Source organism: Pteropus alecto, unplaced genomic scaffold (genome assembly GCF_000325575.1).
Source record: "Pteropus alecto unplaced genomic scaffold, ASM32557v1 scaffold3, whole genome shotgun sequence".
In the NCBI taxonomy this organism is placed as follows: domain Eukaryota; kingdom Metazoa; phylum Chordata; class Mammalia; order Chiroptera; family Pteropodidae; genus Pteropus; species Pteropus alecto.
This window is the reverse complement of record NW_006442484.1, coordinates 6,430,789-6,502,268: the sequence shown is the minus strand read 5'-3', so window position 1 is coordinate 6,502,268 and position 71,480 is coordinate 6,430,789. Positions and strand designations below refer to the sequence as shown.

At 42.7% G+C, this 71,480-nt stretch overlaps 1 protein-coding gene and 1 non-coding gene across 3 annotated transcripts; both read left to right on the top strand.

The window, feature by feature from the left end:
• Positions 1-24,483: 24,483 nt before the first annotated feature.
• Positions 24,484-65,716, top strand: RALB (RAS like proto-oncogene B). Of its 2 annotated transcripts, XM_006920998.3 has the most exons (6): positions 24,538-24,625; positions 25,246-25,346; positions 49,664-49,829; positions 57,241-57,449; positions 60,902-61,079; positions 63,941-65,716. In XM_006920998.3, exons 3-6 carry the CDS (start codon positions 49,716-49,718, stop codon positions 64,058-64,060), a joined length of 621 nt encoding a protein of 206 aa, XP_006921060.1. In that variant the 5' UTR covers positions 24,538-24,625; positions 25,246-25,346; positions 49,664-49,715; the 3' UTR covers positions 64,061-65,716. The 2 variants fall into 2 exon arrangements, with proteins under 2 accessions (XP_006921059.1, XP_006921060.1); XM_006920997.3 differs by lacking the exon at positions 25,246-25,346 and having other exon boundaries at positions 24,484-24,625.
• Positions 47,458-47,576, top strand: LOC112470766. The gene has a single exon (XR_003043048.1). It is a non-coding gene; the product is annotated as a 5S ribosomal RNA (ribosomal RNA).
• Positions 65,717-71,480: the final 5,764 nt, after the last annotated feature.

The window sequence follows — 71,480 nt, the reverse complement described above, 5'->3', positions numbered from 1 at the left end:
GGGCGGGGCGGGGCCAGAGGCGGGCCCTGGCGGGGGCCGGAAGCCAGTGGGGGCGCGGCTGGCCGCGGCTTCTCTGCCCTAACCCGGAGCCGAACCAGGGGTTCGGGCGGCGGTGCTGAGGCTCTAGCGCCTGGAGCGCGAAAGGAGGAACGGCGTGGGCACAAGGGAGGGCGGTGGCTGGACAAGTGTGGGAGTGTGTGAGCGAGGGAGTGGGTCCCGGTGACTATGAATGCACAGGACGGGTGTGCCAGTGTGAGGGCGTGTGTGTGTGTATGTGTACGTGTGCGCGCGCGCAGGTGAGGCTGTGGGTTTGTCCCTGTGCGGAGGAGGGAGTCAGTGTACGGGGTAGAGAGTGGGGGGCTTTGCTTGGAACAAATGGCTTCCAGCGCTGGACTACGCCTGGTGGGGCAGCAGACACTTCTCCCGTTGCCTATGAAGTGGCTGAGGCAGAGCGCCTGGGCGGCAGCCGTGTTCTTATACCTGCCCCTTTCACCCCACACGTGGAGGTTGGGTGCTGGGGTGGGCGTTAGACCCCGCAGGCCCTTTAGGTAAAGTCCAAGGGAAGAGGTGAGGCAGGTGGACCCAAAGAGCAGGTGCTTCCTGCCCCAAGTCACCCAGCAGGTTAGGACTCAGATTCAGAGCTCTCGAATTTAAGTCCCTAGTCCTCCTTTTGACCTATTTGGCCCTGCCCATGTCTGATTCTCATGTTGGGAACAGGGCACTGGACAAGAAGTCAAGAAATTTGGGTTCTCGTCCAGGTCTTGCCACCCAGCCAACTGAGACACATGAGCAAATTCACCCCCCTCCTGTTGGGGCCTCAGTTTCCTGGGCTAAGTTCAGGGCTGGCCTGGGTGGTCTCCAAGGGTCAGCAGTACTGCAGCAGTGGAGCACCCCCCTCCCCCTTCTAGCCAGTGGAGCAGATACTGAAGGACTCCTCCCTCTCTTCTGTGCTCTTCCTCTGCTCAGTGGAGCGTTGTTTGCCCTGTCCTTTCTGCCCTTCAGCTCCCACCAGTCCCCTGTAGTGGATATGGAATGCTGACACTCAGGAGTAGGCTCTGAGGTGAGAGGCCACCAGAGGAAACTGTATGGTGCCAGGGTCTCCATGGGGTAACAGGGAAAGACTTCCTGAGAGAGAAGTGGGGGCCATGGTCCAGACCCAGGAGCTGGCTTTCTCCAGGCCAGCATTAACAAAATGTTCAGGAAGCGTGATATGGGGTGGACAGACCCAGCCATCGTAGATCTTCCCACAACATCACTGGCTTCCACTACGGCTGGGGCAGTTGAGTAGTCCCTGAGGAGGAACTCTGAGCTGAGTGAGCCCTGCCAGTCCTCAGGGTTCAGATCTCATAGATGTGTCTTCAGGGCCTCTGTTTCTGAAAACCCCTTGGGAGTCACTGTAGGAAGAATGTTAGCCAGTAGAGCCCTAACCTTCCTCCCTCAATCTCTTTTTCCCATCCAGAGTTGCTCTAGTCTGTTTTGCATATTGGTTTTTCTTTTACTATTTCAGGAAGGGATTTGTGAGCTGAATATTTTAAATTCAAAACCCCTATACTAATCCAACTGTGAAAAGGGCCAATAAAAGCACATAGGATTGTATTTGAATCAATACACGGAGAGCACTTTGTATTTAGAGAAAAGAGAGCTATTACTATGACCACACTGGGGAAAGTAAAACCTGAACAGGGGAGGGGCCTGTCAGCAGTTTGGCAGGAAGGTGGTGGCCTTGCCAGGTCCTCTGGACCCTGCTGGAACAGTCAGAAATCCATCCTAGTCACCTTGCTATAGTCAGATGATCTCAGTGCCTCTCTTGCCAGCTCAGTGGCAAAGACAGGAGTTTGGAATGTGTTTTTGCATATCTAGAGCTCCTCATATAAGACAAGTGCCTGGTTCTCCTCGTCCAGGAAGGAAAGTCTGAGGTGGCCTGTCACAGTGCGATGTGCCCCTGCTGTTTCATTCCTAGGAAGATCAGAGCCTGCTTCTGGGTTTGTGCCAAAGCTACAAGTAGAGAGGGCTACTGTTTGCCGTCCCCTCCACTGCTTTCCTGGGCCCACACGCCTGGGCCCAGTTCTGTACACTGGATACCCTCCTTTGCCATTTTCCCTGATGTGGTCAGTCTCAGGGATCTGCTTTTGTCTTTATGCTTACCTTTAAAGCTTACATGGATTGTTTTCTGTGTGCCAGGTGCTGACAACACAGCCACTTATGAGGTTGGTACATAAATCACAGTGTCAATTTATTGATTTACAGAGGCGGGTGTGAGGGCTCCAGTCCACCAGTGCAGGCCTGCCTGTCCCTGGAGTTGGTGCATGGGCTCCTGAGATGTGTCCCCACTGCTTAGCAGCCTCGGTTCCAACTCCCCTTCCTGGGAAACCTCAACCCCTGGTGGACTGGTGACCCTTCTCTGACCTCCCATAGCATCAGAATCTTTTTTCCTATCACAGGACTCATTTCACTGGGTTGAGTCTGTTTGGCATCTTTTTCCCCATGAGATTTGAGTTCTAGACATTCAACCAGTGCTTATAACAAATGCTTGAGAAATATTGCTGGAAAGAATGCATGAATTAATTTGACGCTACTCATGACTGTGATGCTCCTGTCTTAGATCCAGTGGTTCCTTTCATCCCTTCTCGGAGCAGTGTAGAACCAACAACTGGACCTAATCCTCTCACCTCCAGCATCCCAGGTCTTATGTCGTCCATTCCCTGGCCAGGGTGATCTGCTTTCAGTTAGCTCACAGTATTATTAGTTTCCAATTGCTGCTGAAACAAATTGCCACAAAATTAGCAGCTTAAAACAGTGCCCATTTGTTATCTCATGGTTTGTTTAAGTCAGAGTCTGGGCTCAAGGTGGCTTAGCTGGTTCTCTGCTTGAGTCTGACAAGACCAGCATCAAGTTGTTGGCAGGGCTGCATTTCCTGGAGATTCTGGTGGTGAGTCTGCTTCCAAGTTCACATAGTTTCTTAGCAGAATTCACTTCAATGCAGCTTTAGGTCTGAAGTTCCCATTTCCTTGCTAGCTGTCAGCTGAGGGTCATTCTCAGCCACCTGAATTTCTTGGCTTCTGTCCCCCTTCAAAACCACCAATGGTCGATCAAGTCCTTTTCATGCTTTTAAACCTCTCCAAGTGACCCTTCTGCTATATCTTTCTTCTGCTTTTTCTATTTTTAAGGGCTCATATGATTACATTGGGTCCAGCCAGACAGTCCAGGATAATTTAAGGTCAGCCTGTGAGTAAACTTAATTCTGCCTGCAAAGTCCCTTCCCAGCAGTACCTCGATTAGTGTTTGACTGTGTAACTGGGGGATGGGTGGGGATGCGGGGGCCTCTTTAGCATTCTGCTCAGTACTGGCTGTCAGGCCCAGCACAGCTCTTCCTGCTCTGAGCAAGGAGACAGCTTGCTCCAGGAGGGGCCACTGCTCTGGGAGAGCCCGGCTTTCCAGAGGGAGCTTTTGCCCAAATGCCCTCTATACACAGACCAGGGTAACAATGCTAGGTTCTCAGTTGTCCTTGGTGACACCTGGACATGCTTCCAGTCAGACCAAGCCAGTTTCCCTGAGCAGCTGGACCCTGGGCAGGAGTCAGGATTCGGCCACAGTCCCCTGACCCTAGAAACAGGATCTCCTTGCTGAATGTCTTCTGAGTGTATGGCTTAGGCAGGGGGATGACTTGTACAGAAAACCCAGAGGCATTTTTCCTTTTTTTTTAATTAATTTTTTATGGTGACATTGGTTAACGAAATCTAATGTTTCATCTGTACACTTTAACAGTAAGGCATATATATATTTACACTGCGTGTTCACCTCCCATAGTTAGATTTCTTTCTGTCACCATATATTTGACCCGCTTAACCCTGTCTACCTCCCTCCTCCTCCCCGACCCCCTACCCTCTGGTAACCACTAGTCTATAGTCCATGTCCATGAGTCTCTGTTTCTTTGTCCTGTTCGTTGGCATCTTCCCTTTCATACCTAGTTGTGGTTTGTTTCCATCAGCTTCATGAGGAAACCACAGCTCCCCTGGCCCTTCATGTTAGCCTCAGCACCCACCATCCTAAATGGTGGCCCCCAGTCCCCTAAATGCAGCAGGCTACTCCCCACTCTTGCTGCCTCCCCACTGCCAACACACCTCAGCACACACTCCTCAGTGTGGTAGTGTGCCCAGGGGCATGGACTCCAAGTCCCTCAGGCCAAGGTGGCAGTGCTACAGTGCTGTCTCCAAGCTCTGTGACCTTGGCAAGTAACAGAGCCTCTGGCCTCATCTGTGAGATAGAGATAACCTCAGAATTATGAGAGTGAAATGAAACAATGTACAAAAATGCAGAATGGGTGCCATTATCCAGTCCCATTGGTGGCTGTTGTTACTGTCTTGGCAGTAGGCGTCCCTTCTTTCAGGAAGCCTGTCCTCCTGCAGGGTGTCATGATCCTCTGCTTCTCTAGCTGCCCCAAGCACATTGTGACTCTCCCAAGGGCACGGCCCCATCTTTCATCTCTGCATCCGCAGTTTCTAGCACAGCCTCCTCTATAGCAAATGTATCTGGGAAAGCACAGGCAGGCAGGAAATGTGGAGCTGATGTGGCATCTTTTCCCTGTGCTGAGCTGTGGAGAAAGGTCAGATTCGAGAGACTAAACAGTTTGTCAAAAGCCAGTAGGTCTCAGGTTTGCAGGGAAGTATCACTGGGCTTGAATGAGGATCACCTGGAGCATGCTAGCCCCTCATGACACACTGGGCTCAATATTTCAAAGCACTATGTCATCTGAAGTTAACTTTAAGAGGCTATTGGTAGCAAAGGCACTAATCTCATTTCACAGATGCGGAAAATAGAGGAATGAGGCCCAACACCATGACGATGGCACTCTGCTAAACTTGTAGCTGCACGCTTTCTATGAGCCATGCTGTTGGCTTATCTGATATCATGGCCCTGTTCACCAGCTCAGTCCAGCGAGGGTGGCCCCATCGAAGAGCCAGACTCTGCTTGGGACCCTTCTAGCAGCTATTCCTTAATTCATGTATTTATTTAACAGGTGTCAAGCATCTGCCCTGTGATCCAGACCCTGTCCTCACATGAGATGTAGCAGTGATCAGTTCCCACAGCTTCTCCCATGCTGGCCCTTTCTCAGGTCAGGTGTCACCTTTAAGATGTCCTCTTTTACCACCTCACCTAAAGTCGTCCCCGTCCCTACTTATGTCACCCTGTTTTATTTCTCCTATTTCCTATATGGTCACTAAATACATACTCACTTTAGGAAAATCAGGTAAATGCAGAATTATTTAAAGAAAAAAAAAGCTTTAGTCTTATTAAGACCTATCAAAAATCACTGTTAGTATTTTAATGTAGCTTCTTCCAGTTGGTCACCTTTGCAAAGGCATGTCATTGTCTACAGTTTTACTCTGCTTTTTTGCTTAACGTTAATTCTGACTCACTTATTTTCATATTTTAGCATCTCTGGATCTTGCACTGGTCAATTAATGGCGTTTTACAGGCACCACCAGCCTATATTGACATTCATTTCTTCCAAAGGGGGTTCATGTTTGCTTCTGATGGTCACCTGGGGGTTCTGCCGACTTGAGATAACTTTACATTAAATTTAAATTTAGTTACTGCGCTTGCTTGAGGTATTTTCAGACCATGTCTATAGTGCAAATTCAGGCTACAACCTGTATGAATATAGATTTGTTTATATTCTCAGGGCAAATTTTTTCCCTCCCTGTACCAAGGGACAAAGTTGAGACAAGATTTTTCCCTGATGGCTGTTTGTCATTCCCCTTACATGGCGAGAATAAGTCTTTGGGGTCCCAGATTTACTTAGATGCCTCGTATTAGATAATCCATCCTGGATAATTTTTTCTTTCTTTGTGGTACATGAAATAGTGGCATGTCTTATAGGTGTCTTAAATGTGATGAAATACATAACTAGAAACATTTCTCAGATTACCTAAACATGTATGAACATCTTTTTAATGGCCACACGGTTTTACATCACAGGGTTGTCCAGCACTTTACTCACCTGTTCCCTTGCTGTGTATTGGATTTGTTCCTAGACTTTTCTGAGATAAGGGATGCTGTGGGCTTTCTTAGTTTATACAGCTTCTTGCTCATTCAGATGATTTCTTTAGGGTAATTCCCAGAAATCAAATTTCTAGGTTGAAATAATAGTATTCTAAAGACCTTCGATACACAAAAGCCTGCTGTTTTTAGAGGTCGATTTTTTCTTCTTCTGTTCTTTGCCAAAAAGGAGTCGGTGCCACCACGTTGGGGGTGTGAATCTGCCTGTACTTGTCAGCACCTGGTCAAGTGCTTTTGTTCTGGAAAACTTCACAAAGGTGAAGAATTAGCCTTAATTAGGTAAAAAGGCTAAAATCAAAAGAAGACAAGTATAGGGCCACATAAGAGTAAAAGTTAACCAAAAACTCAGACTGGTTTTGATGTGTGTGAGTGTGCATATGTGGGGTCAGTGGTTTATTTGGGATCGATCACAACAACCTCCAAATTTTATTAACCCATAAACAGAGCACTGGGATAATTTAATTTTAGGCATTCAAATATAGTTAAATATTATTACTTCAAACTAATTTTTTGTGGGTATGGCTGGGAAGTTTCCTTAGTTACAGAATGTTTTTAAACGAATGTGGGCAATCAAGTATCAATTGTTTATATTTAAATTGACACTACTAAAATATTTTGGGCAGTTTGCATGTGTAATTTAAGCTTCCCGGTCCTTGTTTGCACTATTAATTAACTTGGCAAAGTATATTTTTATTGCACAAAGGTAACCCTCAGTCCTGCGCTCACCTGGATTTGCCATAAATTCCGAGATAGTGTGAAGTGGATGAATGATGTGTTTACTGGGTCAGAAACAGACATTTGTAAAATTTTAATCCTAATTTCACTCTGGGTTGCCTTTCATTCCTTTATTGGCTGGTGCAAAGTGGCAAAATTAACAAACAAAAACAAACAAACATGAATCTGCATGTCATTTAGAGCGGGCCCTGGAATTTCCCCACAAACAGCATGGGGCTCTCTAGCAGTGCAGGAGACAGCACAACATGGGGAGAGGGAGCCACAGGAATGCAACACTCCTTGCGTCCAATTTTAAGTGGCTTCTCATTTCTCAGAACAAAATCCAAATGCCTTACCTTGCCTTTCAAGGCCCTGGTTGACAAGCCTGAGCCCATCTTTCTGGCCTCATCTCACCACTTGCTGGGCTCCTGTGGCCACACCAGCTTCTTCCTATTCCTCAACCCCCATTGCTGCCTCAGGGGCAATCATCGATTTGTGAGTTTGGGAAGATGACTTTATGGAGAGAGAAAACTTAGAGAACCTCAGGGGCCATTCATTCATTCATCCATCACTCATCTGTTGTAGCCAGACTGTCTACAGGGGCTCGGCACATGCTAGGCCCTGTGGCCCCTGTCCCCAAGGACTGGTTACTCTGTTATACAGCCGAAGGACACAAACCCGAAACACTGGACAGCCTAAAAGAGCCAGAGAACAAACCAGGAAGTCACTTTGCTGAAACTGATTAAAAGTCAACTAAAAACTAGGAAAAAGAAGCTTTGGAGATAAGCTGTAAGTTGAAGATTGGGCCAGCTGGGTGATCAGGGGAGAAAGCTGTGCTATTGGCTGTAACAGTATCTAAACTAGATAAATGATGAGCGGGGCCCCTCACCATTGTGTTTAAGCATGAACCAAAGAAGGGACCACTTGGATTCAAACCTCAGCAATGTCATTTAACCACCTTTGTGTCCTTGATCAAATGACTCAGTCTTTCTGAGGCTAGGTTTTCTCATCTGTAAAATGGGGATAATAATACCTGCTTCACAGGATAGAGTGAGATAAAAGAGATATAGGGCCTGGCACATTTAGTAGTTGACAAGCATATGTACACACTCCCCCCACCCCCATTCTGGAGAGCAGAGTGCCTGCCTGGCAGGGAGGGAAGTGGGGTTACCATCAGATCTACATTAGAGTCTGATAGGTTATAACTAAAAGAGAACTTAAAATATAACTAAAATAAATAACCCAGCTGACTGGCCCTTCTCCACCCTGGGCCCAGTTCTGCTTTATAAATTAAAGGTGCTGGGTGGGTCAGGGCTCTTCAAATGCAGGTCCGAATGTAGCACTGCTGGCTAAACAGGCAGATCCCCGGTCCTCAACCCAGACTTGACAAATCAGAGTGCTTGGGGGTGGGCCCAGAAACCAAAAATTTTTAAAGCTCCCAGGAGATTCCAGTATGCAGCCAGGTTTCAGAACCTGCAACTCGATGGTCCCGGAAAAGCCTTTAGCCCTGACAGTCTGTTTCTCTCCCCATCAGATGCCCTGTGCCACCATGGGAGGTCTTACGTGAGTGTATCTGGTCCAGAGCTCACCTCCTGCTTTCATCAGAGCTAAGAGTTTCCTCTGGTTCTGACTCATGCGACAAAACCACAAGCTGGGACTAAGTCTTGAAAAAAACCTTGAGCACCTGTCCAGTGCCCTGCTCCAGAGGTCGTGTGCGTGGAGGTCCAACAGCTGACCTCTGAGACCTGGGATGATTTCTCAACACACGTCCGCTGAATCTAACCTGAAAATAAATCTTTGGGGTTGGAGTTACATTATAGAATTAAAACCTAGACCAAGCAATCCCTTCCTTCTCATGTAGCAGCTTCCCATTCAAGAAAGAAAATGAAATTATGTGAGGTTCCTGCTGGGCTTAGATTTTTCTCTGGTAAAAACATAAAAATTATTTACCATTGCTGAGGGTCTTTCCTAATTGCCCGAAACAACAATAAACTTCCTGGCCTTATCTAGGGAGCCTTGAGGGTGGTGAATTACTTTTCACATAATGAGTTCCTATTGCAAATCCACCGTTACCAGATTTCCCCATAAAGATGGGTAATTTCTTGAACTCCGAGTGCTTTTACAGAGCAGGCTGGTTAAAAAATGAGATTTTACTTTATAGTTTCTAAATGGGTGATTTAAAAACTCAGTAAAAATGGTTTACGACTACTAGTACAACAACAGATGTTTCAGCAAAAGGGAACATTATAAATAATATGGTGAGGTGGAGGGGGGCGTGTAGGGGTATGTGGGGAGCAGAGGTACGAAGAATGTTTAAGATTTTTTTTTTCAATGAACAAAGAACAGGGACACATTTAGAAGTAATGGAGGACCCAATTTTCCCCTTGGGGCTGAAAGGGGCTTCGGAAGGGGGAGGCAAGAAAACTGTTTTCAGTGTTAAATAGAATAATGATGACAAAAGCAGTGGCACAGTAAGAGGTGCTACTGTTTATTTAGTGTGGTGTTTGGGGTGGAAGGTTTGCCCTCGTTACAGGGAGGAGGCTCAGAGAGGCCAGGCGCCTGACCCAGGTCACAGAGCCAGGATCTGGACCCAGGAGTCCCTCCACCGCATCACCTTCATCTCCGCAACACTGTGGAGCATGACATGGAGCAACGTCCACGCTAAGCTCAGTTTGGACATACATCTTGAAGAAATCCTGGAGGGTTCCTGCCAAACAGCTGGTTAGAAGTTGTTTTTAAATAATTATTTCCTAAATAATCCATTTCTAACCATTACAAAAATGTGCGCATTGACCTTGGGTGAATAGAGGGGTGAGTGGATGAGAACCCCTTTTCAGATATAATGATTTAGGCAGTGCTGGGGAATGGAATTTTGAAAAGATGGCAGGAGGGGACTTGGCCCTGCCCCTGAGCCTGAGGTCGCTCTGTGGCCTTCAACCGTCTCAGCCACCAGGAACAGCAAGTTGGCCGAGGCCAGTGGCTGCATGACAGGGTGGTGAGCTCCTGAGCAGCTGGTGTTTCTCCCTTTCTTGAGACCTTGATCAGAACGTTGAAATGCACATTTCTATAATGTATAGCACTACTCCAGCCAGCAGATTTTGCGTACTTCCGATGAGCAAGGTTCTGCAGTAGCTGCTGTGTTGTCCTAATCTTTCAGAGTAGAAATCTAGGTGTAATCACGAGTTCATTTCTTTCCTTCATCCCCCCACCTGAACTTGGGCGCCGAACGAGATGTGATGGAGAGAACTGGCATTAGGCCCCGGTTGGGTCTGGCTCCCTGTGTACACACAGGCCGGGGTTAGGTCTGACATCAGGCTTTGTTTCCTTCTCCCTAAAAGCAGATGCTCTCAGTAGAGCTGGCAAGGGCATCGTTTTAGGGCCTTTTCCTAGCTCCCTGGTATACTGTTGTGTGCCCCCAGCTTTCTTGTCCTGCCCTCTGTCCTCTGACAAGGCCGCTTCTGGCCTGGTGCCCTGGGGAGTGGCTTCTCACCTCTGTTTGCAGTGCAGAGCTGTGAGTTAAAGCCTAGGTTTTCTGTGTGGTAGCATGGTCTGGATCACACCTCTGCTGCTTATTTGCCGTGAGCTCTTAGGCAAAGAGCTCGGTCATTGCACCTCTGTTTTCTTTTACTATAAATTAGGGTGATGCTAGCACCCACTCTGAGGGCTGCTATGGGACCGGCTAAATGAAAGCTTGGGAAGTGCAGACCAGTGCTTGCATGTGGGAAGCCTTCCATGACAGTTAGCCGCTCTCCTATTTAGAAAGATTATTTTTGTTATAGCAGTCTTCCTGTCTTTAATCTTTATCCTCTGATTCCCTTTGACAGAATCTGGGGAATGCAGGCTGCCAGCTGCAATGTTTCCTCACCAATATGATCTCTTTCTTGCTTGGATTAAAAGGAGTTCTTCCTGAAGTTGCATTCTAACCTCTGTCAAAATTGGCATTTTGTATTCAGCTTTGGAGAAGGGAGTATGATTTTATGACCTCTTTGGTGGGAAAAGTCACTTATTGTTGGGGTCTGTGCTAAAAACTGACGCCGCCACCCCCCACCCCGCACCTTGTGTGACAGAGGCACTTCCTGCAGAGTTCTGCAAGGGAGGTAGGGGTGGGGCTAATACCTGGGATTATCTATTACAGGAGTCCCCAGCCCCTACCTAGGCCACGGACCAGTATAGGTCCTCACAGCAAGAGGTGAGTGGTGGGCAAGGAAGCAAAGCTTCATCTGTATTTGCAGCCGCTCCCCAGAGCTAGCATCACCGCCTCAGCTCCACCTCAGATCATCAGGCATCAGATTCTCATAGGAGCACCAGTCCCTCATGCCAAAAAGATTAGGGACTGCTGGCCTATTGCTTTTCAGAGCAGAGGGACCTTGTTTCTTGATTGCATATGAGAGGGCGGAGGCAGCGGTCAGGGTGGAGACCCAGGGCGTCACCCCCTAGAATTGGATTTGAGCTTTTATTTTGTCCCAACTTCTTATTTGGACAGGGCTGGATTCCTCTCTTAATATAAAACCTATTTGGCATATACTGTTACAGGCTGTGAGGACACTGAGGCTCAAAGCGGTGAGTGACTCACTCAAGTTCAGACAGCTAGAAAGCAGCAGAGGTGGGTGTACAGGTGGTCTGACTCCAGAGTCCACCTTCAAACATCAGTACGCAGCCTTCCACCACCAACAGAGGAAAAGTAGCATTTATCGAGCACTTACTATGTTCCAAGCATGAGTTAGGAATATATAACTAAAATCCCTAATTAATTCCTTCCTTCCAAGGAAGATTAAAGAAGGAGAGATGGAGAAGGAGGCAGGTGGCTTTGCTCTCCTCTTCCTGACTGCCAGGCTGGAGCTGATAGGACAAGGAGCTATTGGGGCCAGGCTAGGCCCGGCCATCCCGGGGGGAGGGCAGAGGCTGCAGAGCCCCAGGCAGCCTCGATTCTTCCAGCCCAGGTGCAGCTGCCCCTCTGGGCAGACAACCTGGAACACATCCCGCTCATTAGCAGCCATCAGGCCACCAGGGCAGCTGGCTGAGAGCCCGTCCTGCAGCTAGGAAGCCTTACATCCTGGGCACCTTGGGCACAGCCCCAGAGCTGCATTCCTAGACTGCTTGCACAGGCAGGCACAACCCAGATGTCTGATAGCTTCGGCTTCAGGGTCATGGCCTCCACATCCAAGCCCTTATGGGATACCCAGGAGCTTTAACTAGGCAGTTTTGGGTATAGAATCCAAAAACCAATTAATGTGGGGCTTGGAGGGAAATCTGTCTGACTGGTGGTTTGGCCAAATCTTCAATCACTTATAAGACAGAAGAGCCAGGTTGTGTGCTGTGTCTGTAGCTCAGCACTGGCTGCTGGCAAGTAGGACAGGCGCCCTGCAGTGCTTCTTTCTCTCTTAGTTGAGTCCTCCTTCCCAAATCCAGTGGGGTGCATCCAGGGTAAAGGACCCTCCAGGCAGCTACATCTCCTCCATAGGGTCCCCCATACCCACTTTTCTTGCACACCAAGCAACAGCTGCCGGTCAGCCCACAGGCAGTTCCAAGTGCCAGATCACATGGTTAATGTGAGTGATGAGGTGTCAGCCAGGGCCAGAGCCAGGTGCCTGGACGAGCCTTGGCAGACAGAGGCAGTGGTGAGCTCTCTGCTTGGTCTCCTTACAGACTCCGAGTGTGGGGTACACAGGAGTCCTGGGGCTGACCTGGAACCAGGGAGGCCAGAGCATAAACCACATCTCCCCTCTGATCGCTCTGGAACACATGCAGTGAGCTTGGGTCAGGGGTGCTTCCCAAATTGTAACCATTTGGGGCCTTCTCTGTCTGTTAGGGTCATTTCCTTCAGGTGGGTTTGGCAGCCAGTGCAAGACTAGTCACTGGGCTAGTGGTCCTCATTTCCCTTGTGACTTCGTGTAGTTCTCCAGATTCAACAGGGCCCGTGCTCCCTCGCTGACTGGTGGGCTCTGAGGGATTTTGTTGTAGCCAGTTAGGGAGCCCAGCTTCTTGGGAACCAGAGCTGTGTGCAGATCTTGAGTGGATCTCAGAGAAAGAGGCACATAGGCCCCAGCTTTAATTTACACGGGTACACACGCGCGCACACGCACTTCTCTAAGGAACACTGACCCCAGTCAGAGCAGGTGCGAGGGAGCCAAGTTAAGGAGCCCTCAGCATGCGAGGGCTCCTTGGGGGGAGGAGAGGCGAGGTGCGGAACCGTGGTGACGGTGGGTTTGCTTTCCAGAGCCACTTCTGGAGCCTGAGACTCCAGGGACTCTCACTGGCCCCTCCAGCTCCTGGGATGAGCTTTCTACATGGAGGCTGTCAACAGGGTTTCCCCTCTCAAATGCTGCCTACCCCTGCTCAGAAACCTTCCTGTTTCCGTGGCAGGCCAGGTGTTCTCCCTGTCGCTCTGCTTTTGGCTCCTGATGGATTTTTAAAAATATGTCCCCAATTCCTCTGTTTAAGAGTCCTATACAGCCTTTCCAATCACTTCTTGGGCTTCCTCACTCTGGGCTTTTGTTTCTCTCAGTACCCCCTGCCTTGAATGCCCTTCTCCTTCTCTTCTCACTCCCTCTTTGTGTTTGCCAGAATCCTCTTCCTTTTTCAAGCCAAATTCAAGCTCCACCTTTCTCAGTACACATCTAGATGCCTACTTCATCCTACTATGAGGACTCTTTGCTCCGAAGTCCTTTCTTCTTCTGAGGCCTGGTTCCTTAGCTGTCAAATGGGATAATCCCATGTTATGGATCTGTCGTGAACATCATTTAAGACAACCTTTATAAAAGTGGCCAGCACGCAGTACGTACTCAGTAAATACTCCAATCCTTTTCTCGTTCCACGCCGGGCACAGGGATACAGACATAAGATGCAGTCCCGGGCTTTTCAGGTAGAAGGAAGTTGCGGGGAGGGGCACCGTACCTCTTGCGGGGGAGGTGGGGCAGCAGAGAATACTTCTGAGAAACCCCACTACTCGATTGAGTTTCAAGGACAAGTTGAGACAGCCGAGAGAGCACTAGGGGCCAGGACTGAGGGAAGGCAGGAGGGCTGAAGGAGTGAAATGTCAAGGGCGAGGGGAAGGGGCTGGAATGCTGGGGTGTTGTCTAGGAGCAGCCAAGGAGGAGGCCAGCGGCCTGGGCCTTACAGTGGTTGAGAGCCTGGATTCCGTCCCAAGGTGGGGAAGTCACTGAAGGTGTTGAGGGGGAAATGCCAGGTCTTCATTAGTGTGGAGCGGGTTGGGAGAGGCAGACCTGGAAGGAGGGTGCTAGCCCCAGGGAGGCTGCATGTAGGCTGCCCAGACCCAGGCTTAGTCAGAGATCCTCCTCCAGGCCTCCCTGTCCCCTGCAGACTCACGTGGCTCTTCCTGGAGTAAAGGGTGGAAATTTCGGATTTGCCGTGTGGAGTTGTCTTGAACTTTGTCGGCATGAGGGAAATGGATTGTCCCTTCCCCAGGACCCCTGGTTTCACTTCCCTGTGCGTTTCCACATTCCTGTATTCATGGTTGTAATCAATTTTTATGCTGAACACCTTGTTTATCTTTGCCGGGAGGGTTCTCCTTCATGGACTTTTCTCTTCTGTTCTGCTTCCAACTCTTTCCATTGCTCCCTGGGTTGAGCAGAGGGTGCAGAGTTTTGAAGACCAGCAACGGGGGGGTTGGGGGAGAGCAGAGTGGGAGGGTGGGCAAGACGGCCTCACCCTCCCCTGGGCTCCCATCCTGCACCCCGCGAGGGTCTGTTTGCTCACTTGTGTCCTAATACCCAGCATAATGCCCGGCATCTGGTTTAGAGTCAATAAGAATTGTTAGGTGAATGCTACAGAACGCCAGAATCTCTGTGTCGCTAAGATCCAGGTGTACAGGGCATGCCCAATACATGGCTCCCATTCCTAACTCCAGTGACACGCAGTGGAGGAGATGGCCATCTCAACTCTCATCAAAGTTTATCTGGCCCATGTCTCACTCCTTCATGCCGCATTCCAGGAGGTCACAGTGCTTAATGGGAGTGTGGCCGAGGTAACCTGTGTGTATAGAAGTGGGGGCAGCACAGGAGAGGCGTTGCCTCTGTTCTATATCTGAAATGTGCTGACCTCTTTCTGGGAATTGCTCACTTTCCTTATCGCTGAGCTTGGCAGCTGTTGGGGAATTTCTAGGTGGGTGGGGAGAATCCTGGAAGGAAACCACCATCGACCGTTGTTTCCTTAGAAGCCCAAACACAAAGAAAGGATGGCGCGGAGGTGGTGCTGTGCAGTGGGGGTGTTTTTCCCACAGGAACAAGCCAGCTCCTGTCAGAAAAAGGAAGGCTGTTATCTATCCTCTACTCCTAAGTTTTGTTCCTCTAACCGATGGTGGAAATATGTGTGGGATTTCAGCAGTGGGGGTGGAGGGGAAGGAAGGAGGAGCACTTCTGCGTTAAACAGTGGCAATGATGTGGGTGCAGGAAATGGGACCCAGACTGCCCTGCAAAGCTGCATGGTGAGCCTATGCCTCAGGTGTTATCATCCTCATGTGGTAGAAGCTCAGAGAGGTGAGGGAGCTTGCCCAAGGTCATGCACCATGTATTGATGGAGCTGCCATTTGAACCCAGGTCTCTTGGCTCCAAAGCCATGTTAAAGCATCCCCCTCAATGGGAGGAACAGCAGGCTATACACGGGCCTCCCCTCTTTGGTCTTGTTCTAGATCATTCCAGGCCTTCCCTCCATCAGAACTTATCACTTCCGTGTCCCGGCCTCCTTGGTCGTGCCTTCTACTATGTGTGTGGCTGAGTCAGGAAGAGGTCAGCTTCCAGGCACCAAGACGAGTGCTGGGGACTCTTGGAAACAACACCCTAGTGGTAGGATTTCAGGCTGCCACCATCTCTGCCTTTGGGTTGGATAAGGCTGCTGCCGTGGGAAGAAGGAAGGCCTCTCTACTGGGAACCTGGGACAGGAGCAAAGTCAGTGCTGAAAGTTGGAAAGGAAGCAGCAGCCACAGGGCCCCCGACTCCCATCAGTCACAGGGCTGTGTTTGTCCTTGGCCCTGTTGGAGCTGACAGGCCATGTCAGCTATGTGCACCAGCAGAGAAAACCACAGGGACAGTGCTTAGCCGGTGTTGAAACCCCTGTGCCCTGTGCCCTCTGCCGGCTCTCTGTTAAGGTAGACAGAGGTGGCCTGAGCTACATTAAGCACCAGGAATCACTCGCATGAGGTCTCCCACAGAGAGAGAAACAGCCCATTTTTCTCCCAGGGAGCCTAAAGACCAGGAGAGAAAATTCAGGATGGAATCCAGTTCACAGGTCAAACACCCATGAATTGCTTGCTGAGAGCAGGGTCCAGAAGTGGAAGAGATGACCACTTCACACTGTTAGCATGGCTACTATTGAAAAATGGAAAATAAGCGTGGGCAAGGATATGGAGAAATTGGAACACTTGTGCACTGTTGGAGGGAATGTAAAAATAGTACAGCTACAATGGAAAACAGTGTGGTGGTTTCTCAAAAAATAGAGCTGTCCTATGATCTAGCAATTCCACATCTGGGTATATACCCAAAGATTTGAATCTCAAAGAGATAGTTGTGGGATCTCAAAGAGATAGTTGTACACCCATGTCCATAGCGGCATTACTCACAATAGCCAAAGTGTGGAAGCAACCCAAGTGTCCATTGATGGATGAATGGATAAACAAAATGTGGTCTAGCCATACAATGGAACATTATTCAGCCTTAAAAAAGAAGGAGATTCTGACATAAGCTACAATAAGGGTGAACCTGCAGGACATGATGCTAAGTGAAAGAAACCAATCACGAAAAGACAAATACATGTTCTACTTACATGAGGTACCTGGATTATTTATGGTTCATAGAGACAGAAGACATAAGGGTGGCTGTGAGGGGTTGGGGAGGGGGACTGAGGACTTAGTGTTTAATGGGGACAGAGTTTCAGTTTGCAAAGACGAAGAGTTCTGGGAGTAGACGGCGGTGATGGTTGTACAACAATATGAATGTACTTAATGCCACTGAAGTGTTCTTAAAAATGGTTACAATGGTGAATTTTATATTTTGTGTACTTTACCAAAATTAAAAATAATAGGGAGAACTCTTCTAGTTGCTAGATGGATGCTGCCCGATTCATGAATGGCTTAATAAAACCAATTAGATCTTTAAAAAATAATAATTAACTCAAAACAAAATAAAATAAATGGATATGGGCCAAGAGGCTCCTACAGGCCACATTGGCCCTGAGCCCTTTGCATTGTATTATTTAATCCCCTCATCAACCTCTGTGAGTAGCTCTCTCCTTACAGACAAGGAAACTGAGGTTCAGAGGTATGACATGCCTCAGCCAGCATGTAGTGGGCTAGGATTTAAATCGTCTTTATGTTCTCAGTGAGAGCTGGTTTTTTTGAGTCAAGCTGGGTTGTAGCATTGGGCACTTAGTTTGCTGGGGTCTTGTGATTTCAGCTGGGAGCCCTTATACCCACAAGACAACCGAACACAAGGAGCTGTATAATTGGTGGTAAAAATGTATGGACAGATCAGAGAGGCCTGAGTCATCAAGAAGGCTTCTTAGAGGAGGAGGTGGGATTGGATAAGGCCATGGCTAATCCACCATGGTCACCTAGCCCCTAGGAGGTACTCAGTCATTACGCGCTGAGGGAATGAATCATCCAGGCTGGTGGGATTCCTTGGGAGAAGGGCTGAGGGAGCTCGGGGGACGGAGCAGGGCTTTGAGGTCCTGAGGAGCTGGGTCTGGAGGGGTGCCTTTCTTAGTCTTCCTCCCTGAAGGGTAGTACTGCCATATACCATCTAATCAGAGGCCAGCTGCCCTTGCTGGGGAGATGCTTGCATGCCTTGGGGAGAGTCCCTCTGTCTGGCCAGTTCGCTGGCCTCCCTTCTCCGCAAGCTGCAACTGGGACTGAGACATCGTTGGTGGGTATGGGCCACTGAGATTTGTCCCCTCAGACAAATCCCTGGACTTGAGAAGAATTGTCATATTTTGCAAATAAAAATACGAAGTGCCAATTAAATTTGAATTTTAGGACAATGAATAATTTGTAGTATAATTACGTTCCCAACATTGCGCCTGTATTTGATGTGGCAACCGTAGTAGTCTTTGGCATGTGTCCACTGAGAGAGGGGCAGGTGGGTGGGTGCTTTGGGTGTTCCAGGTCAGGGGCCTGCTGGCCTCAGGCGGAGCCAGGCCTGCCACAGATGCTGGTCATCAAAGCCCAGGCCCAGCCTGTCACAGCTCTGCTGAGACAAAATAGGTAAAAATGAGGAGGTGGGATTGGATAAGGCCATGGCTAATCCACCATGGGCAGCCTTGGGTCAGACCACTACCCAAGTGTAAGCTGACCAGGCAGACAGCAGGGGCCCTAATTACCGGGTGTGAGTAAGTGGGCTGTGTGTTCGATACTGCTCTATGTGCCTTGCAGAGCCTGTAATGGGAGACCAACACTGTCAACGCATTGGGGTCTGTGTTCCAGATTTGTCATACTGTTCCCTGTATGCCCTTTCTCCATCTCCGGCCTGTATTCCTGAGACCTGTAAGACAGGCCTCTGGCTGCCAATGACCCTTTTCTATGTCCATCGCCTCATACTAACCCCATCAGGGCATCCCCAGTTTTCAAGCCTCCTAATCACACTTCCTCTTAATTCTACTCCTTTATCCATCCAACCATCCATCCATCTACCCACCCACAAGTATTGAGGCTTACTATGGGTCAAACACTGTAGCATAATGGTCCCCAACCTTTTTGGCACCAGGGCCCAGTGCTCCTATGAGACTCTAATGCCTGATGATCTGAGGTGGAGCTGAGGCGGTGATGCTAGTGCTAAGGAGTGGCTGTAAATACAGAGGAAGCTTTGCTTGACTGACTCTCTCCTCCTGTTGTGCGGCCCGGTTCCTAACAGGGCACAGATCAGGTACTGGTCCATGGCTGGGGTTTGGTGACCCCATTGTAGCAGGTACTTTGATGTATAACATCTCAGCTGTAAGAGAGATTTTAGGAATTCATATTTAAATGTGAGCAGCTGACCACAGCCATCGGATATGACTTCTGGTTAACCAGATGACCTCCCAGTTTCAGTATCAGGTGATCTGGGAAGAGATTCTCTAGCCTTGCCATTTAGACATCAGCTGCTCCTCCAAGGAAATTCCCAGGATAGCTTCAGGCTGTGATGAGATAGGGTCAGGAACACTGGGGACCAGGAGGCCTGAAAGGCCTCAACGGTCAGGCAGCTGAGCTGGCTCTGCCTAGGTGTGGCCTCCCCTCAGAGGATTGGAGCACAGGACCTTAGTGACACTCTTCCCTGACAGCTAATGCTTGGCACAGCTTCTGCCCAAAGCAGATGCTCTGTGTAACCTTAAGATTATCAGTGTATAGAGAAAACTGAGGTCTAGAGAGGGGAAGTGACTTGCCTATGGTCACGGCCTTGCAGCTATGTGTGTGCAGGCAGCAGAGACTGGGGTAGAGTGTATTTTGTTGTCAGGTGCACATGGTTTGAGGCCTGGTCTGCCTCTCAATCTGACCGACCTATCTATAAGTAGGAAATCATAACTCTCTCTTAAACTACGTGGTGATGAAGGAGGCCGAGATGATATTGGAAGATGCTTGGCAGAGGACCTGGCATGGCGCCAGCCTGAACTGCTGAGGGAAGGAGGTGGACCCTGGTCTCAGTTAAGAGGTTCCCTACTGCCTCACCTGCCCCAAACACATCCCTGGGGGCTTTTCAGCTCTGGGCCTCTTCTCCCACCTGAGATGAGGGCAGGCAGAAGGGCAGAGAGCAGGATCTGACCTCTGGCCAGCCAGCCCTTCTGTTGTGCTGCCAGGCTGAGGAGGCCCTGCGTCTGCGTCAGCACCACTACCTGGAGAGGCAAATGCTTCCTGCAATTTACGGCCCTGCGTGCCAAGGCTGGATGTGTCACCTACACATGTTGTAAGAGGAGGCCCTGTGTGTACCCCTCCCCCATGCAGGAGTGTGATCCTAGTCACCCTGCCCTTCTGGAACTTTCCCAGTGGGGGCCTGGCCTTTATGCGAACTTGCAGAGGATGCAGCTTTCCTACCCCTGGGGCTACATGAACCTCATAGATGCTTTATTTTTGTTCTTGTTTGCTAAATTTCTTCTTGACCATTAAAGAATTAAAACTCCACAGGAAAACATCTTCTAGGAAGGGGAATTGTCCCCCAACGCCCACCCCAGAGATATGCATCTTAATGTTTTGTGGTTTTGCTTCAGGGGGAGGAACTATGGGCGGGAGGCTGGGGGCGAAGGGAGGGGGCGGTATGACTGCAGAAAACTGTTGCTTTCTTTTCAAAGCAGGGGTCTCCTGACTCAGGGCTTCCTTATCACCCACGCACCACTCAAAATTCCTTAGACCTCTGACCCTTTGGCCTGGCCCTGCTCTCAGGAGCAGATGCAAGGGAAGAGATGAGGCTGCCCAATAAAAAAGAAAACCACATTTTAAAAAATCACTTGGTGGGGTGGGGGGTTGGGGGGTTGATATTTGTGGATGGGAGGGGCAGAGTGACAGAGGCTGCATAGAGGTTGGCTGAGGGGTCAGCCCAGTGGGTGGGTTGCAGGGGACACTGCTTCTCTACAGCATGCACCGGATGAGTGAGATTCAAATATAGAGGGGGATCCCCAGGGAATGCCCCAGGGAATGCCCCAGGGAATGTGGCTGAGACAGGACCCTCAAGAGCTCCAGTGTCCAAGGGACCAAGGAGTCACCAAGGAGGCCAGGAGGCGTTCTGTGGGTGAGTCCAGGCCCCCAGTGCATTTGTAATCAAGGCAGCATCCATGAAGACTTTGCAATGTGATCAGGAGTCTAAGTTGGGATAGAAGGAGGGGCTCACAGGATCTTTTCATGCTGGTTTCCCGGGAGACTGTGGATAATATTTCACATTGGAGAGATCTCAGCACAGATTCCAGACACTTAAATCTTGTTTTATTTCACAATCAGTGCTTTGTGGCTGTCACCCTGCAGGGGCTTTTTATCTAGTTCAGCACCAGATCCGTAGTGACTGTTTACAGTGATTTTTGGAAGCAGGGCACACGTGTCTCCACACAGATGAAAGGAAGGGGAAAACATGTGCCGTCAGGTAGTGGGGATTAACAATAATGATGACTTATTACTCAATGACAAAAACAGGCTTGACTTCATTTCTGGGAGATAATTCTTTGTAAACTATGATGGCAAAAGATACGTCCAGCTAATTTAATAATTTAAAATAGAAATAAATCATTTTTTTCTAATATGTTTCCTGGTAGATTAATTTCTTTTGGAAGATGAAAGCTCATCCTCTAGGTAATTACTTGGGACCCTGCCTTTCCAGAAAAGCAATTCCCAGGAACATCTATCTGGTTAGTTCTCCCTGGCTTCCTATGTAGAGACAACATAGGAAGATGGTAATGAGGAGGAATAAATCACTCCATCCTTGCAGTGTGAATGAAAGCTCTCAGGTCCTCCCCTAGTACTTCCCCTGCTCTAGGACTTTTGGTTTTGATCAACTGGATGATACAAATGGCCAAGAAGGAGTGGGTACCAATTGAACTGTTATTCATCATTTATTCCTGCGTATGAGACCCGCTACTGAGAATAGGTTGAGAGAGCAGGAAGTGGGGAGAGAACATTTGGACACAGGGCTTGAGAAACACAGAATAGAGAGATGGCAGCAGTGCTAAAGATGAACTCCATCTAGCTTTGCTGTTCACAGTAGACTGGCAGCTCTGTTTATTTTCTAATCAAGGTATCACCAAATATCAAATGTCCACAAGGATGCCAGAGCTTGTCAGACTCTAATAATACTATCTATTTATATAATACTGCCCGCTCATGGGAGCAAGTCTCTAATGTCGGCTGCTGTCTGCTGGCTGATGTTCTAGGAAATTGTTCAGTTGTCCTCTACACACCCTCACCCATTCTATTTGGGGTCAAAGCACCTCTGCGGGGGGCGGGGGCAGGGGAGCCTGATTCCAATCTTTCCTCTACTTCCTCTAGGATTTGGCAGGATCCCCTGGTTTAATCATGAGGTCTCTTGCTCCCCTCCACCTGCAATCTCCCCAAGTCTCCTGCTATCTCCCTATGTCTAATTACCCTTCTGGCCTCTGGCCCCATGAACCCCACTTTGCTTGGACTCCCAGAACAGCCTTTTCTAGGGGTCCATTGCCACATCTGCCCTTTATAGCCTATTCTCCACACAATAGCTAGAGTGGTCTTTTTAACACCTAAAAGCAAAGCATGTCATCCTCCTGGTTTGAACCTCCTCATGAGTATGAGCTTCATACTCATAATTCCAATCTTTTTATCATAACCTAGAAGCCTCCACCCACATAATCTGGCTCCTACCTCCCTCTCCATCCCATGTAGCCTCACTTTCGCCCTGACCCGGCACTCCATCCAGGCTTCCTCTCTGTTCTCAGGAGTACCTAGGTTTTTTCTGCTGTTGGAGTTAATGCATACTTGTTACTTTGCTGGAAATATTCTCCTCTCCTTCCCCTTACTCCCAACTTTTTCCAGGATTGATTAATTTTTATCCTTCAAGTCCTAGCTTAAAGGTCACCTCCTAAGAGAGACAGACCTTTTTGGCTACCCAGTCTCAAGTGATCTGAATGACACAATTTGTCATTATCTAGTTGCTTGTCTGTATACTGATTTATTATCTGTTCTTTGGTCTGAGTTGTTTAGCACTGTGTCCCAGGTTGGCACACTTTAGGGCCCTGTATCAGTCAGAGCAGGCTAAGCTATGTGGCAGTAACAAACAACTCCCAAATCTTAGTACCTTCAAACCACGAAGGTTTGTTTCTCAATCGTGCTAAATGTCCATCACAGGTTGGTAGTGGCAGATTGGGAGGATGCTCTGTGCTGATGGAGCAGCTACACTCCCAAACATCCCCAGTGACCATACCATAGAGGCAAGAGCTTTGGAGGGTCTTGCACTGGCAAATGCATTCTCCAGTCCAAAATTGATTTATGTCACTTCTGTTCACAAGTCATTTACAGCTAGTCACCCAGCCTCACTCAGTCACAGGGAGCTAGGAAGTTCAATCCTACCCAGTGCCCATGATCCTGATCCTGTTCCCCTAACCACTCATTTTATTTGGGTGGGCTGTTGCAGACAGCTCTCCGGTTTAAACTTGCATTTGATAAAACAGTACCACCACAGCAGGTTCTTTCCACCAGGCTGCCCACAGCATTGTTTGCACCATGATGCTCGAGTATACATCATGGTTTCTGTTGCCAATCACAATCTAAGCTAACATTTCTTGAGCACTCACAAGTTCCTAGCACTGCACTGAAAGTTTTACATGTAATCTCATTTAAATCTTCACACTTACAATATGGAGATGCTGCTCCTACTGGGAACCTCGAGAAAGTGAGGTCCAGTGGTTACCTAACTTCCTAATTAAGTAATTGCTAGTTATATGATAGAGCCCTCCTTTCAACCTATGCTTCTTGATTCCAAACCTGCGCACTTGTTACTGTACAGGTTTGGGTCTGATTTCTAGGTTACAAATATCAGAGAGCTTCCTTTTTGAGAAGACTTCTACCCCTTCTCCCTTATAGTACCTAGCAGTTTCTGTCATGTAATAAGAATGCAATAGAAGTCTTTAATGTATATGAAAGGCTAAAAACAGGATACCTAATATAGCAGACTAACACTTGGATATTCTCCTTACGTGTGTTTTTGTTAAGCCTGTTACTTAAGACTCAGGTAAAGCTTCTGTGCTTTTTGGTAATAGCTGTTGGTAGAGGGCCTGGATCTGTTAGTTGCTTATACATAGCAATCTAATCAAGGCACAAAGCCTCTCATATAACACACATGTAACCTAATGTATATTTAACAACGGAAGAATTAATTACACGGTGCTAGCTGCTATCAAATTGTGCTATCAAATTGAACAAGAACTAGTTTCCTTCCCCAGAGATTATAGAGGCAGATATTTAAACAAGGAATTGCAATACAGTGTGGCGTGCCCTGAGCTTTGTGTAGGGGTCAATGGAGCCACAAATTCTGTGGAGGGAGAAGGAGGCTTCAGCTCCAGGAAGGGGAGGTTGGTTACGAAAATCAATCCAAGGTAAAGCCCTATTTGGATAGAGAATTAACAGTTCCCTGCCTTTGGAGGACGATGATGGGGGCACACTGCGGGAGAAAAACCTGTCGGTCATGAGCTTGCCCACTGTACTTCCTGCCTCAAGGCTACAGCTAGGTTTCTTGACCTTGTGACTTGGGTCAAGTTATTGCTAGGAATTAGTCAAGTAACTGCTAATGGGACATCGTTAGCCAAGCAAGTCGTGGCCGCAGGTGGTGGTTACGCTTCAGGAGCCCCTGACTGGTGTCCCAACAGCCTCCTGGACCCTTACACACCTGCGCGCCACCTAATTTTCCTTTCTGTCTCAGGTCTGTCCTTTCCTTTTGCTTTCCACTACTTTGGCCTCGCCCTCACCTAAATCCATGACAGAAGCACCCTCAGCCTGCCCACGCTCATAACAGCCCCACCCGTCAAATCCGGCTCCAGATTCCTCCACTGCAGCAGCGGTCACGTGCAGCGCGCTCCGCCGCGGAAACGAAGATATGGAGCGGGGCGGTGCAGGCCTGCCGAGCCCGCCCCTCCCGCCCAGCACGGCTTGGAAGCGCCGCCTTAGATTGGCTAATAGGCACTCAGTGGGCGTGGCCACTAGGGGACCGGAGCGGAAGGGAGGGCGCGTTCTCGCGAGGCGGGGTTGCCTAGGCGACGCCGGGGGCGCGCTCGGGGGTGGGGAAGCGAGTCCCGGCTGCTCAATGACAAATCGGCTGGGGACGGCTGGGGTCCGGCCCCGGGAGAAGGCCAAGGGGAGGGCGGGGCGGGTTTAAGAGCGGCGGGCCGGGTGCGGACGGCCGAGGCAGCGCCGGACGGGTCTTAGGTGAGTGTCTGCGCCTCGGCAGGAGTGCCTCCAGGCAGGGTGGGGCTCGCGCTGGGGAAGTGGGTGGCTTCTTGCCCCCGCGCTCTCAGCGCAGGGCTGTGGCGGGCGGTCGGACACGTCGCGCCCCGAGGCGGGCGGAGGGCGACGCGGGAGCAGCGGCTTTGGGAAGTTCCCTAGAGAAAGCCTTCAGGCCTTCCAGACGGGTTTGGGGCTGAGGAAATGGGGGCGGTGCCCTAGCCTCTCCCATTTCGCTGCTCCTTTCCTTTTCCCACAAATGGCCTCTGCTTCCACTTCCTGCCCTTTCAGGCCTTCGGCCCGAGGATGGTCCACTTCCTTAGTCCTTTAGTTGCTGTTGTGGGCAGAATGAGAACTAAAGTGTTGCAGAAACCTATCAGTACCTTAAGAACTTGGGCTGAACAGGGGTCATGTGCCAAAGTTGTTTGGTCCGTTTTTGGTCCTGTCTTGCAAATCACCATTAAGTTGTTTGTTTGCGCCCCCGCCTCCCTTCCTTTAGTTCCTTTCTGCTAGGGATTGGCACCGAATGTGGCTTCTAATAGGCACAGTGGACTTAAACTCTTTGCCTGGACCAGGGTTCAACACCTCACTTCTTGCCCTCATAGGTATATAAGGTTCTCCGTGGTTGGCTCAGAACTGCTAGTGGCAAAGATAGCTGCGTCCAGACTGCTCGTTTGAGCACTGCCCTTTCTGTGCTAATTTTCAGGTAAATATGGAAACGTTGTAACTTTGATGGTGTTATCAGGTGAGTCTTCTAGGGAGAAGTTCTCGTGCTTGGTGGACTGATTCAGAATTGTCAATGGAAAAGGCTTGGCTGCTTGTTCATTTGAGTTATTTGTGACTTAATTTGAACCCTTGTAGAACAGTGAACTTTTTGCTTTGTCCTAGTTTCCTAACCTCATTTCTTTGTGTTAAATTTTGGGGATGGATAATGGGCACTGATTATCAGAGAAGACAGCGTATCTTTTAGATGTGTAAGAGACCCATGTTCTAAGCAGAAAACTTGGAGCAATAGAATTAGAATATGAAAGTTCCCACAAATGGGATGACTGTGAAAGGTAGCATTGAATGTTGGGAAGAACAAGAGGGCAGAGTGTGAAGACCTAGCTAGGTTTGATGCTGGTTCTGAAACTTTATTAATGGTGTGATCTTGAGCATGGCTTTTCACTTATCTGTGCTGCAGAGTCCACAGCTGTAAAAAGGTTAGTCTTAAACAAGTAAGGAATGTATAAGGTGTTCTTTGTGGTAGCCGGGGTGGGACAGAATTGGGGTGGGAGTGAGGTCAGGCATCCACATCCCCTGTTTGTGATTTTAGTCATCAGCCAGTCTACTTTCTTCTGGCCACATCTAGGTCTTCCTTTTCTATTCATGGTATTTCTCATTGGAAAAGTGTGTACTCTTATCTGAGATCTCTCAGCAGGATTTCCCTGTGCCTGAAGAGTAGAACCTTTCCCAGGATTTTGGGTGGAAAAAAGTGGAGGTTTAAATTATTAGATATCTTTTGGTAACATCAGACCTAGACACATAAAAATTGGAAAACAAGAATTAGAGCCTTAAATGGGATCTAAATGGGTCTTGGTAGAGAAGGTGGAAGTAGAAACGCTCTAAATTCTTGCCTTCATTCTTCGAGGTTCTTGCCTTGACTGAAGATGGCTTGAGACTAGAAATTTTTAAATCAGAGAGTTGAGATAATCCTTTGTGTCACATCACCCAATCCCACAATATCTCTTTGAATTCAGTTACTAAATTCTTATCCAGTCTTCGAAGTTGGAAACATCGCTGGAGACCTTTTCTGAAAGTTCAGTTTGGAGACAATATAACAACCTAGAACTGCCGTTTTGGAATAGATCTTGGTGAATTCTTCTAAGGTTTCCAGTGTAACTTGTCTCAAGGTGATGTGCAAGCCTCCCACTTTTCACTGGCTCCAACTACTTCTAAAGAAACAGCCCGTGCTCTTAGATATGCAAGACACTTGGATTTGTTTTTTAAAGTGAGTTCATGTGGCTGAAGAGAAGTCTTGAGTCAAAGAGAGCAGAATACCAAAGAAAGGGGAACTGGCATGGGAGGGGGTGGGGTAGGTAAGGAGGAGGAGGAAAACTAACATTTATTGAGCATCAGCTATCTGCTTGGCACAGATCCACTGATCTAACCGGTTCCAGATAAATATCTGGCCTTGGAGATAATATTGGACCTTGATCTGTCTCCCTTAGCTCCTCAGTTCTTTAGGTACCTAAGAATACAAGTATGGGTGTATATGTATATGTTTTCTTAGATGTTCTAAAAGTAAAGTAGGCAAGAGAGTGTATGAGCTTTTGGATGTGAGAGTGGAAAGAAAGATGAAGAGAGTGTGGAAGCTGAGTGTCAAAACCACAAAATATGTGGTTACTACAGCAACTACAAAATGCCATCCAGGTCTTAATTTCAAGTTTGTGTTACTTTAAAAAATAACTGCTTATAATTTTCCTGAGTGTTCTCTGTTATGATTGTAGACAAATCTTTTGGGAATTTTTCCTTTTTTAAAATTTGAAATCTAAATGCAGAAAAAGGTGCTATTAATTGATAATTGCTAATATATTATTGTCATCGTTGCTTTTGTCAGTGCTTTGTGGGCAACTTACATACAATATCTTTTAGGTCCACTAGATTGGGCATTAACATAGAAAACATTAAGTTAGCTCTGAGCCAAATTAAAATAGTCCAAGCTATATGTAATTTTACTTAGTATATGGCGTGAGATAAAGGAAATATAGTAGTTTGGTCCTGTTTAGCTACCTCAAAGTTTGTCTTTTGAATGAATTTTCTACTGCTGTGTAATAAATTAACCTGACCTTAACAGTTTAAAAGGACATACATTTATTATCTCACACAGTTTCTGAAGTTCAGGAATCTGGGAGCAGCTTGGCCGGGTGCTTCTGCCTTTGGGACCTTTCCTGAGGTTGGAGTCATCTGAAGGCTTGCCTGGGGTTGGAGAATCTGCTTCCAAGATGGCTCAATCACATGACTGTTGGCTGGAGGACTCAGTTCCTCACCATGTGGACCTCTCCATAGGACTCTTTAAAAAGTGGCAGCTTTTTCCTCAGAGCAAGTGAGGGAAGGGAGTGGGCCTGTGTAGATCTTGGCTTTCTTTTTTTCTTCAGAATCCATATCAGAGGGAAGATGGTAGTCCTTAAAGAAGGGTGCTATGCTTTTGATTACAGAGAGAGAGAGAGAGAGAGAAAGGAGAAGAGGAGAAGAGGAGAAGAGGAGAAGAGGAGAAGAGGAGAAGAGGAGAAGGAGGGAAGGGGAGGGGAGAGAAAGAGGACAATCAAGAAGGAAACTGTGGTATCTTGGTACCTAATCTTGGAAGTGACATACCAAACCTGGTACAATGTGGGAGGGGACTGACTACCTGAGGGGAGCTTGAGGACCATTGGCATTCTTGGAGGCTAGCTACCACAATTTCCTTTTTTTAAGGTTTAGACCAGACATTATTGAGAAAATCTTTGTTTCATAAGCTTACTAAAGTATGCACTGTAGGAGGGTATAATGCATCTGGAGTTTTTACTATTCTAGAAACTTCTAATATTATATTCAAAACTTTATATTCTTTCATCTAGTTCTTCATTGTCAGATGCTAGAATTAATTAGCCAAATATGCAGTAGCTTTGGAAATTAAAAATTTAAATCTTACTGGTCCCTAAACCAAATAGAACAACTGAGTTTTTTTTTTCTCCTAAAACAAATTGGTAAAAAGTTATTGCGAAAATGATCTCCTTGACGAACAACTTGAAATTAGTCATTAATCATCTATGTATTTTTAAAAATAAAAGTCTCCAGCAAAGTAGCTGAAAAAATCTTCGAGAACCTAAATCCTCCTTTCCGCCCCCAGCTATTTTAAATCTTTGGACAGTGTTTATTTGCCTAGCAATTCTTTATTTCTTTTTGAAACCCTGATACATTTTAATTAACCACCTGGACAGAAGGACTTTATTCTTTTAACTTCTAGATGAAATCTTTCTGAAGTGTCAATAGGTGCAAAGAAGAGCCTGAAGCCTGATTAAATGACCTTTAAGTTTCCATCCATTTCTAAGAATTCTGTGATTAATATTTTCATGTAAGAAATAGCCTTTGAATCGAGAATATTTATAGCAAGAGATTTCGTAAATCATGTTGTAAGTTCAGATAGTGAAGTCTTCTCAGAGCCACTTTTGTTCATTCCAACCCAGGGAAAGATTGTTAGCTCACCATGGAGCAGACTGGAAAAGTCAGCACAATCCGATTTCCTCTCTCCCTATTTTTGGCCCTTTTCCCATTCGCTGCCCTAATTTATGAGCTAGTATCTTTTTTCCTTTTCATTCCACCTCCCCTATTGTCCCCCTCCTTCCTTCTACCCTGCTCTGCCAATAAAAACAGGAAAGGATTGGTAGCCAGTCATTTATTCTGGATTAGCTGATCTTATTATTGGGAATGGATTTTAGCCAACGTAGTACCTCTACTTATACTTGTACATTAAGCCTTTAAAAAAAAAATCTCAAATTATATCTGTTCAGTAAGTTCTGCCATTTTAAAAAACTTCTAAAAGGGTTCTACACCCGATTCCTCTGTGTGTGTGTTTGTGTGTGTGTTTGTGTTTGGGGGGGTGGTTCCTCCACACCATAAGCAGTTCTCAGACACCAGCTGGGTGCCCTGTAATTTAACTCAATAAGGACACTGTCTACCTGGAGACAGCATCAGATTCCACAGGTTAAGTGCTCAGTCCCACAAGACCATCCTCCACTTCAGACAGCAGTACAAGCCCAGGTTGTTACCTATGCTTCTGACCAACCAGCTACAGATTAGAGGTTCCTGTGACCCCCTCCTTGGATTTTAGATGCTAGTCTCAAGTTCAGGTTATTACCTGAACTCTTCTGAGTGACTGGCTGTAAATCAGAGGTTCTCACAACCTCCTCTTTAGGTTCGATTAATTTGCTAGAGTGGCTCACAGAACACAGGAAAACCATTAACTCACTGGATTACTGATTTATTACAAAGGATATTAAAAGATACAAATCGACAGCCAGATGAAGAGACATGGAGTGAGGTCCTAAACAATGGAGCTTCTGTCCTCATGGAGTTTGGGGCTCAGAACAGTGGCACATGGAAGCCTTCTGGTTCCCTGACCTGGAAGCTCTCCAAAGCCATCTTTTTCAATTTTTGTGGAGGCTACAGTACATACAATGATTGACTAAATCATTGGCCATCGATGATTGATTCAATCTCCAGCCCCTCTCAGCTCCCCAGGAATTGGATGGAACTGAAAGTTCCAGCCCTCAGTTCAAATTTGGTTCCCTGTCAACCAGCTCTCATCCTTACCTACTTTCCAAAAGTCGCTTCGTTAGCATAAACCCAGCTGTGGTGGAAAGGGCTTATTGTGAATAATAAGACATCCATTTCATCTTTATGGCTCTGAAGCATTTTCAGGAACTGAGGAGGAGAGACCAAATGTAATAAAAGATGCTCCATTGTTCTTGTCACTCGGAATCCCAAGGGTTTGGGGAGCTGTGCGTGAGCCAGAAACTGTGGATCAAGATCCAATATATATGAGAAATATATGTTTGGTCATCTGAATGACCAAATATATATTTCTTATAAATCACAGAATTGCAACCTCCTAAATAGTTCTAAAATCTAGCCACTTTCCTCATATCCACTGTCATCCCTTTAGGCCACCATTTTCTGTGGCCTGGCTTGCTACATCTCTCACATCTGCTTGTGGTCACTTGATTTTTTCCACACTACAGTTAGAATGATCTTTTCAACATGCAGGTCTACTTATGTCACTTATTTGCTTGAAAGACTTCAATGGCTTTCCAGTACTCTCAGTCGAAAGCCTAAAATCCCTAAACTGCTGGGCCTACTGGGCCTTAAATGACCTGGCCCTTACTTTCCTCTCTAGTTTCATCTCAGACCAGACTCTGCCTTTTTCCTCTAGGCAACCACAAGGGTCTTTTTTCAGTTTCTTGATTGTACCTTGCTTCCTCTTGCTTCCGGTCTTCCTAAAAGCAATCCAAGATGAGAGTAGAGCATGGGAAAGGGAACCGAGGTGGGAAAGTCTTGGCTTATTCACGGAACTGAAGGAAGACGGAGCTGACTAGGGAAAGGTCAGTGTATGCTCCTCTAGGCCATGGTGAATAGAGGGTTTGGATTTTATTCATGGTGAGCTATTAAAAGGATTTAAGCGCACTTTTATTTGCATGTTTAGAAAATTCACAGTAGGGGCTGTGTGGAGAACGTATGGAAGAGAAGCTAAAGTGGCACTGAGAAGTCAGTTAGGACATGGCTGTTCAGTGGTTGGTGGCTGGGACTGAGCTATGGCAGAGGAGAAGGAAGAGGTGGGTGGATTTGAAATGTATTTTGGAAATGAAATCAGTAGAATTGGTCATGAGTTGAATTGGAGGAGAGGCAGGGGGAATCAAAGATGTCTCCCAGGTTTTTGGTGTTTAATAATGCCTCGGATATGACTAGTTACTTTAGTAACTACTAGATGGGGATTAGTGGAGAAGGAGCAGATTTTTAAGGAGGGGAGAATCTAGAGTTCTATTTTGAGAATGTTAAGTGTGAGGTTCTTGTAGAACACCCACATGGCGAGAAGTGGCAGTTAGGCAGAGGGATATGAGTTTAGAGATCAGGAGAGTGACCTGGCCTGCATTTGAAAAGTTTGGGAGCTGTATATAAAGTGGCTGGAATGGATGAGAGCACTCACTTGAGTGAGAGAACGTAGAATTGAGAGGGATATAAGACAGCACTAAGGAGTACTGACATATAAAAGCCAGGTAAAGGAAGAAAACCTGGCAAACAATGCTGAGAAAGAGCTGCTAGTGAAACAGCAAGCACTGTGGGAGAACGGGAGAATGTGGTGCTACAGAAGCTGGAGGGACAGAATCTGAAGGGAGACACCAAGAGGGATCTTTGTATTGGCCTACGAGGGGCCTTCCCCTTTCCAGGCAAAGTTTTATTGCACTTGCTACATGATCATTTTTAAAAAGGGGAGGGGCCGAGAGAGGAGAAAGAGAAACGTTTTTATTGGAGTTTGCAACATGGAGTTTATAGTGACCTTGATGAGACCAGTTTCCATGAAGTTACACTGGGAAAAGAAGCCAGATTAGAGGGGTTTTATAAGTGAAGTAGTGAGGGAAGGAAAACAGGGCCTTACTACTAGAGTGGGCTCTGTGGGCCAGCAGCAGCATCTAGGAGTAGGTTGGCCGTACAGAATGTTGGGCTTCGCCCCAGATCCACTGAATCAGAATATGAATTTTAGCAAGATTCCCAGGTAATTTGTATCTACATTAAAGTTTGAGAAGCATTGGTATAGATTACCAGGGATATAGAAAAATTGTGTCACTAGCTAGAGGGACATGTGAGCATCAAAGGGGTGTGTGTGTTTAGGATGAAGGTTAACTAGAAGGAGTCTGCAGGCTGTCGGGGAATGGTCCTGTAGAGAGGCAAAGACTGACTAATGATGTAGGAAAAGAGGGTGTAATGGCCAGAATGACATTTGTGGGCATGGAGGTGGTGGCCGCATGGAGTCCAGAGCCTGTGTGGAGAGTTTGGCCTTTCCTAAGAGCAGGAGCATGCTCTCTGTGTGGCCAGAGATAAGGAGGAGATGGGCATGGATGCTGGTAGGTTTGTGAATGTGGTGGAGGAGAAGTGAGAGAGTTTGTGCTTGAAGGCTTCTGTTTGGAAAAAATGAGATAAGGTCATCTGTCAAGAGTGAGTGTAGGGAGGGAGTAGGGGAGAATCACAGTAAGATTTCTGGGCAGGAATGAGCGAATGCTCATTCCTGGTTTGTGATCATAAATGAATTTAATGTGAAGTTTTGTAAATCTGCTTGCATGCTTTTCTTTCCCTCTCCAGCAAGTTGCTTGCCAGGTGCATGTGCTGAAAAGCATGGTGAAAGGAGCAAGGGAGGTGACTGTATTTGCAGGAGGGCTTTTTATAATGTCAGGCTGTGGGATCAAAGCTGGTGAAAGAGAGAAGTGGAGCCCAGAGGGAGTTGGCGCACAGAGAGCAAGTGCTGGAGGCCAGAGCTTGCAAGTGCCAAGAAGGTGGAGAATTGTGGTAGGCGGGTATTTGAGCAAGTAAACTAGAAGGAGGGCAGCAGAAGCTGGAGGATTAGAGTAGAAAACTTTTTCTGATGATGATGAAGTTTAGGGTACCATTCTGGCCATGTTAGGTAGAACAAAGGAAAAATTTTCTGGAGAAGAGATTAAGGACTTGGAGGCTAAGGTCTTAGGTCATCCATGTGAACATAGAAGTCACTGAAGAAGATACCAGGAGTTTGGGTAGAAAGGAAGTCTGCAAACCAGAAGCAAATGCCATCAACAAATGAGGTAGGTGACAAGGAGGTCCACAGATGATAGCTTGGGTAGTCCTCAAGCCTTAAAGATACAGGGTTTTTGCAAGAGTAAGGAGAAGATCATTAGACCAAGGGAAGTACTGAATTGGAAGTGACAGTGAGGAGAGAGCAAGGGCACTTAACCACCTCCTGGCCCTGAGGCACATGGCATGAGAGGGAGAACAGCATCTGCTTAAGATGTGATGTCTCTAGGGCACACTCAAGTCTAAGGGAGAACCAGAAGGTAGAGGAACATTTTTAGAAGAGGTGGAGGGTCTTGAAGAGTTTGCTGATGTTCTCGAGGTCTTGGGGGCAATGTAGGGGTGGGATTAGTCATTTCAGGGGGTGGATGCAGTTCTATTGGTATAAGAATCTCAGTAATGAGGGAAGAGTGGGGAGGCCTGCACTTCCAGTGGTGACTGTGTAGAAGGATGTTCAACGTATGCTGCCGTCTTAGAGAAGGGTGGACCCTGTTTTAGCATTGTAATTCCCAAATCTTGGCTGGGTAGGTAGCATCTTCACTGACACAGCAGGGAAGAGAATGAAACAAAAGACTGTCATTGTTAGAGAAATTTCAGGTCCTGCTGGGGGAGATTTAGGGCAAGTCGTGAAATGCCCATCAATAACACCTCTGAAGGTGAGTGACATTGTCTTTTTGGTGATAGAGAAGAAAGAAGGGTCTGAAAGACCTCTGTTGATGATGATAATACTCTTACTTTTACTTCCATTTTGAAAATGCTCTCTGTGGCTCTCAAAGTCTTTAGTATTGTTAAAAAGAAACAACAGACCCGAAATGGAGTCACTTTATTAAGCCCCATCAAGACTTAATTCCTAACCCAATTGCAGTTTCAGCCTCCCCCAGGAGTGGAATTTTAAACCAATCAGTCTGGAACTCAGTACTAGTGCCTGACAAGACTTCTGCCTCCCCTAAGAGAAGATGGCTTTGCCTGAAATAACCCATTCTTTTAGTTTTCTTGTCTCCCCTGCCCCATCATTCTGCCTATAGAAACCTTCCATTTTATACAACTTCTCGGTGCCTTTTTTAGTTGTTAGATGAGATGCTTCCTGATTTGTGAATTACTTAATAAAGCCTATTAGAGCTTCAAATTTACTCAGTTGAGTTTTTGTTCTTTTAACAAATTTACTCAGTTGAGTTTTTATTCTTTTAACAGTACATATTTTCTCGTTTGTTCCTCCCCAGTTACCGTGCGAGATAGACAGGGCAAATATTATTGTTCCCCTTCTTTGGGTGGAGAATTGAGGCTCAGTGGGAGTGAAGTGACAAAATGAGTGAGTGGCTGAATGAGGTCCAGAAGCCAGGCGTCTTCCTTCCTCGCGCGGTGCTCTGAACACGTGTCGCCTCAGTTGTCAGGGGACTGAGTCTGAGCAATGAAATCTTTCTTTAAGGACTGGCAGCTCATCCTGCCTTAGCATAGATTTGGCTCCTATGCCAGTTTCTCAAGACTTTGTAGAATATCAGAGCAGTATTCAAAGAAACAGTTAAGTGCTTATTCAGAGCCAGATATTATGATTTCATTTAATCTTTATAATTACCCTGAGGATTCAGATATCCTGTGTATTTTATAGATCAGTCTGAGGTTGAGAAAAGCAGCTTAACCAAGGTCATTAGTTTCCTAACAGCAGACTCCAGACCTCGAGTGTTTTTTCTCCAGTCCCACACTATAGTTGGAATATAACTACTTAAAAAAAATTGTAGTAAAACGTGTAACATAAAGATTACCTTTTTAACCATTTTTAAGTGCACAGTTCAGTGACATTAAGTACATTTACACTGTTATGCACTCATCATCACTATTCATCTTCAAAACATTTTTTATCATCCTGTTCTGAAACTCTGTGCCCATTAAACACTAACTCCCCATCCTCTCCACTCCCTAGTCCCTGGCAATTCCTATTCTCCTTTTCATCTCTGTGAATTTGACTATTCTAGTTACCTCATATAAGTGGAATCATAGGGTATTAGTTCTTTGTGTCTGGCTTATTTCACTTAGCTTAATGTCTTCAAGATTCATCCATGTTGTAGCTTATATCAGAATTACATTCCTTTTTAAAGACCAAATAATATTCAATAGTATGGATAGAGCACATATTGTTTATGCATTCATCCATCAGCGGACACTTGGGTTACTTCCACCTTTTGACCATTGTGAATAATGCTGCTATGAACATCTGAGTTCAGATGTCTTTTCGAATCCTGCTTTCAATTCTTTTGCATGTATAATGACTACTTTTTGTTGTACATTTCCTCCCAGGTCTTTGTTTTGGAACTTGTGCTCTAGTGGCCTACGCATTTCTGTCTTTCTACCCCACCGCGATCCACTAGCGCTGGAGCAGTCCAGTGTCTGGGGCTCAGAGTGTGGCCTCTGAAGCCAGACTGCTGGGGTTCCAGTCTCAGCCCTGCCATTGATTAGTTAAGTGCAAGTTGGGATATACTAGTAGAAGTAGAAATAGTAGTAGTACATCTCCAAACAGGATCTTATTTGGATAAGTAATGCAGAACAGGGATATATATGCTAGTTCCAAATTTGACCTTCAGCTGTTGAGAGATGAAGGAACTCTAATGTTTTCGAGGCTGCTTTTGCAGGTAGAAGGAACTGGAGTTTGTATAAATTGGTAGACATCTCAAAGGCCAGTAAAATTCCCAGATTCCATTGGAGGTAAGGGTATAGTGGGAGAGGATTTCATTTCAGAAATAGCTACATATTTTAAAAAAAATTTGAGCTTGCAAATTACTTCCCATTTCTTGTCACTTTGTAGTTCGGGAAGTCGTCATATAAGTGAATTTACTTTTCAAAGTTTACCAGTTACCACTTGTCCTCTTGAGGCCTCTCACACCAAACAAAGAACTCGTTTTTTTATCGACCATGTATTTGAGCATCTTCTAAGTAGCAGTGCACACTGAGCACACACATATGTATGGGCAGCTCTCAGTGTGGTGGGAGAGGCAGACCTCATCTAGGAGGAAATTACCAGTTTATCTCAGTGCAACAGTGAGTGGTATTGACACACATGGGGACCCACTCGGACTGGGAGGGTCACCTGTGCTCAGGGAGATTAGGAAGGTGGTAGAGGAAATATTTAGGCCGAGTGTGAAATTACAGGTGATGCTTTATCAGGAGGAAAGGCAATCATGGCAGAAGGAGTAACATACCCATAAAGGTACCAGCCAGAAGCAGGGCGCTTATGATGAGTGACTTCAGAGCTTTCTGGTTTTTGTTTTAGTTAATTTAGTTTGTTTTTGTCAATTGAGTTCTGCTTTTCTTTTGGTGGGAGAACAAATAGATATCAGGGAACAGAGATACCTAAAATAAACTTCCCTAGGCACACAGCAGCACCAATTTAAGTTGTTTTGCAGATCTAATTTCAGAAAAAACCAGCAAAGAATTGGAAAGGAACTGGATTATTTTATTCAACTTCCTTGTTTTTGTAGACATGGAAACTGAGTCATACATGTATGAGAATATAAAAATATTCTATTCCCTGATACTAATGACAATAGCATCTACACAAGGGGAGGGAAAAATTGAGTTTCCTACTTTAAGTTAGTATATGTAGGAGAGGCTGAATATACAGAAAGAGAAACTCTGAGAACTGTGTTTCTTGCCAGGACTATCACTACTGGAATGCCTGTATGAATGCAAAGCAATGAGAAAATGCAAATCTACCAGGTAGAGAAGTCAAGGCTGAGCCTCTTCATTTAATAGGAAGATTTAACAGAGGTCCAGCAGCAGCCCTACTGAGTTTGTGGCTGTTAAAGATGTTAGCTAACCAATAGAGATTCTTCACTGGGTGACCAGCAGGGCCTGGGGCTGAGGGATTCTGAGCCCCTTTCATGTATTCCTGTCACTTAGCCATTCAAGTTTGACTCTCCCTTGTGAGGACCTATGCTCCTTTCTGAGAGTGCAAAGTCATATAAGAGATGGTCAGTCAGAAAAGTCACTGCCAGTTGAATCACAAATGATCAGAAATCTTTATTTAAATCAGTGGGTGAAATGATGAGATTCTTATAAAAACTAGGTTGCTCTAATTTTTAATGAGTATCTCTGGTATAACTGTAGGGACTTTGCATTTCATATTGAAATACCAAACCACTAAAGCTGCAGTGTTTTGTTTACTCTCAGACTTGTTAAATAAATAAACTTACTTGAGGATCGGGTAATCTGTTTTAAAGGCCTGAGTTGTAACTCATAATGATTACCTCATAAAAAGTTCAAATAAATGTTTAAATTACAACCATAAGAGACTCAAATTCTTTAGTGACAAGCTTAAAAAATATAAATGAATGATATCCATCTGTCAAACTTTGCTTTTGAAATAAGGAAATAGTAGCTTAAACTTTTTATGCTTTGGACCATAGTAGTAGAATAAGGTATGGATGAATCTAAGTGTTAAATTTACACTGTATACTAGATTTTATGATGACTGTAGTTTGGGTAAAATTCACGTTATTTAAGTTGCAGCTTGATTTCTATGATAATATAGGGAAATATTCCTACAGTATAAGGGTGCAGGAGAGAAAAAGGCAGACCTGGTGCCTGCCCTCATAAAGCTTTAATTGTAGCGAAAGAAATAGGTGAAAAGCAGAAAAAGAAAGGCATCGCCAGTTGTAGTCAGTGTAGTGAAAGAATCAAAGGGGCTGAAATAGAGGCTGGTAGAGAGGGGGCCTACTGAGGCTCAGAGGTCCGGGAAGGCCTCTCCGAAGAAATGGTGCTTAAGGTGAAACCTAGAGGAGAAGGAATTAAGTTTGTGCACATTGGCTGTGAAAAGGCTTGGGGTGGGGTGGGGGTGGAATGTGTGGGGGAGGTGGAGTAGGCCATGAGGTTGGGGAGGTGGAGACTGCGATAGGGAGAGAAAATTGGGTTCTGGAGACATCATTTGAGCCCCTGAAGCAAGCTTTATTCCTGGATGTGCAGTTATACGAACCAATAAGTTATTTTTTTGCTTAAGCTACTTTTTTTTTTTGTTTTGTTTTTAACTATGGACAAGATTCCTAATCATACAAGGGAGCAGAATATTTGAATTTAGCCGGAGTTGGTTGTATGTAGAGATCATGTGTTTTTGTGTCATTATATCCCCTGACCCTGCCTGAGACTGATTCCCTAGACTTGCATTCTGTGTATACTTTCAAAGCTGTAAGTAGTCAGTTGGGACTCCCTTGGTTGGGAGTGATAGAAGCATGAGGTAAATGAGCTCACACTACAAAGGGGGATTTACTGTGAGGGTACCAGTGTATGTTACTGACACTGATGGTGGGAATGCAAATTGGTACAGCCACTATGGAAAACAGTATGGCGATTCCTCAAAAAACTAAGAATTGATCTACCATATGATCCAGCAATCCATCTCTACTGGGTATTTACCCCAAAGCCTTGAAAACCCATATCCGAAAAGATATTTGCACACCAAGGTTCATAGCAGCAATATTCACAGTGGCCAGGACATGGAAGCAACTGAAGTGTCCTACGATAGATGATTGGCTAAAGAAGCTGTGGTACATATATACAATGGAATATTACTCAGCTGTAAGAAGAGATGAACTACTGCCATTTGCGACAACATGGATGGACCTTGAAATAATCATGCTGAGCGAGATAAGCCAGACAGTAAAAGTTGAAAATCACATAATGTCACTTATATGTGGGATATAAACCTAAAAGCAACAAATGAGCAGCACAAACAGAGACTTATGGACATGGACTATAGACTAGTGGTTACTAGTGGGGTAGAGGAGGAGCGGGGCAGTAGGTGGGGTAAAGGGGGTCAAAAATAGGGGGTAGGGGGAGGGTGAAGTAGGTAAAGGGGATTAAATATATGGTAGCTGAAGGAAACTGGACTTTGGGTGGTAAACACAATAGAATATACAGATGTCAAATTATAATGTACACTTGAAAATTATGTAATCGTATTAACCAATGTTACCCCAATAAACTTAATGAAAAAAAACATGTTCAATTTCTTCTGCACTGTGCCTGTTTGAGTGCACTCAAAAAAAAAAAAAGGGGGGGGGGAAATAAAAGACAAGCCAAGGAAAGGGCCGACAGAGAATGTGGCTGGGACTCAGGAGCAGCTGGAACCAGCTCCCTGAAAGCTGCCGAGACTGTCGCAGTGTTTCTCTCTGTGTGCTGGCTCTCTCGTACCGTAGATCAGTTTTTACTACTTGGCAAAAAGCATAGCTGCCAATTTGTAAAAATGAGTAGCCTGTAGACATGCTTTGTTTGCTCACAACGCTTTTAAAAATTGATTTAGTTATTAACATTTAAGAAGGAGAGATTTCACAAAAACATCCAAATTTATGGCATTTCTTTAAAAATCAGAAGTCTGACATCCCTAAATCCCAGCAATCAGCTGGTACTGAGAGCTACCCTTGCTTTCTGAAGGGGTGGGAGGGACGCTGTCTAAGGAGCCAGAAGAGTTCTGTACTCTTTTCTGCCTGGGGGCTCCCTCCCAGCTGTAGCCACCGGGGACCCAGCCTGCTCAGCCTCGTGCCCATACTCTGGCTCGAGTCCAGTGCCCTCCTTGGGACCAGTTTCTCCATAGTAACCTGGCACGCCTTACCTCCTTCACCCCCTCCTCTCTGCTGTAATAACCATGAGGATGGTGGAGGGGAGCAGTTTCTAGAAAGGGAATACTAGGCAAGACAGTGCCTTAAATTGCGTAGTTTTAAAAAATTGTGTTATTTAGTGAAATCTTTTTTTTAAACTCACTTTTACCAGACGTACTTTGCCAAAAGGGCCAGTTACTGTTCTTAATGTGCTATTGCTTTAAATAGTCCTCTGCTTTTCTTATTTTAGAGGTAAGATGGGAGGAGTTCCGAAGAGCTTTAGTAATTTATGGCAAAAATGAAGTGGTATATGAAATCATACACCCATCTTTTGCAGAGGCAACAGAAGGGCGGTTCGACAATAGTAAATCTGGAGATATGGAATTTTGCCATAGATATTTCTCCTGCCACATAAAATGGAAGATTTGGAGTATTTAAGCAAATCTTTAAAAAAAATTGTCCTGAATTGAGTTTCTAGGTTTTGTTAAGAGAAGATGGAGCAATTTATACTTTTTTTTTAATGTAAAGGTTGGTAACTGGACCATCCTCAAGAAATTGAAGTAGTAAGTCTTTTGTTTTGAGTGTATCCATCATAAATAAGCATTTCAGTTGGAACTTATGATGTAACATGGCTTATTCATTTGTTTTTTATTGGTGGTTTAAATTAGGGTTACAAAAAGTTGCTACAAATGTACTAACAATTATGAACCCAATTTGGTAAAAATTAAAATTTAAGTATTGATGGAATTGATAAAGTATTTAAAAACTCATTTCTAGAAAAAACTGATTTCTAGAGTTTATTGTGTTCTAAATTGTGAAAATCCAGGAATGCATTTTCAAATCAAAATCATTTATTTCTTTAAATTTGTTTCATTATTTGAAGTGAGCATATCATTTAAAATCTTCATTATTTTGTCCTGTCTGTGGTGAAATTCTACACATTAGCAGAACACACATTTTTTAAAAACGTATTTCTCATTTACTCAGGCTTCCCCTATTTCTGAAGACTGTAAAACTGTAGAGTGAATATATAGAAATGATTGTATTTGAATTTGAAGAAGATGAATAGAAGACTGTATGATAAATAAGATTCTCTAGTTAGGAGAGATTGGAAGAGGAAAGCATTCAGTTGATGGGCTGAATGAAAAATAAAGAGGCTGTCTGTAGGGATGACATCAGAGAGCTGAGTGATGATACTTCGTCATCTCTATCTAGATACTGGAAGACTCACAAAAATAATTTTGAATCAAATCGTGAAAAGTGAATCAGTTTTTTTTTTTTTTTAGCATAGAATGTCCTATGGCCCTTGTAAAAACAAAGGTGGTGGCATAGTGTTAACTGCGAGACAGTTAACTCTTAGTTATTAGAAAATAAGAATTCTATTTGAAGTTAGATCATGGTTCTGTCCAGGTGAGTATTCTACCTCTTACAGAATTAAGGTGAGAAAATGGTGTGTTTTCTGTGATAGGTAATGGGTGAAACAGCAGTTAAGAAACTATAGAATCTGTTCTCAAAGAGCTTAAAGTTTAGTAGAATGGTTTTCAATCTAGGTATGAATTGCAATCATCTGGACAGCCTAAGCACCTGGGTGCCGGGTCTCCCTGTTCCTAAATCGAAATCTCCAGGAGAGTGGGACTCCAGCACCAATATTTCGTCTTCATTATTTTAAAAACTTTTTAGTGTGGAAATTTTAAAACATATACAAAAGTACAGAAGATAGTGTAATGAACTACTTTGTACCCATCCATCAGCTTCAACAATTATTAATTTATGGCTAATCTAATTTCATCTTTATTTCTGCTCACTCTCATCCCCCTTGATAACTTTGAAGTAAATCCCATATATTATTTAACGTCATTTGTAATGAGGTTGAATGAAGTCGCTTGAAATTTTCATAGACAACAATTCCTTAATGTTATCAAATCCAGCCAATATTCAGATTTCTCCCATTTTCTTAGGTGTTCGTTTGTTCAAATGAGAATCCAAATAAGGTCCATATGTTTCAATCAGTTGATATGTCTCTCAGGGCTCATAATTTATAGGTTCCCTCTCCATCTCTCTTTTTTCTTACAGTTTATTTGTTGAAGAAACTGGGTGGCTTATGCATAGAGCTTCCTCCAGTATATGTATTGTCAACGTGCCTCTGTGCCGATGTGTAGTGTATTCTTCTGTCTCCTGTACCTCAAGAGTTAGATCTAGGAGCTTTTTTTTTTTTTTTTTTTTGGCAAGACTACATCATTGATGGTTATGTGTCTTTTTCAAGATGCTGATAATGTCTGTTTTTGTAATGTTCGCAGCCCTTGATGCTCAGTGCCTAGAATTCTTAATTCATAAGGAATTGCAAAATGATGATAGCTCAAACGTTATCATTCTTTGATTTGTTAGAACATTTTTTAAAGAGAAACTTTGCTTCATCTATTATTTGGTTACCCCATGGTATAATTTGTATAGGAGAATTAAGATACATTTTTAATCTTTCCATTTATTTACCAGGTTTTTCAATAATGAGTTGTTTCACTAGTCTTCCAAAAATGACCAATAAGGTGCCTTTTTAGTATCATCATGGACAAATTTGATGTATTTCAACCTATTGCCGTTATTTTCTTTATTGATCTTTAATTGTTCATCTTTGACCGATCTCTTTGAATTGGCTCCTGAGCATATACGTGTGTGTGTTTAAATTATTATTATTTTTGTAATGTCATTTATTGTTATTTTTTTAAAAAAAAGAACCTTTGGAGGAGGGGGTTCTCCTTTAATGGCTTACCTTCTAGAATCAATGTTCATAATAGAACATTCAAGAGACAGCATTTCCTTACTGGAACATTGATGACAAATGTGGCATAGATGTGTTATGGAAAATTGTTTAAAATCTGACCTCATTTTTATTTCTTAGAAACTCCCTTTTCATCATCCATTCATTCCTTTATTCATTCTCCGGGCATTTCAAGGTCTCAAATACACTGTGGGTTGGAATTGTTGGCCCAGAGACACATGAATGACATTACCTCTCTGCCCAAAGAGTACATGTGACACTGTTTAGAGATAACTACAAGTTTGTGTTGTGTCACTAAAATGACAGTGATATGGGGATTCGGTGCTGGAAGAAAGGTACTGCCAACTCAGTCTTATACACACTGGCACGCTAGTTTATACAGTCCTTCAATTTGTTTATTTTGTCACAACTAAATAATTTGGTGTTAGATGTTAAGAATAAGACTTTGTATTGATTTTCAGTACAATGGAAATGATGTCTCCAGAATAGATAGTGCCACTGCATTTTACTTTTTCATTATTCAGCATTTACAATCTCTGTGATACATTTGTTTCCTGTATTACTTCATATTTGAGAGTGCTGTTTTTGAGGGGAGGGTCCTTCATAACCCTATTTTAGATTGGATTGTTCCTAATCTGGATTGTAAGAGGAAGTGGTATAAATAATTGAGCTTTGCCTTGACACTTAGAATAGTGTCAGTACACTTAGATGCTTGTTAAAAATGCAGAGTCTGATTCATAAGTAATCTATGGAGAAACTTTAAGACCAGATATCCTGTTCTTCATCTAAATCTTCCCTTTAGATTTAGCATCTATTAATGATTCTTGCCTGAACCAATCATTACCATGGAAAGTTACAAAATGTTGATTTTCCAGCTGAGTAGCACCTTCTACATTTATCAGTCTGCCTTTGGTGTTCTATTGTAAGCAAGAGCTCTCCCTTCTCCCTTGTTTATTTAAAATTTATTATAGGTGTGGATTCATGAATTCCTAAGTTTTCAGTGGTCTGTTTTCATTACTGTCCTTAATTGTTTTGGTGCTTCAGTTGTCTCAGATTTAGGATTGTCTTCCATTTTGACTGTTATTTAGAGGACTAAAAACATGGATACTGTTTTGGGAGACTCCAATATTATGCCTATGACCAGATTACCTTCAAGTTATACTGTCTGGAGAAAAAGTGCTAAATGCAGTTCTTTGTATCTGTATGGTGTTTATCACCTAGGACACTTGAATTTTATGAGGGGGACGGGAGGAGTAAATTTTCTTCTATATTTTTAAATTCTTATTTGACTGTCATAACAACCCTATGATTCAGATTTGGACTCTTAACCTATTAACTCATTTTCTCCCAGCTTAAGTTTAACAAAAGACTAATGACTGTTGGCCTGAGACTAAGGTTTGTTAGAAACCACTCCCTTCCTCCTAACAGTCATTTTGCATGGTTTATAGACTGTGATTTGCTTTCAGAATTTTACTTCTCAGGTGAATATGTGTTCTGGTATTTTAATTATTGCTAAATGGTACAGAGCATTATACAGTATTAATGTATAGACATTACATAAACAGAGGCATTTCCCAACTCTCTTGCCTCCTTGCCAAGCCATCTAAATGAAGCTTTTTAAATCTGGAGTGTCTTGTTTTTCTGTGCAGGGAGGATATGTGTTTATTCTTATTGATCCAATGCCTAACAAGCTAAGTTGGGCTGGAGGACCCACCCAGCAATGGCTCCCCATTTTCTTTAGGATACGTTTCTTAAGACGACATTTTAGGCCAATTTGTAGATAAACATGTCTTTTGAGCCTCATTACCCAGTCACTTCACCACCATACCTTGTGTTATGCTGTGGTTTATGCGATGCCTGGACCCACTATGATATTTCATGCCTTCGTTGCTTTGCATGTGCTCTCCGTTGTGCATGTAAAGCTCCCCTCTCTCACCCCCATCTGCTGAGTGGACTCTTACTCAATTTTGAAGCCTTTCCTGATTTACTTTCCTCAGAACTCCATTATACCCTGTTCCATCTTTATCACTGCATTTTGAGGGATTATATTAAAATTCTTTATTTATATGTTTTTCCTTAGGAGACGGAGTTTTCTAAGGGCAGAGACCCACAACTTGGCACAAAGTAGAGCTTAAATGTTTTTTGAAGGAAAATGAATCAAACTACATAGCTTTCCTGCTGTTAGGTAGAGGCATATTAAACGTTGTCTATTGTATGTTTCTCTAGTCCCCTAGAGAAACTTCCGACTGTAAGGTGAGAGCCATACCAGGACTTGGTATTAGGGGCCCACATTTCCCTTTTGGAAGATCTGTGTTTTGGTTTTCATATATTGGCTATGGCCCCAAATAGTTGATTAAAGAGATTAGGAGATTTGCAAGCCCCTTAGAGATAGTTCTGAAATTGTTAGCGCAGGCAGTGGGGGAAGCATAATTGCTTTGGGGAAAAAATGGATGTCTACACTGAAGTTAGGGATGGAGTATATTGATGTCTGCAGCTTCCATGGAAACGCATCAGAGATTAAAAGGGATTGATGGGTAGGTAGATGCATGCCAGATGACTGGGTATGCGATAAAGCAAATGGATCAAAATGTGAATTGTAGAATCGAGGTGGTGGGCGTATGGATCTACTCTGCAGTTCCTTCAACTTTTCTGAAAGTTTGAAACTTCATAGTAAAATGTTGGGGGGAAAGATACTTGTACTATTTTTAAGAACACATTTATCGGCTAGGCATATGTATTATAAACATTAAATCATCAACATGAATTTCCTAAGCCTTATTGATTTTTTTTCTTCCTGGTATTTCTCCTCCTCTCTATCTAGTCAACTCTTTCAAATCTCAGCTCTTATGTTGCTCCTTTAAAATTCCCCTGACCTCTCAGTCTGATTTAGATGTCTTTCCTCTGTGTTCCCTACGTACCCCTTGCATAATTCTGCCGTAGGATTATCCTGTACTGTAATCATTTACTAATCTGTCTGAACCACTAGACTTTGAGTTTCTTGAGTGCAAAGACAGTTTCTGGACTGCTTTCAGTACAAGTGAAAACAACAACAACAACAATAAATAGACTAACAGTGGTTTAAACAAATAGGCGTTTATTATTATCTCCAATAAGAGGAATCTGGAGTGTGGCCTTTACAGTTTCCAGGATTGGTTCAGTGACAGGCACTTGGCTGGCACTTCTGCCTTTCTCCTGTCTTTGTCCTCATCATGTCAAGTTGACTGAAGCAGTTCTGTGGATTGGAAAGATCCACTATGGTTATTTCAGTTTTCAAGCTTTCAGCACAGACGTTTTGGCAAGTATCTGAATTTGTTGAATTGTCTACAGTTTGTTTATTATGGTTTCTTCTAGAAAAATTGACTTCGTTTTTTGAAAATAACAGCTCAGAATTACATGTGTTTGAAAGTGCACCCTCCGAACCTGGAAAACTATTTCTCCATTTTCATGCAACTATAATAATTCTTAGAAGCAAGGTTACTTCAGAGAAATTGAATGAGAGCTTGATGGCCTGAAGATTCCAACCTCATTCACCAACTCAGCTCTCTGGAACCAGAAATTAGGCCAAAAGCAGTTTCACCTTCCTAAATTGAAGCCTTTTAGGGAGGGCTGCTCCTTATCGCATTTATTCTAGTTTAGTCACAATTCACATGTGCTTAATTATCTAGTTAATTGCTTAGAACACTTATTAAAACGCACATAATTAGAAAAAGGAGACCAGGAAGAAGGCATGGTATAGGCAAGTAAACTGATGGTCCAATGAAAGGGGAAAGAGCGGGCAGACATGCTTGCCACTCACAAGAAGCCCAAGGCCTATCACATAACTGATTTTCAAGGTGATGTTGATCCTTAAATCATCAAGAAGAGGTTTAATTGTGTTCAGTCTGCTCTGTTTAATAAGATGGATAGATATAATACTTGAAAAATAACATGTAGGACTACATAAACATGATCTTGAATAGCTTTTAAATATAGGAATATGTAGATTAAAATATTGGCAGGAAATACACTATTAATAGTGAATGTCTGTCGGTCGCAGGATTATAGGTGATTTTTTTAAAAGATAGTTTAGTGTATTTTGTAAATTTTCTACTGGCAATTGAAGAGGTTCAGTATATGCCACCCCAAAGTCTGCCACTTTGATGTAAGGATTATTTTGACCTGAAGGCAATTGAGAAGGTAGTAGATGAAAACTCTCTGCCGTCCCCTCTCTACCAGGACGGGCAGGATGATTCTTTTTCTTTTTTTTAGCATTTTATTTTATTATTAGTTTCAAGTATACAGTACATTGGTTAGACATTTATATAGATTATGAAACAATCACTCCAATTACTCTGTCACCCACCTGGCTCTCCACCTAGCCATCATATTAATGCTGACTGCATTCCCTCATGCTCCCCATCCCCGTGACCAACTACTAATTTGTACTTCTTTAACCTTTCACTTCTTTCTCCCAGCCCCCCAACTCCCCTTCCCTCTGGCCATAACCAGATTGTCCTCTATATTTGTGAGTCTGTTTACCATTAGTTTGTTCTTTTTGTTTCTTAGATTCCGCATATAAGTGACATCATGTGGTATTTATCTTTCTCTGTCTGACTTATTTCGCTCAGCATAATAACCTCTTACTCACCGGAGACAACTCTAGACTCTGATGTGCGCAGAGTAGGCACCGGAGGAATCTACCTGACAAACGTGACTCACTAGCCTATCCTTTCCATTAGTTTCCCCCATATATTTACCATTCCACAATTTGTCACCATTAGAGGTGCAAAGTCACTTTCCTCTGCCTTGTCATTTCTCCACGAAATTTGTTCTTTTGTTAAGATGCTGTGTAAGCCCAGGTTCTAGCCACCCCCTTTGATAACTCATCACTGCGTTCTCCTGTGCGTAATAAACTTCTGTTTTTCTCTTTTCCCTTCTCTTTAATCTGTCTTTTGCAAGTCTAATTTTTAGAGCCTCTGCCAATGAACTAAGATGGGTTTGTTTTCCTTTACCTACATTTTTTATTACTTTTCATTTTAAATACTTTAAAAAATATTTTAGATATTTCAGGGTGCTTCTGGTTCAACTCCTGGTCATTCGATAATTAATTTTTCTCACATATTTATTTTTGTTAAAAATGATCAGATGTCTACGGCCATGCCACCCTGAACAAGCCCGATCCCATCTGATGTCGGAAGCTAAGTGGGGTCGGGCCTGGTTAGTACTTGGATGGGAGACCACCTAGGAGGACCAGGTGCTGTAGGCGTAAAAAATAAAAAAATAAAGGATTGTAAGCTGACAAGGTCCTTGCAATCTGTGAGGTCAACCAAGGGTTGCCTTGCCTAAAACAAACAAACAAACAAATAAATAAATAAGATCAGCTAATACTTTTTATAAGAGCTGTCTGAAAAGTCCTGTATGCTGACTTGTGAGTGCCATAGGTTGGAACACTGGGCTCCTGTTTGTAGGCTTTAGCTGTGAGAATCCTAAGCTGTCTTAACTGCATGTTGTCCCTTCAGAGAGGTTGTTTAGCAGCAGCCTGCCTCTCATTCCCGCACTGTGAGCAGCCCAGCCCAGCCCAGCCGGGGATTACTTTTTATGTTAATTTCTCGACTTTGGAGGAATGCTTTGGTTACAGATTTTCAGAGTACACTTAAAGAAGGCCAGGACTCTGGCAGACCAGCTTCCTTGTCATCTTCCCCTGTTGGTGGGAGCTGTTTCTCTAGTTCCTTTTTTACCTGAAAATGTGCTCCTTCAAGGGCCTTGGCTTCTCAAGTCTGAATTAAGAGGGGGTCTCAGTTCTACTAACTCCCACCTGGCAAAGGGCTGTTATGCTAGGCTAGCCTTGTGTGTTTATTAAATTCTAAATTACCAAGAATAGCAGCCATCCAGGACTGCAGAAATGTCAGCCCTTACTGCTTTGATTTTTTTTTCCCTCCCCAACACAGGGATTTCTTACTTTTCTTTTGAGCTTGGCTGTGCATTTAAGAGAAGTTCTCCACCTTGCAGGTCTACTTTACCCACCTGGGAAGCTTTTAGATATCCCTATGCCCAGGCTGGATCTCAGATCGATCTCCTTTGAAGCTCTGGGGTGGGATCCAGAGGTCCCAGGTGATCCCATTGTGCAGTCAAGGATGGGAACCACTGATTTAAAAAGATGTTTTATGTTACCCAGTGATGTCTGTCTGTGTGTGTGTTGTGTGTATTTATTTTTCTAGTGGAGGTATTTTCAAGTTACTCTGTCAGAAGTAATGGAAATAGGAGCTCATCGTGTTGTAATTAGAAAAAAAAATCCTCTTAAAATTAGATATGAAGGAAACCAACCGTTATTAAGTTCCTACTGTGTACTAGTCACTGTGCTTACGTCTTTCACATGTGTTATCTCATTTTAATGCTCAGAAAAATCCTGCAGGGTATGTGGTGGTTTACTAGTTTTTGCAGATGAGAAAACTGGCTTAGAGAAACTGAATAACTAGTTCTAGGTCACACAGCTCACAAATGACTGAGCCAGAGTCAGGCCCATGTTCTTTTTCCTTCCTCTGTGCTATATGTGAAATAGGGAGCTTTTTCCATTCAAATTATTTAAAATAAAAATTGGCATTTGGATTAGAATAAGTTCCAGGTAGTATCTGTTAAATTTACTTATTCAAAATACCTTATCTTCCCATAATTCCAGGGGTGCTCTACTCATTTTATCTCACTCTGATGAGGTTAAATGGATTTTGACTAATAAGATTGTTATTTTGGAAAAGTTGAACTCAGTTCATCATTTTACATGTACTTGAAGTAAATTATTTAGTTTTCCTTTTACCTCTATCGTGTGTCATGAAGCGGGGTTGCTCGTTATAAAAATTCCAAGCACTTATCCCTTTTCAGATCACCCCCTAGTCCCCATGGAGGGCTGTGTGAGTGGATATGTGTTGGGAGGGAGTGGCACTGGGTGAAGGAGGGGTGGACTGAGAGTACAGAGGGAGTCCTGGTGTTCTGTGTGGCCCCAGTTGACTCTGGGCAGGGGTAGGAATCTGGGCTCAAGCTCTTTGGTCACCTTACCTCAGTGAAGCAGTGTTGAGGATGTATTGATCTTTAGTGGCTGGTCGTTTCCCCACCGTCCCCATGATACCAGTGTTGGGTGCCCATGCCTATTTCTTCTCTCTTGGCTTGCCTTTGCTCCGGTTCTGCTGTGGTAAATGACTTCCAGAGTTGCTGGTGGGCTTTATCTCTGCCCAGAGCCTAGAGGAGTTACTACTCTCCGTTGGAATGTCTGGGTTAGGCTTTTCTGGAGCATAAGGATTTCATTTGATTTCAGTTGGGTGGAAATCAAATGTCTTAAGTTTTTGTCTTTCTCACTGGCAGCTCTTCAACTGGGTATTCTGTCCGTGTGTCGCAACCACAGAAAACCAGCAGGATGGCTGCAAACAAGAGTAAAAGCCAGAGCTCCTTGGCCCTTCATAAAGTGATCATGGTTGGCAGTGGAGGGGTTGGCAAGTCGGCCTTGACACTTCAGTTCATGTATGATGAGGTAAGACACGCCAGGCACAGGCGCCTTCGTCCCGAGTCTGCTGTAGCAGTGTCCCTCCTTCAGCGGTGTTCACGTGCCCACTCCTCCTTGCACATAGAAGATCGTGGGGCAAATTCATGTTAAGGAGGTTTCCGAGTAGCTTTATCAGGGGTCTCACCAGCGTGAGATCAGGATTGCTGACTTTTGGTAAGTAATTTCAACTCTGGCAGGAATGTGAGGGGCCCCTGCTTGCATTATTTCCATTGTTATACTTTGAGCTGTCTTTTTGACAGGTACAAGAGAAGGGGGAGGGACCTTTGCACAGATATTTCTAAAGAATGGGTCTGATACATAGCTTTGCGAGGGTCTATTTTGGGAGCTGTTGAAAGGGAGAGGTAAATCGTCATAAGATTTCATCCTTTCTCAAGTGGTAGACTTCAGGTTCTGCCTTGCAGCAAGGGACAGCTTGCACCATCTTTGCCTGAAATGTCCATCACTTAATGTGGATACTGTAACTAGTGCTGAGTCCAGTGTGACGGTATTGGATTCCTGTGGCAATGAATGTCTCTTCTTGATGACCATTGCTGGTACTACAAGCAGGGTATTCAGATTAGAGCTTAAACGGCAGGGCCTCTCACTTGCATCACATTTTACATGGTCATGTGCTTTACAAAATTTGTGAAACAAAGCTATCGGAACAATAATTGGTTAAGATCATTCTCCCTTTTCATTAGACTTTCCATCTGTCCAGCTTCCTCTGATTTTGGATAGTGTCGGAGTGGCCATGGCACTTTTAGAATCTAGCTGAGGGAAGTCGAATTAAGGATATGTTTAGTTGGAGGTTAGTGGTATGTATTTATGTGGTTTGAAGTCACTTTTGGGCTGCGGTTGTTATTACTAGCCGTCCTAGTGCAGGAATAGCTTCCAGAAATACTCCTACAGCCCACTGTGCTGACTCACCTGGCACTGTGATATGAGGTGCAGCGCTAGGGCGTATCTTGGTATGAACTTGTCCTATGGCACCTGGCACTGAATGTGTGGGCAGTGGAGGAGAAACAAGGGTTGAAACATAGGAATCTACAGACTAGTCTGGAAAGGCTTTCAGATCTTACAGGGAAGCTCAAGAGAGGTACCCTAAACTTTACAGTAGTCCTACAACTTCCATTTCTAGTAATGTCAAGTAGTTATGAAGCTGAAAAAACTAAACTATCAATAAAATAAAAATTTGGATCAACTAGGCTAGAGGAAAGACTAAATTTTTTTTATTCTTTGTAGGAAATATTTCAAAATCACTGGCATATGACAAGATAATCAAAGAATATACAGCAAACAAACAAAAAGTAGGATGGTATTCTGGAGGTATGCCAGGCAATTAATTAATAAAAATATGTTATTTTGCTGGATTTTGTAATGTAAGCAGTATTTGTGTTCTCTATTGCTGTGTAACAAATTATCACAAATTCAGCAGCTTAAAACAACGTATATTTTTTACCTACAGTTTCCAGGTGTCAGGAATCTGGCTTGGCTTAGCTGAGACGCTGAGCTGCTGTGCTCAGGGTCTCACAAGGCTGCAGTCGGTGTCAGCTGAGACTAAGAGCTCACCTGAGGCGCGGGTCCTCCTCCAAGCTCTCTAGTTGCTGGCAGCTCCTAGAAGTGGCCATAAGTCCCTGCTACCAGACCCTTCCCATAGGTATTTTATACCATGGCCACTTGCTTCTTCAAGGCCAGCAGGAAGGTCTCTGGTTAGCTAAGACAGATTCTTATAAAAGGAAATGTAATCATGGGGTAACCTCATGCCCATTGTCATATTCTGTTGGTTAGAAGCCAGTCACAGGTTCCTCTGCATCCAAGGGGAGGGCATCATATAACAGCATGACTCATTGAGGGTCACCTGAGGGTGTGTTTGCCACAGTATTTGTCCACTCAAAAATTTTATGATGGATTTTGATTTCCCCTTCTAGATATTCATTTTTCTATCCAATATTATATGTGTAATTTTATATTTCTTAAAGAGAAGCCCAAGATGAATAAGCTTCAGACCAAACCCTTGATCTCCTTCTGGAGATCTTATCATGAGAAACTTGCTTTTCTCATGATACTTACATTTTGATGCTTACATTTCTTTATCTTATAAAAGGGGCCAAAGTGGGGAAATCTAGTGGAATTTGCTTAATTTACCCACACATTTTTGCATCAAAGAGGAGATATAAATTTTGAAGTTTTGGAAATTTTTGTTTACTTGTTTGGTTTTGCTTATTAATGTGATTTACCTACTATAAATTCTTTTCTGTAACAGAGGCTGGGGAGGAAGAGAGGGTGAGGAGAGGATTCAGATGAAGGAGATAGGATTAAAGGTGTAGTTAGTTCATGAGATGAGGGAAGGGGATTTTGTCCCCTTAAGGAATGAATAATTGGCCATGTCTGAGATATTTTTGATTATCTCAACTGGAGGGTGAATACTACCAGCATCTAGTGGGTACATGCCAGGGATGCTCCTTAACATCCTACAGTGCACAGGAGAAAACTATCCCATCCAAAATGTCCATAGTACTTCTGTTGAAAAATCCAGGATTAGAGGCAGAGCTCGGAGACTAGGATTTTTCTGCTCAGCACTGCTCTGGCACCGTGGGACACTAGGAGTCTCGTCTGAATTTTTTATGTTTATGATGTTTGTTTGTATGTGGCAAGAGGGAGGGAAAAGATGCATGCAGAAGACTCAAGAGTGTTTTCTTCTTAGTTTCTTCAGAGAAACAACAGAAAGTTATGCTTGATCTTAGGCTGTTTTTCTCATGGGCTAACACATTTGAAGACCAGAAGACAGCAGTACTTTTTGAAGAAATGGTAAAATAAAATCAGATCAAGGGAAGACGAGAGATGAATTGATGTGCACTTATGGAAGTCTTTACTTGATTTCTAAAATAGTGCTGTCTAATAGAACCTCCTGTGATGATGAAAGTGTTCTATATCTGTATTGTTCAATAAAGGCGGCTACTGAGCATTTGAGACATGGCTAGTGGCTACTATATTGGACGGCATTCCAGAATCATAATTTGAGAGCTTGAAGAGACTGTAACAGTTATGCCCTAAACCTTGCTGATCATAGAATCTGCTGGGGGACCTTTTATTAAATACCTTCTGAATAACACTTCTGGAGTTGAGAATTGGGAATCTTCTTTTTTATAAAGCCTTCCCAGTAATTCTAACACATGGCCAGGTTTGGTAACTCCTGCCCGAAAGTCCAGCATGTTTTCATAGAAAAGGAAACTGAGTCATATACTTGTTGATGCTAGTTGTCTAAAGTCTCATGGTCCATTCAAACTCTTTGTGGTCCAATGCTTTACCTTTTCTGTTTTTAAAAATTTCCCTCATTTGGTAGAATTGCCATGAAAATTGGATTATGGAAGGAGTCACAGTCCGAGAAGTCTTTATTTTTCTGAGTTCTGACTTTGAGAAAAATTAGAGATTTTTAACCAGTTTATCTTTGACCTAACATACTTGAAGACTTTTTAAGTTATTTGCCAATTCTGGTAGTGTGAGGCTGGTGATAGGGAGAATTTAGCAGCACCTGCTTCAGACTTTCAGTGGCTGGCAAGGTTGGCATAGACGTGGCTTAGTAACAAGGGGTCTGTGCAAAGTTCATCTTAGATTTGTGCGTATTGGGCATCTGCAACTGAATCACACACAGCTCAACGAGGCCAGCGGCGTAGTTCATCTTAACAGATACCAAGGCTTAGGGGATTTCCTATTTCTAGTGGAAAAATGTGAACACCAAGGTTGTAATCCAATGTTCTGTTAATAAGCACACTTTTCACTGGCACAGAAGTATGTATTCATATCAGGGCATTCTGACTTCTAGTGTCAAAGGAGTCATGGAACTCTTGTTGATTTTAACCTTGAAAGCTCAGAAACATGCAATTGAGATGCTTTATCGTGGTATTCAGAGATTTGCACTAGATGGCTTGTGGGGGTTGGTCATATATTTGTCTCTTTGGAAAGGAGTTAAAAGAAGGACACTGTAATGAAGCATAGGCAAATTTTCACATTTTCTCTATTTTAAGATAATAGTATAACTGTAAGGGAACCTAATACGAAAAATCTTTTAGTATTTTTATTTTTAGGTTTAAAGTCATTTAAACTCGTATCTCTTAATTGGTAATATAAGTCTCTTTTTAAGGGAGTTCTTCAAAGGGCCCATAAGTTCAAATTGGTATTTTCAATTCAATTTTGAAATTTAAAAAAAATTAAATTACAATTTTATAAAGATATAATTCACACAACATGAAATTCACCTTTTTAGAGTATACAATTCAATGATTTTTAGTATATTCACACAGATATACAAGGATCACCATCATATAAATTTAAAACATTTCATCACTCCTTCTGCCCAAAACCCTACTTATTAGTAGTCATTTATTATTATTGCCCCACCCCCATTCCTGGTTCTTGACAACCACTTTCTGTTTTTATGGATTTGCCTATTCTAGACATTTTAGATAAATGGAATCATACAATATGTTACCTTTATATCTGGCTTCTTTCACTTAACATAATGTTTTTTAAGTTCGTCCGTGTTGTAGCAGTATTTCATTCCTTTTAAAAAAGGAATATAATTTATATACTATAAATTTTACCCTTTTAAAGTATACAACTCAGTGTTTTTAGTATAGTCACAGAGTTGTACAATGATCACCACTATCTAATTCCTGAACATTTTCATTACCCAGAAAGAAACTCCATACCCATTAGCAGTCACTCACCATCCCCCCGCCCCTGCCACAGTCCTGGCAACTACTAATCTACCGGACAGTTCCATAGATTTGTCTGTTCTGGACATTTCATATCAATAGACTCATGTAATGTATGACCTTTTGAGTCTGGCTTCTTCTTACCATAATTTGTCAAGGTTCATCTATATTGTAATAGGAATCAATACTTTGTTCCTTTTTGTGACTGAATAATAGTCCATTCTCTGGATATACCATGTTTTGTTTTTCCATTCATCAATTGATGGACATTTGTATTGTTTCTGCTTTTTGGCTATTATAATAATGTTACGAACATTTGTGTACAAGTTTTGAATGTGCACGTATGTCTTAAATTCTCTTTGGCGTATATCTAGGCATGAAATTTGCTGGGTCGTATTGTAATTCTATGTATAACTTTTAGGAACTACAAAACCTCTATTTTCCATAGAGGCTGCATCATTTTACAATCCCACTAGCAATGTATGATGTTGAGCATCTTTCCATGTGCTTATCAGCCATTCGTATATCTTCTTTGGAGAAATGTCTATTCAGATCTTTTGTTTAGTTTTTGATTGGGTTATTTGTCTTGTCATTGTTGAGTTTTAAGAGTTCTTTATATATTTGGGTTACAAGTCCCTTTTTAGATATATGATTTACAAATATTTTCTTCCATTCTTTGGGTTATCTTTTTACTTTCTTGATGGTGTCCTTTGAAGCATGGAAGTTTTAAATTTTGATGAAGTCCAATTTATCTATTTTTTTTTTGTTATTGTTGCTTATGTTTTGGTGTCATATCTAAGGGTGCATTGCTAAATCCAAGGTCATAAAGATTTAAACCTGTGTTTTTCTTCAGAATTTATAGGTTTAGCTCTTACATTAGGCCTTTGTTCTATTTTGAGTTAATTTTTGTATGTGATGTGAAGTAGGGGCCCAAACGTGGATATCCACTTATACCAGCACCAATTCAATTTTAATAGTACATTGCTGTCATTAATTTACTTTTTTTCTGAATATCTTGACTTTCAGCATCAAGATAATTATTTATTTGATGTATAATACAATATAAAGAAATAGTTATGAAATATTATCATTGGTACTAAATAATATAAACACTGAGGTAAGTTTACTATTTCTTTGATTTTTTTTTTTTTTGTCTTTAGCCTCTTTTAGTGGGATGCATTCTATCAAAACATTCTATTCCAAAGACTCTTGAATTAATTCTCTGTGTTGCTGCATTCCCCATTTAATATTCATTTGGGTTCGTTTTGCTTCAGTTTTTCTGTTTAATGGCTTTTAAATTTGTTTTGTTTTGTTTGTTCTTTCAAGGTATCTTTTTGGCACATATATACATACACATTAAGATATATATCTATATACACAATAATATATATATATTTTTTATATATTTTATTCTCCCTACTTTCTTTGTGTAAAAGATAGACCGTTATATTCTGGATGTCTTTACATACCAGCACATAGTTTTCTTCCTCATTTTTTCTAGTCTCATAGTATTCCATTATGTGGATTCCTGTCACTGAGCATTTGGGTGGTTTTAATCTTTTGCTGTTACACACAGTGCCACAGTGAATAACCTTGTATGTTCTTGTGCAGGTGTTTCTGTAGATTAGATTCTAGAAGCGGGGTGGCTGGGACAGAGGATAAGTGCTTCTCTAGTTCTGTTAGATGTTGCCATATTTATCTCCATAAAGACTGTACTGTGCTCTACTACCACTAGCAGCGTACAAGAGTGCCTTTTCCCCAGAGTATGTTGTCACACTTGGGATTTTTGCCATTCTGGTAGGTGAACAACAGTATCTCAATGTAGTTACAATTTGTGTTTTCTTTATTAGTGAGGATGAACATCTTTCATATATTTAACATCATATGTATTTATTTTTCTGTGAATTGTTTATGTCCATTGTCACGTTTCCCCATTGGATTGTTGATCTTTTTTCCCTTCCTGTTTCTAGAGACTGTATAGCTCTTTGTGATATGGCTTCAGATACTTTTTCTTGTTCGTCAATTGTCTTTGTTTGTAGTGTGTTGTGCCAAACACACTGTAGTGTGTTTTAAAAAAATTTTTTATGTAGTCTAATTTATCAATTTTTTCTTACATGGCTTCTGGATTTTGAGTCATAGTTAAAAAGGCCTTCCCCACTTCAAGGTAATAAAGGGATTTCACCCATATTTTCTTCTAGTATTTGAGGGTTTTACTTTTCACTTTTAATCTTTGATGCATTTGGAGTTTATCATGTTGTATAGTTATTTAAACCTCTTGGTACCTCTTACGAAATTGCTTTTTAGATGAATTTTAGAATTCTGTTGATTATAAATAAGAACTCCTGTTTCTCACCCTTGCCAGTGTTTGCTTTGTAATTTTTTGCTAACAACAGTATTGCTTAGTGTTCTGCTCTATGCTTGGTTTTCTCATCTGTAAAATGGGAATGTCTGCTCTTGTTTAAAAAGAAAATAAAAAATGGTAGAACTGAGAGCAATAAAGAAGTGTTATATAAGGAGTTATTTTTATTTTATAGTGCCTTACATATAGCATGATAATTAAAGGCACTCAGTAATACTCATTTGGCAAAGTAGGCAACGTACTTGTATACCAATAATTATTTTTTGGCAGATATTATTTCCCTTAAAACTTTGTTAATTACTGCTAATGTTGTTTATTTCCGCAGTTTGTGGAAGACTATGAACCTACCAAAGCTGACAGCTACAGAAAGAAAGTAGTTCTCGATGGGGAAGAAGTCCAGATAGATATTCTGGACACTGCTGGGCAAGAGGACTACGCAGCCATTCGCGACAACTACTTTCGTAGTGGGGAAGGTTTTCTCCTCGTGTTCTCGATCACAGAACATGAATCATTTACTGCAACTGCCGAATTCAGGTGTGTTTGAATAGCCTCCAGCCTCCAGGAAGCTTTTGCCTTCCTTTCATATGTCTTAGGCTTAGAATGAATTTTGGGGCTGAGCACAGTCATAGATGGTTGAGCTTGGAATTAGGAAGAATCTGTTCAAAGAATTTTCTGGGGCTTTTTGAATCTTGGCACATTTCCGAATATAAATTATCTTAAGATTCTATTGTTCCTAAAGGGAACAAAGCCATTCCACATAGTCAGAACCTGTTGTTTTGTTTTAAAACGACATAAACGATATAAATCCTGAGAGACAGTGATTGATAAGAGTCAACTATCTACCTTTTTTATAATTTTGCTTGAAAAGTAACAAGTTTGATTTGTTTTGATCTATATCGTCAGCAGAGTGAAAAATGTGAGTCAGAGTGACCGTTTGCTGCTACCATAAGATGGAAAGAACCCAACTTTGAAATCATACAGACCTGGGTTTGAATCCCTGCCCTGCCACTTAACAGTTTTGTGACCCTGGGCAAGTTTACCGAGTAGTAGAGATTCTGTTGTTGTTGTTTTTTTTTTATCTGAAGATGTACTCGTTAGTTGATGAAATGAAATGGTGCTCTAGACTGTAAATTCCATAAGGGCAGGAGCTGTGGCCACCCTTCATTGTGTTGTATCCCCAGACCTTCTCACAGCCTGGTCACATGGTCCTTCCATACTGAGTGCAATATTCACTGCTATAATTCATTTGAAAATGGGGTAAAGATACCTTAAGTTTATTTTGTTATAAGGAAATAGTGAGCTGTTAGGTGTAATTCTTATGGGAATTCTAACAGGAACAGATCTGTCCAGATGACTTTTTATTTTAAGAACCAGATCTAGAGTCTAACAGGAACTTAAAAAGGGGAGAAAAAACACAGTAATTTTTTTCATTCTTTAGCAAGTTTGTCAGAAATTAAGGTGGTCAATTGAAGAAGAAAATGAGGAAGCTAAATATCCTCCTAAGATTTGGAAGGAAGCATCAGTGGGCCAGGGAGGCAGGCCTCATGGTAAACCAGTAGAGCGAGTGGAAAGTAATAGACCGTGCCTCAGTTGTTAGGCTTTTATAGTTGCAAGACTTCGAAGGTTGAGTAACTCAGTTCTCTGGAACTATAGGGTGTGTGCCATGTGCCATGGCGATCAGTCAAATCACTAGGGCTCCTTATGAGAAGTCCTCATAATTTTAGACTTCTCCGACATACCTAGAGGTTTCTATATGTGGATATAGCCTATGGATTCATAATCGTTTGCAGCTGCATAATTCTGTTTTTATGCCTCCTTGAAATAAAACAGGACAGATGCACACACTACTAATTTTCTTCCTTGTCCTGCGCCTTTTGATTTTCTGCTGCCTTTTGACTCACCGAGAAAGGAAATGCTGGGCAGTAGAAGAGTCATCTTCTGAGAATTGGTGGTACCACCCTTGGCCTGTCTTCCCGGATCACCACACACGCACACAGATCATGTTCATGCATTCCCACAGAGTTGGAGCAGGGTCTCATCTCATCTTGGGAGAAGGGTTTTGGTTGTTATGAGAGAAGAGAGATCCTTTGAAGAAAAAGGATAGACGACTACCTAAAAGAAAAAGGAAGGGAAGTGTGTTTTTCTAACTTGAACTCCGACATTTAAATAAAAATCTCAGAGCTGCCCAGGTTTCGCATGTCATTGGAATCAGAAGAATGGAGGTGGATTTTCTGAGTTTTTGTGGTTAAGCTCAGTCACTTTACGTCTGGTAGCATTTTTAAAACAGCATTTCTGTGTTTATCTTCCAAATGTAAAGATCCTGACATTAAGCAAAATGTTAATACACTTTTTTTTTTAGTTTTCTTTTTTTAAATTATTTATTATTATTATTTATGCCTACAGCACCTAGTCTTCCTAGGTGGTCTCCCATCCAAGTACTAACCAGGCCCGACCCTGCTTAGTTTCCAAGATCAGACTTCGGGCTTTTATTTAGGGTGGCATGGCTATAGACCATGGACCGTGGCTCCACTGGGGCACGAACCCAGAACCTTCTGTGTGTAAAGCAGACATGCTATCCTCTACACTATGAAACCACGTCCAATATACACTCTATCTTGATACTTTTCCTGGATATAGTCTACAAACTAGAGAAATTGTTTTATTACAAGAGACAGAACTTGGTACTCTCATTTTTGGATCAGTATATTTATGAATGAGATTATTTTACGTGCCTCTGCAAGGCTAATGAGCCAGAAAGCTATCAGTTATTGTCTATAGTTTATATTGATGAATCACATAACTTCTAAAGGGAGCATGCTCTTTGACCCCTGTTGAAATGTAGGGGACAGCAAAGCTGCTTAGAGGCAATTTTCAAGCATCTACTTGTGTCTTTTTCATTTTTCTTAAAATATTTGATTTCCGGTACTTTAATTGACTGTATGGAAAAAATTTTTAAAGATTTTTATTGTTACGAAAAGTTATCCTATGTCATATAAAAATCAGTGCAAATCTCCACAAAATACATTTTTGAAGGGATGGGAGGGGTCTCTTTTTTAATGTATTGGAATGTAGAAGTAGAAATATCCCTACCTGATCAAAATAGTGCAAGTAGAGTATTTGATTATTTTTAATATTTGGTTTTGATTAATAACTTATATAGCTGATCATTTTTACTAGAGGTAAAATTTAACATGCTGTGGGTAACTTCTTTTAGAGAAGATGCTTTTGAAGTATTTTTCCATAGGTCTTGCAATATTTCATTTTCACTTTGTAGTAGAAAAATAATGTACATGAAATGCAATTACTGCCTGACATAACTGTCCGCATTCTGTGGCTTATAACAGTTACTGTGTCTAAATGGAAACTGGGGTAGGAGGAGGCAGGAGCCTATACATATGTAAATATAATCGAAACAGAAGTTTCACAAAACCCTACTTACCTTTCCTCCTAGAGGTTCCCTCTGATGTTTCTTTTCTATTCTATTTCAGTGAGGGAAAAAAATTACTGGTTGCGACCTGCTAAATTGATTTCATGATCTACTAATAGACTGCTAACCTCCATATGAAAAAACACTAGGTTTCACAGCTTTTATTCTCACAAAGAGATCATACCATTTTTTTCAGGGGCGTTATTTAGCATTTTATGTATGAAGATACTTCAGCTTGTTTTGATCCTAGAGGTCCCCAAGTTTTTTTCTTTTTCTTTTCTTTTTTTGCCTAAGCAAAAATTAGGGACCCTGTTGAAATGCAGAATCCTGGACGCCCTCCCAGGCATTTATTTCTGTAGCACTACTGTGGGGCCCAGAAATCTGCATTTGTAATGAGCACATCGGTCATTTGGAGAACCAGACTTTGAAAACCTTATCTAGTTTGTGACAGGATCTAGGGACTGCATCCTTGGGATAAGCCCGAAGTGTAGCAATTTCTTCTTCTGCCTTTGGAAAGCCTTTTTTTAAAAATGGCTTTATTTTTGATGTAACACCTTAGGGAACAGATCCTCCGTGTTAAAGCTGAAGAAGATAAGATTCCATTGCTGGTGGTGGGAAACAAATCGGACCTGGAGGAGCGGAGGCAGGTGCCGGTGGAGGAGGCCCGGAGTAAAGCGGAGGAGTGGGGCGTGCAGTATGTGGAGACATCGGCCAAGACTCGGGCCAACGTGGACAAGGTGGGCGTGCTCTTTGTGTTTCTTGGAAACACACTTGAGAAACGGCAGGACCTAAGCATCACATCTGTTTGTTTTTAAGGGAATCATTTATGGAAACTAGAGGAGGACTAATTTTTCCAGATGTCCACGTCATTATGATGAGAGGTTCTGGGAGGATTTGACCCTGACTGTAAATAACCCAGAGTTTTTCACTCTGTCACGACCTTTTTGGAGCATGCTTATTGGTGCTGGCACAGCCCGTGGATGTAGGATGAGATGAGGCTATTGGGTTGCGAAGCCTGTGCTGGAAGGGTGGACACTAAGTACAGCGGGTCCTCAGATAAGTCATTTTGTTCAGTGTCTCCTGTTATAACATTGCTAGGATGACATGGGAACTTAACTCTTGTTTATTTCAATTAGCCTATGGTAACATTTGTTTCTTTGGTGTACTGAGTCGCAGAACATATCCACGGTGTCAAGCGAGGACATACTGTAGCATCCCTATGCTCTCTCCATAGCCTTTTGTTCTGCAGGCGAGGGGCTCGTTGTGCCGGCTGCTTCTTGGGAGGTCCCCAAAGAAACAACATGTGTCTTGATTTTTCTCTCACTGAGTTATTAGTTGATTTATTCTTTTCACCTTACCATCCACAGGCAGAGCCAAGGTGTTCTGTCTTTATAACGGAATCTGTCAATTGTATTTGCCCTCAGGAATCAACTCTGTAGGGATTTCTTTTCTCTCCCTTACCAAACCCCAGTGTACTTTCTCATTCAAATCTCTGAAGCTAATGAAAGGATGACCTTGATGATGATGAACACTGACAATTTGAAAATCTGTCTGCCAGTGATTGCAATTGTTAGGCCTTTTTTTTTTTTTTTAAATTAGGTTCAAAGTGGTTATCACACAACTAAAATAGACAACTTAAAAGATGAGGCTCTCCCTGTGCCTTCCCCTTGTTCATCAGCGCTTACTTATGATTCATGCTCTTGTAAAATCTAAACACGTTTCACTTTGGCAGCTAAGCAGTGATTTGTCTGCTCTGTAGCATCAGTATCTGAATCCCCCAAATCGCTTCCTATGTTTCTTTTTCTTATGGAGAAAAAATTCTCCTTTACTGCTTACCTGAAGAAGGAGAGATTTGTAGCCAAGTTTTACTTTAGCTTGAAAGGTAGAGAGGTACATTGGTATATAGAATGTTATGTTGATGGAGTTACCTCTAGAAGCACGTTGGCAGCACCTATAGCATAAGTTTGTTTGGTTGTAGTCTGCAATGTGAAGTATGTTCACCTGTCAGACACTTTTTCTTTTTACTGTTATCTCAACTCTTAATGTTGATTATTATGCCATTCCAAATCTCTATCAAATCGTTTCCTAGCTATAGAAAACACACAGGAATTCCAGACATATACTTCATTTAAAAAGAATCACGAAGGCTTTCTCACCATGGAACTGTCGACGTGTGTTTTTTTGGTGGGAAGGGTGGGTGGTGGGGAGGGGGGCTGTTGCACAGCAGCTTGTCGTCTTCCCTTCCTCCACTGGACCAGCTTGACCTGCCAAACAGGAACCAGCAGAAACTTATGACTGGCAGCATTGTATTCACTTGTAAACAATTTACTTGAAAGGAGGTTGTTGATAAGATCGGCCTGTGAACAACTCTGTCATCATTTTAAGTTGGATGCATTGCGTGCCCCTCCTCCTGCCTTTTGCTGTTAGAACAAAAAGAAAAACCTGTAACATTTGAATCTTTTCACTGTTGTTGTCATGGGTGGGGTGCTTTTCTGAGAGGCTGGAGAAAAGAGGTGCGTAGGTTAGCCTGATCCAGGTTGCCGGGCGTCCTTTTCTGTGCTCTGAGCTGGTGGTAAGTACTTGTGAAGTCCCACACTCAGAAAGCTCGATTTTGCTTTCTACTAAGAAGGTATGTCTATGAAAATAAAAGGAGCTTGTGGTTTTGTGTGAAAGTCCAAAGATAAAAGCCTACACTCAAATCTTCGTCATTCTCTAGGAGAAATCTCAAATGTTTCTTTGTAGGAAGCATATTTTGTCTGCTCGGGTATAGTCAGTACTTTGGCACGATTGCTGGTAGCAGAGGGCAAAACCCAAATTATTGTGACAAATGATAATCCCTATCTCAGTAACACTGGCATTCAAAGGACAAGTCTCGTCAGTTCTTGATAAAGTTCCCTCTAGCTGATATCGCAAAGAATGGAGGAGGGGGCGTTCCTGAGAACTAGGGTAGGAATATACATGGGTAGGGGAAGCGTGCCAGTACTTGTCTCTCCCCGCATGGCACCAGTTTCATAGTGCAGGAGCCTCATTTGTTATGGTTCATCCTCCCCTCTTTCTCTCCCCTCCAACTGTGTTCCTAAGTCTGCTCTTGTGGAATTATGCTAGGAACGCTGTCATGCATAACGATGTTCCTACCTTGATAGGGTCATTATAAGGATTAAATAAGGTACAGGTACTGATATCATTTTTTCCTTTTCTGGTGGCTGGAAATGCTAGAAAGTCTGATTACTATTTGTTATTCTCAATATTTGTAAATATCGCAACCTTGCAGCTCTGTTTTGTGCTGCTTTATCCTTCGTCACACTTACCAGTAGAAGAGATTTTATTTGAAGTAAGCTGTTGAATGGTAGTAACGGTATGACTAGTAGTAACTGACTGGTCCTTAGGTTGACTAGTTGTATGATCTGAGCAGAGATGTTTATTTGGTAGAATTAGAATATGTTTTTAATGTTAATTCTTATTTATTCTAGACCTTTTGTTTTTGATGGCATGTGGTTCGTAAGAATAAGTTTGTCTTTATGCTTAGTCTGACTGCTTCATTAAATCATTAAATGGCTTTTTCCTCCCCCTTCTTTTCCTCCCTTCCTCCTCGCCCCAGGTATTCTTTGATCTAATGAGAGAAATCAGAGCAAAGAAGATGTCAGAAAACAAGGACAAAAATGGCAAGAAAAGCAGCAAGAACAAGAAAAGTTTTAAAGAGAGGTGTTGCTTACTGTGACTGTCAAGATGAATGAAGTCGATCGCAGCTAAAGACATGGGGCGGGGTCACTACGAGAAGACTCTGGTCTACTTCTTGGTGTGTTCCCTGCTCTCCTAACCTCATTCATGCAGACTTCTTTAAATGGGGAAAAATATTTGTGAATTAGTGGCTGGCAGAAGAAGTATTCCCTTGACCTCGCAGTGGGCCGGCGACTTTGTCAGGAGGTTTCGGAGTTCACGTCTCCTTCATTCTTCCCTTTCTCCCTTCTAGAAGTTTAAAAGCGTATATAGTGCTAGAGGTAGGAGGTAGTCCAGTGTTCATTAAAATGAAAGAGGACTGTTATAGCATCTCCCCCCACTCCAGTTTCATAACATTAGCATCTTTTGTTTTGAAATACACATGTCTTACTTTATTAGGTTTTGGGAGAAGGGGTGGGGTAAGGTTCCCCCAACCCTTCTGAGCTTAATGGTAGCACTCAGAAAAATCTATTAAACTCTAATGACACTGACAAATTCAGAAGATTTTTGGGGATACGTTTCTTGGCAATATCCAGTGGATCTGAAGCATAGCTGAAAAAAAATTTTGAATTGGGCCAAACAGGTCAACACCAAGTGTATAAATCCTTCTCACATATGAAAAATGAAAGTTGCATTCTTTGTATTTAAATATTGGCCAATGATAGTCTGTGTGTTGGTTATTTTCCTTCTGTAGCAACCTGATTTTTGCGTGGGAGCTTCTTCGTAATAGACTAAGTGAAGATTCAAGAGTAGTATACTTTATAAATGACACATTTTTCTAATCAGATTTTTTAATTCTTTGGCTCAATCTTCTCCTAATTGCCAGTCCTGTGGTTAGGCCCGTCTTTCCTTAACCAGGAAGCAGCACATTCTGTGCTCCTGATCAGCTTCTGTCTGCGCGGAGATGGAGAGTAGCCGCTTCTTTTCTTTCTTTGAGTGTAACATGAGTTCTCCTGGAGGATATGATGATTTAAAATTGCATTCTAAAATCATGAAGCCAGCCCCTATGCCACACGTCCTGCTACCTCTCATAGAATTGCTGAGTAACTCTAAATTTAAAATTAGAAGAACTGGGGAAGGACAAGCCATCGTCCCTTTATCTCTGAGAACTGGCTACTATTTCTGATATATTTTTTTTTTTCTAAGACAGCCATATAGTTAGGTAGGAAAAGGTTTTTATTGATGAGATATTGTTAATCTTTCTTGAATCAATCAGTATTCTAAATTCAGCAATTAGAAAATTATCCATCAGGAAAAGAGTACTGTGATAAAACCCAGTATTCACATTTTTTCCCCATTTTTCAGAAGTGACATTTTACATATTGGTGCCAAAAGTGAATTGGGATGGAGAGAGCAGGAGCCTTTCGGATTTATGGTCACTATAGAAATTGTAGAAATTATGATCTGACTGGAAAACAACCTTGTGTCACCTCCCAAAGAATCATGGGCTTTTGAATAAAAAAAAGCAAACAAATATACTTTTTCAGGATTTCAGCCTTTTTATTTTATCCTTCTGTCATGTATGTAAAATGCAAGTATTAAAGAAATTAACAGTAAGTTATTCATTATTGTTCTTGTTTGATGTTTGGCAATAGACAAACTATTTCAATTCTTTGAATTGGGTGGTGGGAAATAAAATTATAAGTATAAACAGTAATTTGAACTTCATCTTTCCTTTGGGAGATGGAGATGACAACCCTTCTTAAAATTGAAAAAGTTGAAGGTAAGCACACTCTTGAATTTTTGAAACGACTGAGTTCTTTTTATCCTAGTTTGCCACCTGTTTGATGTCAGTTCTGGTCAAGAGTAGGTAGGTTTGGAATATGTACAAATAAATTAAAGATGGTATGAATTGTTTCATGCTGTGGAAATTATTCTCGGTATATATTATTAGTATATGCCTAAAGTCATATTTAACTGAACAGCAATCAGAAATGGATTTTCCTAATAGAAAAATTTATACATGAGATTCTTTTCCATAGAGGAATAAGGAAGCAATGTTATTTATAAATTTGAAACATAATTATTTGTTAAGTGATGAGCTGTTGTGTCCATAGCCTAGCGTTATTTTTCTGAAGTCCTCGTCCTAGAAATAGGTGAGCACCTACTTGGTGTCAGGCTCCATTCTAGGTGCTGGGGTACGGTGTCGAATAAGGTAGGCAAGATCTTTATTCTCTTGGAGCTAATGCTTTCATGAAGAAAAACCAATAAATGAAAATATCGGGGGAAGTCCTTTGCTGAAAATAAAACTGGGTGACATGATAGGAGACGTTTTTGGGCAGGAGGGCCACTTTCAGTGGGTAGTCAGCAAGCTCTTTCAAGCGAGTGACATTTAAGCTGGGACTTCATGGCCTGGAGGAGCCAGTTGGGGACGGGGCAGGGCATCTGGGCCAGGGAACAGCTGGTCCAAGGCCCTCCCTAAGGTGTTCAGGAAAAGATCCTAAAGACCAACTGTGGCTGGAGTGTAATGTGTGAGGCGGGCAGAGTAGTAGAAGGAGATGTCACAGTCTCTCATTTCACAAAGTGAGTTAGGGGAAAAATAACTAAGTATGTTATTTTCTACAAGTATCCTATTTCATCAGATCTAAGACACCATTGATAATAAGGCGACATCATAATTTATATACCACTAAAAAAAACTCCTCTTAATTAAGTGAATCCATCCTGAGTTCAATGACATAAAAATGTGGAAAAAAATATATATTTTAGATTAGGTGAAGTATATATAAATGTAAATGACAATTGAAATATAAAATTCACCTCTGCTGGTCTAGATGTGACATTATAATAAAATACTGTAGAAGCTTAGCAGTGGATACGCATTAATGGCAGACAGATACTAATATATACAGTTAATGTTATAGTAGTCAACCTTGACCTTGATGTTTTTATTTTAAAATTTTATTAAATTATTTAATAAAAATTGTAGCTGCACATGCTTTAAAATTCCTAACTGTCAGTAGTCTTGTAATGGAAGCTCTTTAGTCTTGCTTTTCCCTACCTCAGCCCTATTCCTCAAAAGTCGTGTTTAACCATTTCTATTCTCAGACCATTCATTAGATACTCCTGTATTTCTAATACTACCTTTATGCTGTTATTTCTTGACTTTCGACCTCAGACGTTCCCAGTAATGACTTGCTGTAGTAGATGAAGATTTAGCTCACTCATTCCCCTCCCTGCCATCCCCATTTTTGACAATAGTATCTCTTTTTAATTCTTCTCTTTGTGATTGTCACACCTTTAAAACTATATATTTGAACTTCTGTTTATTATTTGATCGACTCTTGACAGTACCTTCTGGCTCCGCACTCTGAAAGGTGAGAATATCACACTCCTGCCCATTGTCTCTTGATCTCACCTCCCACCTTTTGTCAACTCTTCCTTCTCTGTTACACCTTGTACTTCTACATTACCAAGGCAGATGACATGAATTCTGTGACTGTAATTCAAGCCTTCCTACTTTATCTAGAGATTAATTCTGAAAGTCGAATACCATCAACAACATGAAACTTTGATTGTCATGACGTATGTCAGTATGACTTTGTCACTGAGCCAAGTGCCTCGTGGTTAGTGCACCTCTTCACGCCACAGTTATGGCGTCACCACACAAAGGAGAGCATCCCTTCCTTGTGTCTCATCTAGTGGGCTCTTCTACAGAGTCACACCACGTTTTAGCTGGCTTCATCTTTAGACTATTTTCTATGCAGCGTCCCTCACTTTTTCACATTTTTCCCAATATGATTGCATTTTTCTTGTCGAGTGAATAGTTATGTGTTCTTTTCCCTGATGCCATTTTCTTTTTCTTTCTGTTGCTTGGGATCTGCTTTCATTCTTCTGAAGACATCCTACTTAGAGCTCATCAATCGCCTGATCTAATTTGGACTGAATGCTTTCTGGGTCTTCTGCACAACTTCTGTACTGCTTTTGTTTTTATTGAAGAGTCAGGTTATTCCATTTCCTGAGTCTCACATCTTACTTTTTTGTTTTTTTAACCCTCATTTTGCTGGAGTACATTTTCAGGAAGGGTGCACTAGTGGTAGGTTAACTTTCAGAGTCTCTTAGAATGTATGGCAGTATTATTATTTCTGCCTTTAATTGCTAGTTTGGCTTGGAATAGAATTCTGGGTTCAGTATAATTTTCTCTTAGCTCTTGGGAGGCTTTGCTTCATTGTCTTCAAGCATCTATTGTTGCTGTTGAAACTGGTGTTATTTTGATTATCTGATCATCTCTTTACCCTAAATGTCTTGTAGCTACAGAATACCACCCAGATTTACCGTACTAGCTGCCCTCAGCCTTCCTCTGTTCTCTCCCCATCTTCCCCTCTTCTCCATGCCTCCTCACTGCGAGTTCCTGTCACGTCCACTTCTTTGTGGCTTTCTTTAACATTCCTTATCAACCCCTCACATAGTTACTTGCTGCTTCTCTGTGTGCTCGTCATCCCTCTTATCATGTAAGCAGCAGTGAGCCCTGTGAGCTCAGAGATTGTGTGCTCTTTAATTTTGATATTTAGAACTTTTTTAATCTAAAATTTTATCATTGAAATTTTAAAAAGATTTTTATTAAAATATAGCTAGCATACAATATTATGTTAGTTTCATAGTTATTTAACATTTATATACTTAAAGAAGTAATCACCACGATAAGCCCAACAACCATCTGACACCATATAACACTATCACAATATTATTAACTATATTCCCTGTTGTACACCCCATCTCCATGACTTATTTGTTTTATATCTGGAAATTTGAACCTCTTAATCTCCTTCGCCTACTCCCCTTTTTGAAAACTTTTCAGCTTCATTTGACATTCAATATTATATTAGTTTGAGGTGTACAGCATAGTGGTTAGACACTTATATAATTTACAAAGTGATCCCCCTGACTAGTCTAGTACACACCTCACACTATACATAGTTATTACTGTATTATTGACTATATTCCCTATGCTTTGCTTTACCACTCTGTGACCATTTTGTAACTACCAATTTGTACCTCTTAAACCTTTCACTATTTTCATCCTGCCTCCTACCCCTTCTCCCATCTGGTAACCTCAGCTACATCCTGCCTCCTACCCCTTCTCCCATCTGGTAACCGTCAGCTAGTTCCCTGCATCTATGAGTCTATTTCTGTTTTGTTTGTTTATATTGTCCTTTAGATTCCACGTATAAGTGAGATCATATGGTATATGTCTTTTTCTGTCTGCCTTATTTCACTTAGCATAATACCTTTCAAGTCCATCCATGTCGTTGCAAATGGTAGGATATCATACTTTTTTATGGCGGAGTAATATTCCATTGTATGTATGTACCACAATTTCTTTATCCAGTTGTCTATTGATGGGCACTTAGGTTGTTTTCGTATCTTGGCTATTGTAAATAATGCTGCAACAAACATAGGGGTGCATATATCTTTTTGAATTAGTGTTTTGGATTTCTTTGGCTAAATACTCAGAAGTGAGATTGCTGGGTAAAAAGATAGTTCTACTTTTAATTTTTTGAGGAATGTTTGTACTGTTTTTCATAGTGGCTGTAATAATTTGCAATCCTATCAACAGTGCACGGGGGTTCCCATTTCTCTGCCTCCTCACCAACACTTGTTTTTTGATTTATTGATGATGGCCATTCTGACAGGTGTGAGATGATACCTCATTGTGGTTTTAATTTGCATTCCCTGATGATTAGTGACATTGAGTGTCTTTTCGTATGTCTGTTGGCCATCTGTATGTCCTCTTTGGAGAAACATCTATTCAGGTTCTTTGCTAATTTTTTAATCATTTTTGTGGTGTTAAGTGTTATGAGTTCCTTATATATTTTGATTAGTAACCCCTTACTGGATGTATCATTGGCAATTGTTCTACTTAGTAGGTTGTCTTTTCGTTTTTTTGATGGTTTCTTTTGCTATGTAAAGCATTTTTAGTTTGATGTAGTCCCATTTATTTATTCTTTCATTTCCCTGGCCTGAGGTGACATATCAGAAAAAATATTACTAAGAGCAATGTCAGAAAGTTTACTGCCTATGTTTTCTTTTAGGAGTTTTATGGTCACGGGCCTTACATTTAAGTCTTCGATACCATTTGCATTTATTCTTGTATATCGTGTAAGAAGGTGGTCTAGTTTCATTATTTTGCATGAGTCTGTCCAGTTTTCCTCATACAGTTTATTGAATAGACTGTCTTTACCTCATTGTATATTCTTGCCTCCTTCTGTTCCATTGATCTGTGTGTCCGGAGACCTCGTGCTCTTTAATCCTGTCTCTGGGCCTCATATCATTTTTGGCTTATTGTTAGATCTTAAGTATTCGATAAATTGAATTAAAATGTTCAAATGTAAAATATTATAGCCTTGATGAAGAACTTAATTAAAGATTTTTTTTTTTTTTTTACAAAGTGCTAGCTGTCTTTTAAGGAACTGTACCAAGAGGCAACCAAGAGGCAAAGTGAAATGAGATAGAGTTGTTATCTTAGAAAGTCTGGCAAGGATGCATTTCTCCAAACCCAGATTTGAAGCCTGATATATTTTCTCGGTCCACACCTGTGTGAGCCTCCTGCCATGATAGAAGTAGATATTTGCTGTCTTGCCTTGATGCTCCCCATCTTAGCTTCCGTGTTGTTGAGCTGGCCTTCCTGTTCTTTTCTGCTCTGTTCTTTTTAGTGATGTTTCCTGGTTCTCCTTCCTTCTCAGTAGCCTCCAAAGTGTAGGAGTTTTCAAGTTTTACTTTTAACTCTCCGCTTCTCCTTCAGTCCTATTTTTCTTCCTGACCTCACACACTTAGAGGGTAACAAGTCTTTGGTGGTCCGGTGGTCATGGCGTTCTTTCCACTTGGCCCTCACCCTGTTTCAGTCCACCCGTATGTACTTCACCTTAGCAGCTGGCTTAAGGCACCCCCCAGATTGTGCCCCTGCCCACTGTCTACGGAAGTAAGTACAAATGATTTAGCAGCATTGAAAGCAATTGGTGGAACCGCCTCAGATAAGCATGCAACCTAAGTTACAGTCATGGTGCATCAATGCTATGAAAATGCAGCTTTAAGATCACCCCCGCGTGCGCACGCACACACACACGCACACCCAACTATTACTCCAAACCTGTTCTCTCTACGAATTCTGGAGATGCTCCTGTTAAAGCGCCAGTGACCTCACTCCATCTGGACATCGGAAGTCCTCTTATTCCACGCCCTTGAAGTACAGCACTCTCATTCTTCCCAAGCAGTCTCCAGACTTGGTAGCAGGGAGTTTGCCCAGGCCTTGGAACCAGACACACCTGCATTTGAATTTTGGCTGTGCCCCATGTTATCTCTGTGACATGGGTACATCTGTACAATGGAGATGGTTATAGCTGCTTCATAAGGTGATTGTTAACATTTCTACTTTGCAAAGCACTTTTCCCAGTCACTCTATGCCTTTTCTCATGCAGTTCATC

What these genes read in the sequence shown, in the direction of transcription:
- RALB (XM_006920997.3), top strand. Translation starts at nt 49,716, where the DNA reads ATGGCTGCAAACAAGAGTAAAAGCCAGAGCTCCTTGGCCCTTCATAAA. An exon ending in TTCAGTTCATGTATGATGAG is followed by an intron (nt 49,830 to 57,240) that starts GTAAGACACGCC and finishes TTATTTCCGCAG; the next exon opens with TTTGTGGAAGACTATGAACC. An exon ending in CTCGGGCCAACGTGGACAAG is followed by an intron (nt 61,080 to 63,940) that starts GTGGGCGTGCTC and finishes TCCTCGCCCCAG; the next exon opens with GTATTCTTTGATCTAATGAG.